The sequence below is a fragment of the Chiloscyllium punctatum genome, chromosome 29 (assembly GCF_047496795.1).
Source record: "Chiloscyllium punctatum isolate Juve2018m chromosome 29, sChiPun1.3, whole genome shotgun sequence".
NCBI classification, from domain to species: domain Eukaryota; kingdom Metazoa; phylum Chordata; class Chondrichthyes; order Orectolobiformes; family Hemiscylliidae; genus Chiloscyllium; species Chiloscyllium punctatum.
This window is the reverse complement of record NC_092767.1, coordinates 13363523-13435611: the sequence shown is the minus strand read 5'-3', so window position 1 is coordinate 13435611 and position 72089 is coordinate 13363523. Positions and strand designations below refer to the sequence as shown.

Here is a 72089-nt window from a genome sequence, read left to right as displayed (position 1 = left end):
CCCTAATCTCCATTCCCATGAATCTAAACTCCCAAAGAGACTGTTGAAAAATAAGAATAAAAAATAAACTTGTGACCTTTCCAATCTGGTGCACAGAATCTTTTTTTTTGGTTAGAGGAGGAGGATGGGTGGGAGACATTACCCGAGTAGTGTTTTGGGTAACGCAACCACACAAATATATGACTTCCCAGAAGTCCTTCGCTCCTCCCTCGCACCTCTCAGCAAATGGAGGCCCAACTCCCGAGATAAGTCCCTTTTAATGTGGGAAAACTCACCCTTCCCAGCAGCCCTCGCTTCCCCACTCCTTCTCTCCTCACCACTCTGGCAAAATGGAGATGTGGACTTTCCTGACTTTCTTTCTTCCGAGGATCACACACCCATCTTGAACTATCTTCTTGGATACACGGAGAAATACTTGCTACTTGTTGTGAGATTTCATGCCAATTTATTTTCATCACATTTTTCTTGTTTTTCATTTGATAGAATCTGCCTCTTATTCCGAAAATAAGCATTCCAAATCAGGCCTACACTAGTTCTTGCCAATTTGAATTTTCTAGTTTGGGATTGAATACTCTCCTTGACAGAGTCTTTAAACTGTGGGTTGTTCATCTTCTTACTGAGTCCTTCTTTTTGAACAGAAACAATCATTGCTGAACGTTATGAAAAATCTATTTAAGTGTCTGACCCTATATTTTTGATCCCGCTTTAGGTTGGGTGTAAGACAAAAATCTGCAATTAAAATGCTTGATTCTTTTCAATCTTTCAAGAAGATCTTCTCCATGTGGCTGAACACCAACTCATTCCACACGGACTCCAGACCACCTTTAAATTAGCAGAGTTCAGACCCGAACAGGACAAACAGGACAGACTACAGATTCAAAAACACCAGCAACAGTTCTCCTTCAAGATCCTCCAAAAACACCTCCTTCCCCTTCCTGGACCTCTCCATCTCCATTAATGACGACCGACTTGACACTGACATTTTTTACAAACCCACCGACTCCCACAGCTACCTGGATTACACCTCTTCCCACCCTACCTCTTGCAAAAATGCCATCCCGTATTCCCAATTCCTCTGCCTCTGCCGTACTGCTCCCAGGTGGACCAGTTCCACCACAGAACACACCAGATGGCCTCCTTCTTTAGAGACCGCAATTTCCCTACACACGTGGTTAAAGATGCCCTCCAACGCATCTCGTCCACATCCCGCACCTCCGCCCTCAGACCCCACCCCTCCAACCGTAACAAGGACAGAACGCCCCTGGTGCTCACCTTCCACCCTACCAACCTTTGCATAAACCAAATCATCCACCGACATTTCTGCCACCTCCAAAAAGACCCCACCACCAGGGATATATTTCCCTCCCCACTCCTTTCCGCTTTCCGCAAAGACCGTTCCCTCCGTGACTACCTGGTCAGGTCCACAAACCCCTAGAACCCACCCTCCCATCCTGGCACCTTCCCCTGCCACCGCAGGCACTGTAAAACCTGTGCCCACACCTCCTCCCTCACCTCCATCCAAGGACCTAAAGGAGCCTTCCACATCCATCAAAGGTTTAATTGCACCTCCACCAATATCATTTATTGTATCTGTTGCGCCCGATGTGGTCTCCTCTACATTGGGGAGACTGGGCGCCTCCTCGCAGAGCATTTTAGGGGACTTCTCCAGGACACCCACACCAAACAACCACACCGCCCCGTGACCCAACATTTCAACTCCCCCTCCCACTCTGCCGAGGACATGGAGGTCCTGGGCCTCCTTCACCGCTGCTCCCTCACCACCAGATGCCTGGAGGAAGAACACCTCATCTTCCGCCTCAGAACAGTTCAACCCCAGGGCATCAACGTCGACTTCAACAGTTTCCTCATTTCCCCTTCCCCCACCTCACCCTAATTCCAAACTTCCAGCTCAGCACTGTCCCCATGACTTGTCCGGACTTGTCCTACCTGCCTATCTCCTTTTCCACCTATCCACTCCACCCTCTCCTCCCTGACCTATCACCTTCATCCCCTCCCCCACTCACCCATTGTACTCTATGCTACTTTCTCCGCACCCCCACCCTCCTCGAGCTTATCTCTCCACTCTTCAGACTCACTGCCTTTATTCCTGATGAAGGCCTTTTGCCCGAAACGTTGATTTCGAAGCTCCTTGGATGCTGCCTGAACTGCTGTGCTCTTCCAGCACCACTAATCCCGAACACATGATCAGCCGAGAGTGACTCCATTCTCCCAGGTTCCCCGTCTCTCTGTTATTTCTGTTTGATGATGCCACATTCCAGTGGGAAACCTCCGACATGGCTTCGCTTTCCCTCAAATGAGAAATCCTCCCCCCCCCCAACTCTGGTGGACAGGCCTTTCACCTGTGAGGGACCCAGCTCCTGTGCTCATCCCCTCACCCCTTCACCTCCTTTCCAGAACAATGATGGAGGTTCCCTTGTCCTCACTCTCCACTGCACTCACTTCCACATTCACACAATCATCCCCGCCACTTCCACCACCTCCTGCAGAACAGCACCATCAAACACATCGTCCCCTCTCATCCCCTGTCAGCATTCTTAAACACCTCAAAGGTGAGGTGCTGGAGGGCTGGAAGGTTGCTCATGTTGTCCCCCTGTCCAAGAAGGGTCGTAAGGATATTCCAGGTAAGTACAGACCAGTGAGCCTGACGCCTGATGGGAAAGTTGCTGGAAAAGATCTGAGGGTTAGGATCTATTTATATTTAGAAAAGAATGATCTTATCAATGATGGTTTTGTGCGGGGGAGATCGTGCCTTACCAACTTAATAAAGTTCTTCGAGGATGTGACCAAGTTGATAGATGAAGGAAGGGCTGTTGATGTCATATACATGGATTTTAGTAAGGTTTTTGATAAGGTTCCCCATTGTAGACTAAAGGAGAAAGTGAAGTCACATGGTTGTGCAGGGTGTTCTAGCTAGGTGGATAAAGAACTGGTTGAGCAACAGGAGACAGAGAGCAGTAGTTGAAGGGAGTTTCTTGAAATGGAGAAAAGTGACCAGTGGTGGTCCACAGGGGTCAGTGTTGGGGCCACTGTTGTTTGTAATGTACATAAATGATCTGGAAGAGGGCACTGTTGGTATGATCAGCAAGTTTGCAGATGACACGAAGATTGGTGGAGTAGCAGAAAGCATAAGGAACTGTCAGAGAATACAGGAGAATATAGATAGACTGGAGAGTTGGGTGGAAAGTGGCAGATGGAGTTCAATCCAGACAAATGTGAGGTGATGCATTTAGGCAAGACTAATTCTTGAACGAATTATACAATGAACAGAAGAGCCTTGGGATAAGTTAATGGGCAGAGAGATCTGGGAGTGCAGGTCCATTGTACCCTGAAGGTTGCTGCACAGGTGGATAGAGTGGTCAAGAAGGCATATAGTATGCTTGCCTTCATTGGACAGGGTATTGGGTATCAGGTAGGTAAAAACAAAGACTGCAGATGCTGGAAACCAGATTCTGGATTAGTGGTGCTGAAAGAGCACAGCAGTTCAGGCAGCATCCGAGGAGCAGTAAAATCGATGTTTAATGCAAAAACTACGAAGGTATGGCCTTGAGGGTGCATTAGAGGTTTGGATTAGGAATTGGCTGGCTGGAAGGAGACAGAGGGTAGTCGTTGATTGAAAAGGTTCATCTTGGAGTGCAGTTATTAGCGGTGTTCCACAGGATCTGTTTTGGGACCATTGAAGTTTGTCATTTCTATAAATGACCTGAAGGAGGGGCTTGAAGGCTGGGTGAGCAAGTTTGTGGATGACACGAAAGTCGGTGGAGTTGTGGACAGCGAAGAAGGATGGGGCAGGTTACAGCGCGATATAGATAAATTGCAGAGCTGGGCAGAAAGGTGGCAAATGGAATTCAATGTAGCTAAGTGTGAAGTCATTCACTTTGGTAGGAGTAACAAGAAGATGTATTACTGGGCTAATGGTAGACTACTTGGTAGTGTGGATGAGCAGAGGGATCTTGGTGTCCATGTACATAGATCTTTGAAAGTTGCCACCCAGGTCAATAGTGCTGTGAAGAAGGCATATGGTGTACTGGGCTTTATTGGTAGAGGAATTGAGTTCCGGAGTCCTGAGGTCATGTTGCAGTTGTATAAGACTCTGGTGCGGCCTCATCTGGAGTATTGTGTGCAGTTTTGGTCGCCATACTATAGGAAGGATGTGGAGGCATTGGAACGAGTGCAGAGGAAGTTTACCAGGATGTTGCCTGGCTTGGTAGGAAGATCGTATGAGGAAAGGCTGAGGCACTTGGGGCTGTTCTCTTTAGAGAAAAGAAGGTTTAGGGGAGATTTGATAGAGGTGTACAAGATGATTAGGGGTTTAGATAGGGTTGACAGTGAGAACCTTTTTCCGCTAATGAAGTCAGCTGTTACTAGGGGACACAGCTTTAAATTAAGGGGTGGTAGGTCTAGGACAGATGTTAGGGGTAGATTTCTTACTCAGCGGGTTGTGAGTTCATGGAATGCCCTGCCAGTAGCAGTGGTGGACTCTCCCTCTTTATGGTCATTTAAGCGGGCATTGGACAAGCATATGGAGGTTATTGGGCTAGTGTAGGTTAGGTAGGCTTCGGTCAGCGCAACATTGAGGGCCGAAGGGCCTGTATGTGCGCTGTATTTTTCTATGTTCTATGTTCTATGTTCTTTGTAAGCCCTTCATCAGGAATAAAGGCAGAGAGCCTGAAGCGTGGAGAGATAAGCTAGAGGAGGGTGGGGGTGGGGAGAAAGTAGCATAGAGTACAATAGGTCAGTGGGGGAGGGGATGAAGGTGATAGGTCAGGGGCGGGGGGTAGGGTGGAGTGGATAGTTGAAGAAGAAGATAGGCAGATAGGACAAGTCAAGGGGACAGTGCTGAGCTGGACGTTTGGAACTAGGGTGAGGTGGGGGAAGAGGAAATGAGGAAACTGTTGAAGTCCACATTGATACCCTGGGGTTGAAGTGTTCTGAGGCGGAAGATGAGGTGTTCTTTCTCCAGGCGTCTGGTGGCGAAGGAGTGGCTGTGAACCTCAATGTCCTCAGCAGAATGGAAGGGTTATTGAAATGTTGGGTCACAAGGCAGTGTGGTTGATTGATGTGGGTGTCCCGGAGATGTTCCCTAAAACGCTCTGCTAGGAGGCATCCAGTCTCCCCAATGTAGTGGAGACCACATTGGGAGCAACGGATACAATAAATGATATTGGTGGATGTGCAGGTAAAACTTTGATGGATGTGGAAGTCTCCTTTAGGTCCTTGGATGGAGGTGAGGGAGGAGGTGTGGGCGCAGGTTTTGCAGTTCCTGCGGTGGCAGGGGAAAGTGCCAGGATGGGAGGGTGGGTTATAGGGGGGCGTGGACCTGACCAGGTAGTCACGGAGGGAACGGTCTTTGCGGAAGGTGGAAAGGGGTGGGGAGGGAAATATATCCCTGGTGGTGGGGTCTTTTTGGAGGTGGCAGAAATGTCGGCGGATGATTTGGTTTATGCGAAGGTTGGTAGGGTGGAAGGTGAGCACCAGGGGTGTTGTGTCCTTGTTACGGTTGGAGGGGTGGGGTCTGAGGGCGGAGGTGCGGGATGTGGACGAGATGCGTTGGAGGGCATCTTTAACCACGTGGGAAGGGAAATTGCGGTCTCTAAAGAAGGAGGCCATCTGGTGTGTTCTGTGGTGGAACTGGTCCTCCTGGGAGCAGATACGGCAGAGGTGGAGGAATTAGGAATGCAAGATGGCATTTTTGCAAGAGGTAGGGTGGGAAGAGGTGTAATCCAGGTCGCTGTGGGAGTCGGTGGTGGAACTGGTCCTTCTGGGAGCAGATAAGGCGGAAGCGGAGGAATTGGGGTGGCAATTCATGTTAAAATTGTACAAGACATTGGTTCAGCCACATTTAGAATACTGTGTACAGTTCTGGTCACCACATTACCAAAAGGATGTGGACGCTTTAGAGAGGTTGCAGAGAAGGTTTACGAGGATGTTGCCTCGTATGGAAGGTGCTAGCTATGAAGAGAGGTTGAGTAGGTTCGGTTTGTTTTCATTAGGAAAAAGGAGATTGAGGGAGGAACTGATTGAGGTTTATAAAATCGTGAAGGGTATAGACAGGGTGGATAAGCTTTTTCCCAGGGTGAAGGATTCAATAACAAGAGGTCACGCTTTGAAGGTGAAAGGTGAAATGTTTAAGGGGGATACACGCGGCAAGTACCTCACACAGAGGGTGGTGGGTGCCTGGAACACGTTCCCAGCAGGGGTGGTAGAGACAGGCACGGTAGATTCATTTAAGATGCGTTTGGACAGATGCATGAGTAGGTGGGAAGCAGAGGGATACAGATGCTTAGGAATTGAGTGACAGGTTTAGAGAGTGGGTTTGGATTGGCTCAGGCTTGGAGGGCCGAAGGGCCTGTTCCGAGGCTGTAATTTTTCTTTGTTCTTTGTCCTTTGTTCTTTTTCATAAGGTCCGTTCCATAAGGCATTTTCATAAGGCATTCCCTCAGAGCGTTCCCTCAGAGGCACCCTCCGTCACCCCGAACACTTCCCCATTCCCCCATAGCACCTTCCTATGCAATTACAGAAGCTGTAACACTTACTGATTCACCTCTTCCCTCCTCCCTATCCAAGGCCCCAAATACACCTTCCAGATGAAGCAACATTTCATTTGTACCATTTCAATCCGGTCGACTGTCACTGCTGCTCACAATGCAGTCTCCTTTACATTGGGGAGACCAAACAGAGATGACTTTGGGGAACCCTTCCACTCTGTCTGTCAGACTTTCTCATTGCTTCCCATTTCAATAACCTCCCTTGCTCTCATGCTAACATTTCAGTCCTGGGTATGCTGCAATGTTCCACAGAAGTAAAACCCAAGCTTGAGTAACAACTCACTTTACACTTGGGTACGTTACAGCCTGTAGGAGTTAATATTCAATTCCATAACTTCACAGCCTGACAACATTTTGTCTGCTTTCTACATTTTTAATGCATTCTCTCTCCTGGTTTCCCTATGACCTTTTCTTGTCTGTGTCTTGTTTATCTTGCACTCAATGGTGAGAACCGATTCCCCCCCAGTCCCACCTTAATTTATGATGAGGAGGTGCCTATGTTGGACTGGGGGACACAAAGTTAAAAATCACACCACACCAGGTTATGATCAAAATAAACCTGTTGGACTTGAACCTGGTGTTGTGTGATTCTTAACAGTGTCCACCTTAACTTAGACCCACCTTCCAGCTGTTTCTCTTTCACCATAAATAAGCTCCACACCCTCTGTTTTCCATCACCCTCTTCCTGTCAAGGGATTAAAAAACAAATTTCCCAATCCCTTTCCAGTTCTGAAGAAATGTCACGCTGGACTTGAAACATTCAATCTTTTTCTCCGTCCCTGCAGATGCTGCCAGACCTGACTATTTCCGGAAATGTTGAGGCACAGAACCAATTTTCAATAAAACAAGTAACTGTAGATACTGGAACTCTAAATAAAAACTTAAATTGCTGGAGAAAATGGGGGCTGTGAAGAAGGGTTACTGGACCTAGAATTTTAAGTCTGTATTCAGTCCACAGGAGCTGCCAGACCTGCTTAGGATCTCCACCAATTTCTGTTTTGGAACACGTTTCAGTAATGTGTACAAAAAGTTGCTCCAACGCCCTGTCCAACATGGAGCACTATACACCGGGAAGTGAACACTAGCACAATGTGCACTACTTCATTGGTTCTGAAACTACACATGGCTGTCATCACTGACCCGACAGAGCTCTTAATCATGGTCAGGGAGTGAAACAGAAGGGAAGACATTCACTTTAAACACAGAAGGTGGCATTATTGGAAGGGAAGAGATTCAGATGAACGTGTTAAAGGATTTTGTGTGATATGATAAATTGGAGGTATGACACTACGAAGAGACCCTCAGGAGAATGAAGATATTAAAATTGAAGTGTTCCTCCATCAGAAACCAGAGTAGGTCACTGAGTACAGGGACGATGGGTGAATGGGTCTTGGTGTGAACTGGGGGATAGGAAGCAGAATGCATTGCAGATATTGCAGCTCAGACTGGCCATTCATGTGGTGCTGTAAACCACAACAGCAACAGATTCAGGTTTAACCACAGTCTGTAACTTTTCTCCCCGATAATCCCTCCATCTACCATTGCCATCAATCCATGGTTCAGTGAAGAGTGTGGGTGAATATGCCAGGGCCAAAACCATGTCTACTGAAAACTGATGGCAACCCCATTAAAGCTACTGCACTTGGCTGCTTGCATTCCAAGCAGCAGGACTAACATCTGATGCAGAAGGCGAAATGATCCCAATACCAATTGACCGATGATCATGTGTGGTCCCGTCATAAATAGTGATAGACTATTTGTGATCTCAATTAATAGTCATCGACAGTTAAACAACTCACTGGAGGAGAGGGCTCCACAAACATCCCCATCCTGAATAACGGAACAGCCCTGTACATCAGTGTAAAAGACTAGGATGCAGTATATGCACCATCCTCAGCCAAAACTATTGAATGGGTGATTCATTTCTCCCTTTTCATGATATCTTGAAGTCAGTTAAGAGTCACCCATATTGCCGAACATCGCCTCTATGCACTTTTCCCAAGGTACATATCTCTTAATGTGATCATTGACAGTAAAAAATATAAAATAGGAACTGCAGTGGTGGTCCCTTCAGTCTATTGATTTTTCTCTCCATTAAATACAAAAAAGCTGATCCTTCATTTCCCCACCTTACTCCTGCTCTCTTCCCATCCCTTTAGACTCTAGAGATCCTTACTTCCATGGCCTTATGTGGTAGAGAATTCCCCAGGTTCACCAGTCTCTGAGTGCAGACATTTATTCTCATCTCAGTGCAGAGTAACCTGCCTGTACCTAATACCGTGGCCTGTTGTTTTAGAGGTGCCAGTCAGGGGAGTTATCATCACTGTTTCCTCTCTGTCTCATCCTCTCAGAGATTTGTATATGTCACTGTATCCTCCAGTCATTTTCCTAAACCTCATGGAATACAGGCCCAGTCCACCCAAACTGTTCCCACAACAAGCCTGTCATCCCAGAGATCAGTCTGGCCATCATTCACTGCACTCCCTCAATGTCAGGATGGTGCTGCATTCAGTATGGAGACCCAGATGGCACACAATACCGCACAATGTTTGAGATGACGTCTCACCAAGGCCCTGTACAGCGACAATAAGACACCCATTACTCCGGTACTCACATTCCTTCGTAATGAAGGTCAACACACCGTTTATCTCCGGCACTGTTTTCTGTTCCCATTGTGTTGTTTTCAGTGACTAGTGTATAAGGTGACCCAGTTCCTTTTCAATGTTACAGCTCCCCACTTGGCGGGGGTCTATGTACACTGGTCAGTGTGACAATGCCATTCCCAGTATTGACTTCTAGCTTCAGAACTCGCTGCCCAGCATGGACCTCTGAGGCCTGCACAGAAGCAAACAAAAAAGGGAACGTAAGTCCTTTTATAGATCTCGGTCGTTCAATCAACCCCTTATCAAACAGTAGGCTGCCTTTCTATGTTTCCTTCCAAAGTATACAATGTCACATCTATCCACATTGCTCTTGTTCTCCCGCGTATTTACCCATTCACTCCACTTGTCTCAATCACCTTGGGGTTATTTTACCTCCTCCTCACCCACACACAATCCTACATTGTTTAGAGCCATCATCAGGCTTGGAAATATTACATGGGAGTCCCTCAACCACATGTTTGATCAGTATTGTGAACAGCTGGGGGCCAAGCACCCATCCCCGTGACAGCCTATGAGCCTTATCCTCCAAAAATATTATTTTATTCTTATTCACTGTTTCCTGACAGTTCTCTAATTCTAAAGTCATGTCCATACATTAGCCCCAATCCCAAAGAATGATTTTACAAACTAGGATTGGAACTTTATCAAAAACCATTCTGAAAATCCAAATGCATCACATCCATTCCTTCTCTGTAATTTCGGTCCCAGTCATTTTCTCCAATATAATTCCCATTTCATCAATCTGTGTTCACTTTGTCTCTGTCCATAACTTCACTCCCAACCATTTCTCCCAAACCGTTTATTTCCTCATTCCATTCTGTTCATTGTTTTTCTCACCAGACTGAGGTTTCCTTCTCTTGTTAGGAAGTTTTTTTGTTGTTTTGTTTTCTCCCGTAAGACAGACCTGAAGTAGTTGCTTCATCATTCTGCCATTTCCCTGTTCTGCATTCTCGGGTTTCAGACTGGAAAGAAGCTGCACTTGTTTTCGTTAACCTTTCCCATTGACATATTTTTAGAAGATGTTCCAGTTCATTCTTATCACCCTTGTTCATCTCCTCTTCAGAAACACATCAATTCTTGTCTTAAGGTTCTCATTAATTGATCTTCCACAGCCACAGAAACACAGTCTCCGTATCATCTGGAATCCAGCACAGTCTGCATTAGTCCCACTTTCCTTCACGAGGCCCTTAGCTGTGAACGTTATGGCACTTCCAGTCCTCCTCCAAGTCCTGTTTAACGATTGTGAGTTTACCCGTGACAACTACCTTCTCAGGAAGTGCATTGCAGACCCCAAACAACCTCTGAGTGAAAAACAATTCTCAAAACCTCTTTAACCTTCAAATTCTTTACTTTAAAAGTGTGTTCCTTTGTTCTTGACCCTTGGACTAAAAGGAACAGGTGCTGTCTATCCACCCTGTCCATGCCTCTCGTAATCTTATCCTTCTGAATCACATCCCCATCAGCCTCCTCTGTTTCAGAGTAAACAACCCAAGTTTACCCAGTTGCTCTTGATAGCTGATACGTTCCATCCCAGAGAACACCCCAGTAAATCTCCTCTTCCTGTGCAATCCTGAAATGCTCACAGTATTCCATTTGTGGTCTAACCAAAGTCCCAAAAAGCTCTGAAAATCTATGGCTCAATGAAGAATGGTTCTGTCTATGGTCCCATATGCCTTCTTGAGTAACCTAATAACCTTTCAAATCAAGGATCTCTGGAGAAGCAACCTTTGAACTTCCTCAAGTACTGCGATTCATTGTGTATGCCCCTGTCTGCTTCCTTCTTCCAAAGTACATCCCCTCATATTTATCAGGATTATAGTCCATCTGTCAATGATCTGCCATCTGACCATTCCATCTATATCTTCCTGTAACATAAGACCTTCCTCCTCACTGTCAACCATCAGCCAATGTTGGTGTCAAATGCAAACTTATTCATCACAGTCCCCACAAACTACCCCCACGCTTCCCCCCCCCCCCCCCCCCGCCCCCACCCCCCGCACATTCTACATCATGAATACCACAAATAATATGGGACACAGCACTGATCGCTGTGGTACACACACCGAACACTGATCACAAGGCACACAGCCTTCTACCACCACCCTCTGTCTCCTGCCACGATGACAATTTTGGATGTAACTTTATTTTGTTTATCAATTTCCCATGTGGGGCTTTCTCAAGATCTTGCTAAGAATCAAGATGAACGGCTTTCTCGAAAATGAGTCACTCAAATCCGTTAGGCAAGACTACCCTCTGATAAAGTTCATGCGGTCTCTCCCTGATCAAACATTGCCTCTCCAAACAGAGATCGATTTTCTCCTTCCCTGCTTTTTCCAAGAGTTTCTCTGACACTGATCTGATATTCACTGGTTGAAAGTTGCCTGGTCTATCTCCAGCATCCTTCCTGTGATGTGGAACCACATCAGCTGTTCTCTATCCTTCTGGCACCACATCTGTGACAAAAGTTGACTTAAAACTTTTGGTTAGGCCTTTTCGTCTCTCATCTCTCTCACAGTATCCTGAGACACAAGTCATTCGGATCAGGGGATGTGACCAATTGTATACCAGCTATAACCATCAATCCCTGCTCGCATTTTATACCAATGTACTGAAGAGCTTCATAGTCCACCTTCTCGAATTCTGTACTTGCATCCTCCTTCTCCCAAGTAAAACAGATATGAAGCGCTCATGTAAGTATCTGCCAATGTTCATCAGCTTCAAACAAAGATTGCCTTGCTGGTTTTTAATGGGCCCTTATTGTTCCTGGTTCTCTGTTCTGCTTGATGTGCATTTGGAATATTTTGGGATTCTTCCTAATCTTGCCTGCCAGCACTTCTCCATGTCTTTGTGTTAGTCGGGCTCCTCTGTGTGAAGTTTCTGAGTTTCACCGAGATCATGCCTCATTCTTTTGAACCTCTCAATAGCACAGGCCACGTTTCCTCAACAGAGGAATTAATCTGGAGAATCTCCATTGTAGTTCGTCTGTACTCAGCATATTCTTCCTCAGATCAGGAGACCAGAACACAACACTCCAGATAAAGTCTGGCCAACACTCTGTGCAACTGGTGCAGGATGTCTTTACTGCGATATTCCAAATCCCTTTCAATGAAGGCAAACCTAACTTTTACTTTTCCATTTGCACATGTTCTTGCCAATACTCCCACATTTAACTTTATTTGCGAACTCACTGTGTGAGGTCTTCAAAAAGCATCCGGAATACACATCGATACCATATCTCTGGTTCTCCATTGTCCAGGTTTACAAGAAACATCTTCAAATAATTAAAAAAAACATTTCTCAGTAATGATTTCCCTTTCATAAATGTATAATCATTATCTCCAATTTTCCTGTTACATTCTAAATATCTAAGATCATATTCTTTATCATAGAATCTAACAGATTCCTGACTGTGGATAACAAGTTAGCAGATCTGTAGGTCGCCAATCTCCCTCTTCTTCCCTTTGCAAATAGTCGGATTAAGTTCATAACATTCCGGTTATCCAAGGGTTTTAGCCGGAAGCATTGATTTTCCTGTTCCTTGGAGGTTGTCTGACCTGCTCTGCTGTTCCAGCTTCACATTTGTTGACTCTGCCTTCCACCATCTGCAGTCCTTACTGTCTCCCACGTTAATCACCTTCCACTTCCCCAGAATGGACTGCTGCCTTTGCGAATGACCAGAGTAAAACCCAATGCTGTCAAATGCAATCAATGTTTCTATTGCTGCTTCCTCCGGAACTCTGGAATGAAGTACATTTTGTCCGTCAGATTTAGCAATGCACAATCCAGCTTTGTTTCCAAATCCTACCTCCTCCCTGATAGGAAGGATTTTATTTTCTTTATTTGCACAAGGCCCACGGTCACTTGGTGTTTCTGGGGGATTTTCTGGATCTTACTCCATGAAGACAGACACAAAGTAACTGTTTATTTTTCCAGTAATTTCCCTGTTCTCTACAATAATTTATCCTGTCCACACATTCACTGCTCCACATTGGACTTTGCTTTCATTTTCCTTTCAAATATCGATTGGAACTTTTTGTCCATTTGTTTGTTTCTTGTTTGCATTCACGTTCTCCTTTTGATTTTCTGAGCAGTTTCTTGGTTCTCCTTTGCTGGGTTCTAAATTTCTCTGAATTCACTGTCATAAAATGATATCTGATATTTTAATTAGTCTCTTCCTTTAATGTAATAATAAATATTGATGTTTTAAAAACAATTCACATCACAGAAGTTCTGGAGGTTTTAGGGAATATAAAGATGGATAAATCTCTGGGACCTGGTCTAATGCATCCCACTCAGATATACAAAGTAAGGGAACAAATTACAGGGCCCCTTGCAAAATGTTTTCATCATCTATAACTACGAGTGAGGTGTCTGATAACTGGACAGTGTTTAATATCGTGCCTTTATTTCAGAAGGGTTGTAAGGAGAACTAGTGACCTGTGAGACTGACATCTATTGTGGAAAATTGTTGAAGGTGAGCTTAAAAGCTAAGAGTTTTGGATATTTATGGAGGCAGAATTTGATTTAGGGTAGTTAGCATCCATTTGTATGAGGAAAATCGTGTCTTGCAAATGTAATTGAGCTTTTTGAAGAAGTTATCGAAAAGGTGGATGAGGGCAGAGCAGTAGATGTTGTATACTTGGACTTTAATAAAGTCTTTGATCAGGTTCCACAAAGTAGACTAATTAATGGAGTTAGATCGCAAGCGGTTCAGAGTGATCTTGCCACTTGGATACAAAACTAGCTTCATGTCAGGAGACAGAGTGACGGCAGAGGATTGTTCTCCCATAGAGGGCAGTATGTCGGGAGTCTGCACTCTGCTGCTGCTGAAAAGGAAAATGGATGCTGAGTTGTTGCAACTGAGAGCATCTGGAGTAGGTTGAGGCCTAGAACATGGAGTCTCTAGCGCTGCAGCCTGCCTGCCTGGAAGCACTTGAACCTGGGATTCTCTGATCCTTTTACTGCCTGGTGGCCTGTATTTTTCCTCAATGAGTTGAAGACTGCTGTAATTGCACCTCGTGCGCAGGGGAGAAAATGCTGAGGATTGGGGCTAACAGCCTGGGCCTTAGGTACTGCAGCTTGGAGGGGACCAGACTTGGGACTTGCTGTCACTGCTGCTGCTGCCCTGAGGAGCCTGATGGTCTGCAATTCTATTCTCTGGTGACTGGGAGATGTGTTTCTGGAGCCTGGATGTCTTCTTCAGTTTGGGGATTCTGGCCTGGACACTAATTTCTTGGGGGGGTGCTGAACACTTACAATGAGTGGCTGTGTGTTGGAGTCTGGGACATGAAACTATCTGGAGCCTGGACAATCGCCTTATTGCTGCTGCTTTGTGACTGTAACCTATTTGCTGCCAGTGACTATTGCTCAGGGCACTGGGGAACAATTGCTTTGCACCTGTGGTTTGGGTAGCAGGTCAGGGCATGGTTGCCTGCGTGACTGGACTGGCAGGTCAAGCCTAACAGGACTCTCTCAGTTTCCTTTACTGACTATTTATGTGAGGGGAGGTGTTGGTCTTGGTTTGGGAGTGGTGATGGCAATCACTGGACTCTGTAAAACAATACCCAGGGTGGGGCCCAGTCATTCTTACGTGGGGGTGGATGCATCTTCCACCTCCCCCACCAGCCCCTCCCAGGGCCTCGTCACCCTTTCCTTATTTAACAAACCAGCTCAGGACGAAATGTTACATTCACCCCAACATGACCATTAAGACCTGTCAGCGGCCTTGGTGGGGCTAGTCTGGTTCCCCACCATTGTCACTACATCAAAGATGTATGGGAAGGCAGTGTTCTTCCTGAAGACTGAGCAGGTGGTGCAACTCACCCTGGAGAAGGGCCTTACTGTCGCTAAGATGCCTGTTGACCCTCTGGAGGTAATATCCCAGAGGGTCATTTTGATGAACATCCTGCCCTTTTTTCCATTTGATTTACTTCCATCACACCTTTGCCAGCTCAGGAAGATATGTTGGGTATGGTGTCAGTACTGCTTGGTCTGAAGGAGGTCTTTGCTGACCAGGCATTCTGGTCAGTTGAAGGCTGTGCGGTGTCATGCTTGCAAGGAGGTGGGACTACTCTGGAGGAATTGGCCTGCTTTGAAGACCACTGCCAAGTTGGAGAATGGAATACAGTCTTTGCAGGATGCAGGATGTGAGGATGTATGTTTATGATAGACATTGGCGTCCAATCTATCCCATGAAATATAAACAGAAATGTTAAGGAAGGGAAACGAGAAGTCAGAGAATCGGGGAATTTCTGTGTGTGCGTCTGTGTGTGTGTCCGTGTGTGTGTATCTCCGTCTGTGTGTGAGTGTCTTTGTGGTGAGTCTATGTGTGTGTGTCTGTCTGTGTCTGTGTTTGTCAGTGTGTGTCTGTGTATCTGTGTTTGTCAGTGTGTCTGTGAGTGTGTGTGTGTGTTTCTCTGTCTGTGAGTGTGTGTGTGTTTCTCTGTCTGTGTCTGTGTGTGCGTGTCTGTGTCTACCTGTCTGTGTCAGTGTGTGTGTGTGTCTGTTTGTGTGTCTGTGTGTGTGTGGGACTCGATTCCCCTCACTGACCTCTGCATTGGGACTCGACTCCCCTAACTGACCTCTGCACTGGGACTCGACTCCCCTAACTGACCTCTGCACTGGGACTCGATTCCCCTAACTGACCTCTGCACTGGGACTCGATTCCCCTCACTGACCTCTGCACTGGGACTCGAGTCCCAGTGCAGAGGCCAATGAGTTAAGTGGGCAGTAAGAAGGCAGATAGGAAACATGCCTTTACCCATTGAGGCAGAGATGATCAGAGCAGGGAGGGTCCTGTTCGAGCTCTACAGCCATTTGGATAGGCCACAGTTGGAGTATTGTGTACAGTTCTGGTCACTGCACCATGGGATGGATGTGATTGCACTGGAGGGAGGGTAAAGGACATTCACCAGAACATGGGTTGGGCTGCAGCAGTGTCGCTGTGAAGGGGGAGGCTGGATAAGCTCAGGCTGCTTTCTTTAGAGCAGAGATCGGGGTATATAAGACCAAGGGGGATGTGGACTGGGTGAATGGAAAGCAGTTTTTCCCCTTAATCAGAGGGCAATTAACAAAGTGGTGTAATTATAAGCTGAATGGCAAAAGGTTTAGATGGGACATGCCACCCAGAGGATTGTAGGGGCCTGTGCTGCATCGTCCAAGAGGGGAGTTGAGGTAGAAATCCTCAAAACCGTCACAAAGTACTTGGATAAGCACTGAAAGGTCATAACATTCAAGACCATGGAATAAGTGCTGGGGATTGAGACTTGTGTTGCTTTTAGTGTAATTTTGGAGGTACAAACCTGATGGACCAAAGGGGACATTTACCCTGTATGATGCCATTACACTATTAATTTGAATGTAAGGTTCTGATTTTTGTTTTGTCTTTGTTTTGAGAAAATGTGACCGAGAGGAAGTTCCAGCTGTTGGTGTGGTCTGTATCAGCTTCAGGTTCTGTATTAGAGTGCTAATTCACAGAGAGAATTTCCCAAATCAGTCAGATAACTGAATTAACAAGGAAAGCTGTGGGATAACAGTGTGCAGTGGAACAGCTCTCAAGGAGCTCGACAACATGAGGTATTGAATGAGTGAATAACCTCAGCAGAATCAAAGTCATCACTGAAAAGAATATCAAAAGATATTCAGATATTGATGGGACTGATAGTGAGTGAAATATTGCAAGAATTGTTGTTGAAGACAAATTGGAATCAACATTTGAGACCTAACAGGATCAGATTAATCTAGTCTTTGGGGTATTCAAATACAGACTTAAATCTCAATGACATCATATCATTAAAATAAATGTGTTGTCATTAATTGTTTGTTCAAAATGATAATAAAAATTTGAAGATGTAATCATGGTTTCCCAATGGAGATACCACACAATATAAAACAAAGTCTCTGGAACTGTGTTAGCTCCATCTCCGAGAGAATTCTCCAATTCTGACAGGTTGCCAGCAGCAGGAAGGGAAAGAAACAACTAAATGGATCTTCTCAGAGAAAGGGTGGATCAGGTGTTTGACACCATCCTCGCTGTGGTTGGTGTTCCTGGTAAGTCTTGTAACAACTTAGCTCATACAAAACTCTGCACTGAATCATCCTTATTCCTGTGGTCATTCCCCTCAACAATAAGTATACCATTTTGGATACTGTTGGGGGGGATGACTTACCAGCGGAAAGCTGTGGGGCACCTGCTACTTAGAAGGGAAGGGGGAAGAGGAGCAGAGCAGTCGTCATTGGGGACTCGATTGTTAGGGGGACAGATAGAAGGTTCTGTGGGTCAAGAGAGACTCACGGTTGGTGTGTTGCCTCCCGGTTGCCAGGGTCCGTGATGTCTCTGATCGTGTTTTTGGGATCCTTCCGGGGAGCGGGGGGAGGGAGAGCAGCCCAATCGTGGTCCACATTGGCACCATTGACATAGATCGGAAGAGAGATGGAACATCAGGGAGCTAGGATGGAAGCTTAGAGCTAGGACAAACAGAGTTGTTTTCTCTGGTTTGCTGCCCGTGCCACGTGAGGAATAGGGAGAGAAAGGAGGTGAGGTGAGGTGAGGAATAGGGAGGTGAGGAATAGGGAGAGAAAGGAGTTGAGCACGTGGCTGCAGGAATGGTGCAGGAGGGAGGGTTTCGGGTTTTTAATAATTGGAGCTCTTTCTGGGTTTGGTGGGACCTCTACAAGCAGGATGGTCTTCATCTAAACCAGAGGGGTACCAATGTCCTGGATGGGAAATTCGCTAAAGTGATTAAGGTGGATTTAAATTAATACAGCAGGGGGATGGGAACCAAAATTGTAAGACAGGTACAGAAGAGGATGAGAGTAGGGAACCTGGATTGAAGTGTGTGTACTTCAATGCGAGGAGCATTCGAAATAAAGTGGGTGAACTGGCAGCGTGGGTTGGTACCTGGGACTTCGATGTTGTGGCCATTACGGAGACATGGATATAGCAGGGACAGGAATGGCTGTTGCAGGTTCCAGGATTCAGATGTTTCAGTAAGAACAGAGAAGATGTTAAAAGAGGGGGAGGTGTGGCATTGTTAATCAGGGACAATATTACAGTTGTAAGAAAGGATGTTTGGGGACTCGTTAACTGATGTAGTATGGGCTGAGGTTAGAAACAGGAAATGAGAAGTCACCAAGCTGGGAGTTTTCTATAGGCCTCCGAATAGTCCCAGAGATGTAGAGGAAATGATAGCAAAGATGATTCTCGATAGGAGTAAGAGAGGCAGGGTAGTTGTCATGGGGGACTTCAACTATCCAAATATTAACTGGGATCACTACAGTACGAGTACTATAGATGGGTCAGTTTTTGTCCAGTGTGTGCAGGAGGGCTTCCTGACACAGTATGTAGACAGGCCTAACCTACTGGGTAACGAGCCTGGCCAGGTGTTAGATTTGAAAGTAGGTGAGCACTTTGGAGACAGCGATCACAATTCTGTCAGATTTACTTTAGTGATGGAAAGGGATAGGTGTACGCCACCGAGGAAGAGTTACAGCTGGAGGAAGGGAAATTACGATACAATTAGGAAAGATTTAGGAAGCGTAGAATGGGGAAGGAAACTGCAGTGGATGAGCGCATCAGAAATGTGGAGCTTATTCGAGGAAAAGATAAGTATGTACCTGTCAGGCAGGGAGGAAGATATATCGCACTTGAGCTGTGGTTTACTAAGGAAGTGGAATCCCTGATCAAGAAGAAGAGGAAGGCTTATGTTAGGATAAAATGTGAAAACCCAGTTAGGGCACTTGAGGGTTACAAGGAAGTCAGGAAAGACCTAAAAAGAGAGCTCAGAAGAGCCAGGAGGAGACATGAGAAGTTATTGGTGATAGGATCAGGGTTATCCTTAAGGCTTTCCATAGGTATGTCAGGAATAAAAGAATGACGAGAGTTAAATTAGGGCCAATCAAGCATAATAGTGGGAAGTTGTGTGTGGAGTCAGAGGAGATGGGGAAGCACTAAATAAATATTGTTTGACAGTGTTCACTATAGAAAATGAAAATGTTGGTAAGGAAGATACAGAGATACTTGCATCTAGATTAGAGGAGATTGGGGTTCACAAGGAAGAGGTATTAGAAATACTGCAGAGTGTGAAAATAGATAAGTCCCCTGGGCCAAATGGGATCTATCCTAGAATCCTCTGGGAAGCAAGGGAAGAGATTGCCGAGCCTTTGACATTGATCTTCAAATCATCATTGTCTACGGGAATAGTGCCTGAGGACTGGAGGATAACAAATGTGGTTCCCTTGTTCAAAAATGGTAGTAGAGACAACTCTGGTAATTACTGACCAGTGAGTCTCACTTCAGTTGTTGGTAAAGTGTTGGAAAAGGTTATAAGAGATAGGATTTACAACCATCTAGAAAAGAATAATCTGATCAAGACAGTCAGCACGGTTTTGTGAAGGGTAAGTCGTGCCTAACGAATCTTATTGACTTTTTTGACAAAGTGACCAAACAGATAGATGAGAGTAAACCAGTTGATGTGGTGTATATAGATTTCAGCAAGGCGTTCGAGAAGGTTCCCCTCGGTAGGCTATTATTCAGAATGCGGAGGAATCGGATTGTGGGAGATATAGCTTGGTAGTGTCGATGATCAGAGGGATCTTGGTGTCCATGTACACAGATCTTTGAAAGTTGCCACCCAGGTAAATAGTGCTGTGAAGAAGGCATATGGCGTACTGGGCTTTATTGGTAGAGGATTTGAGATCCAGAGTCCTGAGGTCATGTTGCAGTTGTATAAGACTCTGGTGCGGCCTCATCTGGAGTATTGTATACAGTTCTGGTCGCCATACTATAGGAAGGATGTGGAGGCACTGGAACAGGTGCAGAGGAGATTTACCAGGATGTTGCCTGGCATGGTAGGAAGATCGTGTGAGGAAAGGCTGAGGCACTTGGGGCTGTTCTCATTGGAGAAAAGAAGGTTTAGGGGAGATTTGATAGAGGTGTACAAGATGATTCGGGGTTTCGATAGGGTTGACAGTGAGAACCTTCTTCCGCGTATGGAGTCAGCTGTTACTAGGGGACACAGCTTTAAATTAAGGGGATGTTGGTATAGGACAGATGTTAGGGGTAGATTTTTTACTCAGCGGGTTGTGAGTTCATGGAATGCCCTGCCAGTATCAGTGGTGGACTCTCCCTCTTTATGGTCATTCAAGCGGGCATTGGATAAGCATATAGAGGTTATTGGGCTAGTGTAGGTTAGGTAGGCTTCGGTCGGCGCAACATCAAGGGCCGAAGGGCCTGTACTGCGCTGTATTTTTCTATGTTCTATGTTCAATGTTCTATGTTCTATAGCAGTTTGAATCAGTAATTGGCTTGCTGAAAGAAAACAGAGGGTTGTAGTTGATGGAACATGTTCATCTTGGTGTCCAGTTACGAGCAGCGTACTGCAAGGGTCAGTGTAAGGTTCACTGCTGTTTGTCATTTTCATAAATGACCTGGATGAAGGATTATAAGGGTGGGTTAGTAAATTTTCAGATGACTCTAAGGTCGGTGGAGTTGTGGATAGTGAAGAAGGATGGAGGAGGTTGCAGAGAGACATTGTTAGGATGCAGAGCTGGGCTGAGAGGTGGCAAATGGAGTTTAATGTGGACAAGTGCGGATGGAGTAATCGGAATGCAAAGTACTGGGCTAATGGTAAGATTCTTGGGAGTGCAGATGAGCAGAGAGATCTTGGTGTCCATGTACACAGATCCCTGAAAGTTGCCACTCAGATTGACAGGGTTGTTAAGAAGGCGTACGGTGTTTTGTCCTTTATTAATAGAGGGATTGAGTTCCGGAACCAGGAGGTTATGCTGCAGCTGTACAAAGCTCTGGTACAGCCACACTTGGAGTATTGTGTACAGTTCTGGTCACCGCATTATAAGAAGGATGTGGAAGCTTTGGAAAGGGTGCAGATGAGATTTACTAGGATGTTGCCTGGTATGGAAGGAATGTCTTACAAAGAAAGGCTGAGGGCCTTGAGGCTGTTCTCGTTAGAGAGAAGGTGGTTGAGAGGTGACTTAATAGAGACATACAAGGTAATCAGAGAGTTAAATAGGGTGGCCAGAGAGAGCCTTTTTCCAAGTATGGGAACGGCAAACACATGGGGACACAAGTTTAAAGTGAGGGGAGATAGGTAGAAGACAGATGTCAGAATTAGTTTCTTTACTCAGAGATTAGTAAGGGTATGGAATGCTTTGCCTGCAATGGCAGTAGATTCGCCAAGTTTAAGTGCATTTAAGTCGTCATTGGCAGGCATATGGACGTACATGGAATAGTGTCGGTGGGATGGGCTTCAGATTCGTATGACAGGGCGGCGCAACATCGAGGGCCCAAGGGCCTGTACTGCGCTGTAATTTTCTATGCTCTATCAACAACTGATAACAATATATTTCCATTTAGGAAGGCAAATCCCACTGTCAGATAATAGTGTCCTCACTGACTGAGTTTGAAGTGAATAGTTTGTCAGTTAGGAGGGTCCTCAGCATTGTGTGTTTCCCGATACTGTGCAGAATGGGAGACCACCTTGATGGAGTTTGGCTGAGCACCGGCCTCTGGCTGGTCTAGAAAGTGTTTCGAGGTAAAAACAATGACTGCAGATGCTGGAAACCAGACTCTGGATTAGTGGTGCTGGAAGAGCACAGCAGTTCAGGCAGCATCCAAGTAGCCTTCGCCCACCTCCAACACACTGCATCCACCTGGACACCCCACGCTGGCCTATTACCTGCCCTCGACCTCTTCATTTCCAACTGTCATCGGGACATTAACCGCCTCAACCTGTCTACCTCCCTCCCCCACTCCAACCTCTCACCCTCACAACGCGCAGCCCTCCAATCCCGACCTCACCATCAAGCCAGCGGATAAAGAGGGCGCAGTGGTAGTCTGGCGCACTGACCTCTACACCACTGAAGCCAAACGTCAACTCGAGGATACCTCTTCTTACTGCCCCTCGACCATGACCCCACCTCCCCCATCACCAAACCATCATCTCCCAGACCATACAGAACCTCATCACCTCAGGAGATCAACCACCCACAGCTTCCAACCTCATAGTCCGGGAACCCCGCACTGCCAGGTTCGACCTCCTTCCCAAGATCCACAAGCCTGACCACCCTGGCCAACCCATTGTCTCAGCATGCTCCTGCCCCACTGAACTCATCTCTACCTACCTTGACACTGTCCTATCCCCCCTAGTCCAGGAACTCCCCACATACGTTCGAGACACCACCCACACCCTCCACCAACTCCAAGACTTCCATTTCCCCAGCCCCCAATGCTTCATCTTCACCATGGATATCCAATCCCTCTACACCTCCATCCGCAAGGATCAGGGCCTCCAAACCCTCTGTTTCTTCCTCTCCAGACGTCCCCAACAGTACCCTTCCACAAATACTCTCATTCGTTTGGCCGAACTGGTCCTCACCGTGAACAATTTCTGCTTTGAATCCTCCCACTTCTTCCAGACCAAAGGGGTAGCCATAGGCACACGTATGGGCCCCAGATATGCCTGTCTCTTTGTTGTTTACGTAGAACAGTCGATCTTCCGTAGTTACACTGGCAACACTCCCCACCTCTTCCTCCGCTACATTGATGACTGCATTGGCGCCACCTCGTGCTCCCGCGAGGAGGTCGAGCAATTCATCAACTTCACCAACACATTTCACCCTGACCTTAAATTTACCTGGACCATCTCTGACACCTCCCTCCCCTTCCTGGACCTCTCCATCTCCATTAATGATGACCGACTTGACACTGACATTTTTTACAAACCCACCGACTCCCACAGCTACCTGGATTACACCTCTTCCCACCCTACTTCTTGCAAAAATGCCATCCCGTATTCCCAATTCCTCTGCCTCCGCCGTACTGCTCCCAGGAGGACCAGTTCCACCACAGAACACACCAGATGGCCTCCTTCTTTAGAGACCGCAATTTCCCTTCCCACGTGGTTAAAGATGCCCTCCAATGCATCTCGTCTCCATCCTGCGTCTCCGCCCTCAAACCCCACCCCTCCAACCGTAACAAGGACAGAATGCCCCTGGTGCTCACCTTCCACCCTACCAACCTTCGCATCAACCAAATCATCCGCCGACATTTCCGCCATCTCCAAACAGACCCCACCACCAGGGATATATTTCCCTCCCCACCCCTTTCTGCCTTCCGCAAAGACCGTTCCCTCAGTGATTACCTGGTCAGGTCCACGTCCCCCTACAATCTACCCTCAAATCCTGGCACTTTCCCCTGCCACCGCAGGAACTGTAACACCTGCACCCATACCTTCTCCCTCACCTCCATCCAAGGCCCTAAAGGAGACTTCCAAATCCATCAAAGTTTTACTTGCACATCCACCAATATCATTTATTGTATCCGTTGCTCCCGATGTGGTCTCCTCTACATTGAGGAGACTGGGTGCCTCCTCCAAGAGCACTTTAGGGAACATCTCCGAGACACCCGTACCAATCAACCACACCACCCCATGGCCCAACATTTCAACTCCCCCTCCCACTCTGCCGAGGACATGGAGGTCCTGGGCCTCCTTCACCACCGCTCCCTCACCGCCAGACGCCTGGAGGAAGAATGCCTCATCTTCCGCCTCGGAACACTTCAACCTCAGGGCACCAATGTGGACTTCAACAGTCTCCTCATTTTCCCCTTCCCCCACCTCACCCTAGTTCTAAACTTCCAGCTCAGCCCTGTCCCCATGACTTGTCCGGACCTGTCCTACCTGCCTATCTCCTTTTCCACCTATCCACTTCACCCTCTCCTCCCTGACCTATCACCTTCATCTCCTCCCCCACTCACCCATTGTACTCGATGATACTTTCTCCCCACCCCCACCCTCCTCTAGCTTATCTCTCCACGCTTCAGGCTCATTGCCTTTATTCCTGATGAAGGCCTTTTGCCCGAAACGTTGATTTCGAAGCTACTTGGATGCTGCCTGAACAGCTGTGGTCTTCCAGCACCACTTACCGAGAAAGGGTTTCGGAAGACCACCCTCTCTCTGTGGTAGTTCACAGCCTGCTATCGGTCAGATGGGTTTTGTGACAACCCACCTCTCAGTGAAACCTGGTGTTTCCCATTCATTGATGGAAAGGGATTGTGTTGGTGCATCTTACTCAGGCAGCTCGCTCCAAATGGGAGTGCAGATACATCAGGGCAATGGGTGGGTTCAGCAGGTCATTAGGAATGAGGAGACTATGGGGGCTGCAGATAGAACATGGTGCTGGAAAAGGCACAGCAGGTCAGGCAGCATCTCAGGAGGAAGAAAGTAGAGGTTTCAAGCAGGGCTGTTCTTCAGGACAGTTACAGTGACCAAAGTTGCATGAATTCAGGTTTTATTCACTGAGGGCTATGTTGTACAAACGTGGACAGCTGGAGGAGTTGGGTCAAATGTTGAAGTCTTCCTGATTGTGGTGTGTATCCAACCTGGTACAATGTGACTGGATTTGCTGCTGAACACCTTCATGGTTCCGATGGTCAGGATGTTCAATCCTGTGCACAAGGGAGAGATTCAATGCCTTATCATTTGTTCATCCATCATATAGAGCCCATCCTTCCTGGACACTGTGGGGTGATTCAATGCCCTGTCCTGCAGTTCATACAGTGTAGATATAGAATTCTGGAGGCAAACTGAACTGTGGAGACTCCAAAACCCAATACAGAAATTTTGCGATCAATGTCCATGTTAGGTTTTTGCTATTCTTTGTTTTCCTGATCCCAGGTGTCTTTGTGTGGATGCTGGGGACTTAGGGGAAATGTCAGCCAGTTAGACTAACCAGTAAAGCAGCTGCTGAACTAAAACCACCTTAGGTACATGACTGTGTTTCTGTGAGTAATCTGCTGCCCATATTCTTCCCGATGTCCTTTAAAAGAGCAAATGATTAATTTAGACAGTGTTTGCTGATGTGGTTCAGATTCTTTAAACTTCATATAACATGGAACAACAATTATCTTTGTGAAATTACCTACAGTCTAGGCTCAGGCACAAAGAATCATTGAGTAATAACTTTTTTTTTTCTCTTACAGTAAGTCTAGTGGTGATTGTAAACTTAGCTTGGGGCAAATGTGGCCTTTCTACATGCACCACTCGCTATCTGGTGGCCATGACAATTTCGGATCTACTGTTCATTCTTGTTTGTATCGTCCTTCACCGATTTAACCGTTATTATTATCCACGATGTTTCCTGCAAATCACTCCTGTTTGTAGTGTTCTCTATGTCCTCAAGCGCTTGACCATTGATTGTTCTGCGTGGTTCACCATTGCTTTTTCCTTTGATCGATTTGTTGCCATTTGTTTACATGAGATGAAAACTAAGTATTGCACAGGGAAAACTGCAACCAGGGTTCTAACAACAATCTGCATCTTCTTTTGTTTAAAGAATATTCCCAACTACTTTGTGTTTTCACCTCGAAAGATGATCAACAATGTTCCATGGTACTGTTCTACCAGGTATACTTATTATCATGACCCTCGGTGGATCAGTTTTAAATATTTTCAGACTTTTTTAACACCAATGTTCCCATTCACTTTTATTCTCTTTATCAACATTCTGACTGTCAGACATATCTTTGAGGCTATTAAGGTGCGGAAGGAACTGAGAGGTCAGAGAAAAACAGAGAATGATCCAGAGGTAGAGAGCAGGAAGAATTCTGTGATTTTACTCTTTGCCATATCTGCCAGCTTCATACTTCTCTGGTTGTTGCATATTTTATATATCTTTAATGCTGGCTATTCCTTGGATTCTGTTTCTTTTGGTCTCTTTGTTCAGATTGGACATATGCTGAGGAACTTAAGTTGCTGCACAAATGCCCTTATTTATGTGGTGACACAGAAACATTTCAGAGACCAGTTAAAGTATGCCGTGACATATCCAGTTAGAACAATAATTCAATTGGTGAATCAATCCAAGTAACTGAGAGCCAACATTAGGGGCAGCAGATAACGGAACGAGGAGTCCACGTGAGGAATGGACCGAAAGGAGAAGGAGGAGCAGCAACATGATAACACTCCTTTCCTCATGGGCAAGGACTGACTCCATCTGAGGGGCAAAATGACAGAGACTGGAGGGGTAAAGAGACATCTGTCCTATATCTATCACCCCTCAATTTAAAGTTATGTCCCCTCGTATAAAGTGCTGTTAGTACTGAGCAACAATTAGTAGGAAGTGAGACAAAAAAAGCAAAACCAAAAGATGAATTAGATATGCACAAAAGCGACATTCATGTCAAGTAATCTGTTCACAGTGAGTGAAGTGGGGAGAAAAATAAATGATATGGAGGAAGGTGAGTGTTAGATGAGATGAGATGAGATTGCTCAGAGTATGGAAGCAGGCCATTTGGCCCAACCAGTCCACACTGACCCCCTGAAGAGTAACCCACCCAGACTCATTCCCCGATATTTACCGCTGAGTAATGCACCTAACACTGTGGGCAATTTAGCATTACCAATTCACCTGACCCGCACATCTTTGGATTGTGGGAGGAAACTGAAGCACCCTGATGGAACACACGCAGACACAGGGAGAATGTGCAAACCCCACACGGACAGTCACCTGAGGCTGGAATGTAATCGTTCATTGCAGGCCAGAGAGGGAAATGCAAAGACAGGCCCCTGTCCTCACTGAATTCTCTGAGCCACACATCTGGGCAAACTAACAAAAAAAATGAGAAGTTTAAAAGAGGAAATAACATCGTGTCAGGACTCTGTGTCTTTTGATTGCACATTTATATTCAACAATAGCAAACTTAGATTCCATTCAATTCCTCACGGTGAACATAGAACACAGAACATTACAGCGCAAGACAGGTCCTTCAGCCCTCGATGGTGGTGAGTATACTATTGTTGCAGGTAGGCCTTCCATGCCCCTACTAGTCTCTGAGTAAAGAAACTACCTCGGACATCTGTCCTATATCTATCACCCCTCAATTTAAAGTTATGTCCCCTCGTATGCACAAATGCCATCTGAAGTAAAAGGCTCTCACTGTCTACCTTATCTAACTCTCTGATTATCTTATATGTCTCAATTAGGTCGCCTCTCAACCTTCTTGTCTTGACTGAAAACAGCCTCAAGTCCCCCAGCCTTTCCTCATAAGACCTTCCCTCCATATCAGGCAATCCTACTAAATCTTGTCTGAAACCTTTCCAAAGGTTTCACATCCTTCCTATAATGCAGTGACCAAAACTGTACACAGTACTCCAAATGCAGTCGCACCAGAGTTTTGTACAGCTGCAACATGACCTTGTGGCTTCAAAACCCAATCCCTCTACCAATAAAACCTCACACACCATATGCCTTCTTTAAACCTTATCAACGTGGGTGGCAACTTTCAGGGGTCTTTGTCTATGGACACTGAGATCTCTGCTCATCTACACTCCCAATAATCTAATCATTAGGCCAGTGCTCTTTATTCCTGTTACTCCTTCCAAAGTAAATCACCTCACACATTCCCACATTAAACTCCATTTGACACCTCTCAGCCCAGCTCTGCAGTTTATCTATGTCCCTCTGTAACCTGCAACATTGTTCAGCAATGTCCACAACTCCATCGACATTAGTGGTATCCACAAATTTACTAATGCATCCTTCTGTGCCCTCTTCCAGGTCATTTATAAAATGACAAACAGCAATGGACCCAACACAGGTCCTTGCAGTACACCATTAGTAACTGAATTCCAGGATGAACATTTACCATCAACCATCACCCTCTGTCTTCTTTCAGCTCACCAATTTCTGATCCAACCCACTAAATCACCCTCAATCCCATGCTTCCATATTTTTTTGAAATAGCCTACCCTGGGGAACCTTATCAAACGTCTGACTGAAATCCATATCCACCACATCAACAGCTTTACCTTCCTCCATCAGTTTGGTCACTTTCTCAGTTTGTGAGGCATGGTGCCTCAGTGGTTAGCACTGCTGCCTCACAGCACCAGGGTCCTAAGTTTGATTCCAGCCTCGGGCTACTGTCTGTGTGGAGTTTGCACATTCTCCCCGTGTCTGCGTGGGTTTCCTCCGGGTGCTCCGGTTTCCTCCCACAGGTCCAAAGATGTGCAAGTCAGGTGAATTGGCCATGCTAAAATGCCCATAATGTTAGGTGCATTAGCCAGAGGGAAATGGGACTGAGTGGGTTACTCTTTGGAGGGTCGGTGTGGACTGGTTGGGCTGAAGGGCCTATTTCCACACTGGAGGGAATCTAATCAATAACTCTCCAAAGTTCCATAACAATACAACAGCAAATAAAACAGTAATTGCTCTTCCTGGAATTTGAGGAAATCACCTCAAACACGTAAAACACCTCAAAAATGCAGCAAGTGTTACAGCCAGAAATCTTAGCAGGACTTATACACTTAGTAGTAAGGTCCGAGTGAGTGTTGCTGAACAAAAAGACCTTGGAGTACAGGTTCATAGCTCCTTGAATGTGGAGTCACAGGTAGATAGGATAGTGAAGGTGGCATTTGTTATGCTTCCCTTTATTGGTCAAGAGTATTGAGTACAGGGGTTGGGAGGCCATGTTGCAGTTGTACAGGACATTGATTAGACCACTTTAGGAATATTGGGTGCAATTCTGGTCTCCTTCCTTTTGGAAAGATGTTGTACTGGAAAGGGTTCAGAAAAAATTTACAAGGATATTGCCAGGGTTGGAGGATTTGAGGTATAGGGAGAGGTTGAATAGGCGAGGGCTGTTTTCCCTGGAGTGTTGAATGCTGAGGGATGGCCTGATAGAGGTTTATAAAGTCATGAGGGGCATGGATCGTTTAAGTAGACAAGGTCTTTTCTCTGGAATGGGGGAATCCAGAACTCGAGGGCATAGGTTTAGGCTGAGAGGGGAAAGAGAGAAAAGAGACCTAAGAGATAACTTTTTCACTCAGAGGGTGGTACGTGTATGGAATGAGCTGCCAGAGGAAGTGGTAGGGGCTGGTACAACTGCAACATTGAAAAGGCATCTGGATGGGTATATGAATAGGAAGGGTTTGGAGGCATATGAGCCAGGTGCTGGCAGGTGGGACTAGACTAAATTGGGATATCTAGTCAGCATGGGCGAGTTGAAGCGAAGGGTCTGTTTCCATGCTGTACATCTCTATGACTATGACTCAATAAAGGAGAAGTAGCAATGACTTGCCTCTCACAAAACCGTGTAGAATATCCCTAATTAATTGTTTCCTTTCCAAATGATTATAAGTCCTATCTCTTGTAAACTTTTTGAACACTTTACCCACAGTGAAATAAGGTTCACTGATCTATAATTACCAGGGTTGACCCTACTTCCCTTCTTGAACAAGGGGACAACATTTGCTGTCCTCCAGTCTTCTGGCACTATTCCTGTCGACATTGATGATATAAAGATCAAAGCCAAAGGTTCTACAATCTTCTTGCTGGCTTCCCAGAGAATCCTAGGATAAATCCCATCCAGCTCAGGGGACTTAGCTATTTTCACCCTTTCCAGACTTGCTAACCTCTTCTCTTTGTGAACCGCAGTCCTGTCTAGTCTAGTACTCTGTATCTCAGCGTTGTCTTTTTCCAGAGCGAAAACCGGTGAAAAATATTCATTTAGTGCTTCTTCTATATCCTCAGACCCCATGCACAACTTCCCACTACTGTCTTTCATTGGTCCTAATCTTATTGTAGTCATTCTTTTATTGCTGACATATCTGTAGAAAGCTTGAGGGCTTTCCTTGATCCTATCTGCCAATGACTTCTCCTATCCCCTCCTGGCTCTTCTTAGTTCTCTCTTTAGTTCTTTCCTGGCTAACTTGTAACTCTCAAGCATCCTAACTGAGCCTTCCCGTCTCATCCTAACATGAGCCTCCTTCTTCCGCTTGACAAGAGATTCAACTTCCTTTGTAAACTACAGCTTCCTGAGCCAACCACTTCCTTCCTGCCTGATAGGTACGTAGTTATCAAGGACACGCAGTAGCTGTTCTTTGAATATGCTCCACATTTCAATTGTGCCCATTCCCTGCAGTTTCCTTCCCCATTCTATGCATCCTAAACCTTGCCTAATCATATCATAATTGTCTTTCTACCAGCAATAACTCTTGCCCTGTAATATATACTATCCCTTTCCATTGCTAAAGTAAACATAAATGAATTGTGGTCACTATCAAAGTGCTCACCTACCTCCAAATCTAAGGCCTGGCCGGGTTCATTACCCAGTACCAAGTCCACTGTGGCATCGCCCCTTGTTGGCCTGTCTACATACTGTGTCAGGAAACCCTCCTGCACACATTCGACAAAAACTGATCCATCTGAAGTACTCAAACTATAGTATATCCAGTTAATATTTGGGAAGTTGAAGTCCCCCATAATAACTACCCTGTTACTCTGACTCCTCTCCAGAATCATCTTTCCTCGACATCTTTCCTTTCCTTGACAATCTGGAACTGTTAGGAGGCCAATAGACAACACCCAACATGGTGACCTCTCCTTTCCTGTTTCTAACCTCAGCCCATTCTACCTCAGTAGATGAGTCCTCAAATGTCCTTTCTGCCACTATAATACTGTCCTTGACTAACATCGCCACGCCTCCCCCTCTTTTACCATCTTCTCTGTTGTTACTGAAACATCAGAACCCCAGAACCTGCAACAACCGTTCCTATTCCTGTTTTATCCATGTCTCCAAAATGGCCACGATATCGAAATCCCAGGTACCAACCCATCCTGCAAGTTCACCACCTTATTCCGGATGCCCCTAACATTGAAACCATTTTCCTGCTGGCTGGTGGACTCTTGCGACCATGAAACCATATTTCTGACCTCACTACTCTCACCCTCCTGGACATTGTAACTACAATTTCGGTTCCCATCCCCCGGCTGAATTCGTTTCAACCGTCCTGAAGAGCAATATCAAATTTCCCCTCCCCCAAGGATATTGGAACCCCTCTCGTTCAGGTGTACACCATCCTGTCTGTAGGATGTACACCTGGTTCAGGTGTACACCACCTACCCCAGAATAAGTTCCAATTATTTCGGTATCCAAAACCCTGCCTCCTGTGTCATTAATCACATGTTCAACTCCTCTCTCTCCCTATACCTCGCCTTGCCAGCACTTGGCACGGGCAACAAACCAGAGATAACAACTCTGTTAGTTCTAGCTCCAAGCTTCCACCCTACCTTCCTGAATTTCTGCCTTAAATGCCCACTCCTTTCCCTACCCATGTCATTAGTGCCTCTGTAGACCACACCTTTGGACTGCTCCCCGTCACCCTCAAGGGGGTCCTTATGGGTGGCAAAGTGACTTCGTGGTTAGCACTGTCACCTCACAGCACTCAGGGCCCGGGTTCAATTCCAGCCTTGGGCGATGGTCTGTGTGGAGTTTGTACATTCTTTCTGTGTCTGCATGTGTTTCCTCCAGGTGCTCCAGTTTCCTCCCACAATCCAAACATGTGCAGGTTAGGTGACTTGGCCATGCTTATTTGGCCATAGTTTTCAGAGATGTGTAGGTTAGGTGCACGAGTTAGGGGTAAATATAGGATAATAGGGTAGGGGAATGGGTCTGGGTGGGTTACTCTTTGGAGGATCAGTGTGGACGTGTTGGACAGAAGAGCCTGTTTCCACACTGTAGGAATTCTATGATTCGATGATTCCAAAAACACGATCCAAGACATCATGAACCCTTGCATCTGGGAGGTAACACGCCAACCGTGAGTCTCTCTCGTTCCCACAGAACGTTCTGTCTTTCCCCCGAACTATGGAGTCCCCAATGACTAATGCTCTGCTCATCTTCCCCCTCCCTTCTGAGCAACAGGGACAGACTCTGTGTCAGAGACCTCTACCCCATGACTTACCCCTGGTTAGTTGCTCCCCCCCAACAGTATCCAAAATGGTCTGCTTGTTATTGAGGGGAACGGCCGCAGGGGATCCCTGAACTGCCTGCTCGTTCCCTTTCCATCCCCTGACTGTAACCCATCAGCCCTTTTCTTGTACCTGAGTTGCAACTACCTCCCTGTAACTCCTCTCATTAACTCTCCTGCCTCCAGAATGATTCAAAGTTTCTCCGCTCCAGCTCTAGATCCCTAAAGGGTTTTTCAAGGAGCTGCTGTTAGGTGCACTTCCCACAGATGGAGTCAGCAGGGTGTTATAACACGGAATAAACCCCTCTGTTAATTTAAACCCAGCAGACAGACATGTTCACATCTTGCTGTAACCCGTTAAATTGCAAGAGGCAAAGGATCATCCCAGTTTTCGCTACTTCAAATAAAAATTCACTATTTTATTCTTTAAGTTCAACAGAGAATGTTAGACAACTATTTACAACTCCTTTTTCTTAAACCTGTCTTTTACCGCCCACTCCACAATACTGGGCTGATTAAAAAAAACTCAATGAAGTTTTAAAAAAAAAGTTACATTTCAAAACCAGTCAGCTTTGTTGATTCTCCTTTTGTCGACTTTCCTCTGTTTAGGTCGGTTTTTCTTCGGTCTTCTTCTGCACAGCGTTTCTTACGGACAGGTACCTTTCAGAGAGCAATTCGATGAGCAGTCTATTCTAGTTGGGGTTCGTGACAGTGCTCCCCTGAACTGTTCAAAATGTCTGGTTTTATCCACCAAAATATCGGATCATTTTATTGGTGTGTTGTTATCAAAATACGAAATTCAAACTCGATTGGATTTTGGTATCTGGGACAGAATTTAAACTGATTGGTCGAATTTGAAATTGTTATTGTTCCATGGCAATGCAACTGCAGCTATTTGTTTCAACCAAGTGTTACATTTTTAAATTGTTCAGAACTCTCTGTGCTTTCAGTCAGGCCTTGCGAGCTTCCTCTCTCTCTTAAAGGTACAGGACACACCGACATCTTCATAACACCTCCCCCTTAAGAAAAAAATGAACCATCACAATGAAAATTAGCTTCATTTTTTTCTCTATTTCCGAACCACATTACCATGACATACATATGACGTTAACCGAAGTTCATATTAACTTCTTCCCATATATATATAAAACATTGAATAGACACCAATACATTATTAGTTAAATCCGCGATACCGTATCTGTGATTACATTCTTTGTCAAACGGAACATGTACGATTTTTAAATTAAAAGTCTGTCACATAAGACTCCCATGAAATAGTCTCATTTCCTTGTCTTTAAAGCTTTCCAAGATGAAAGTGGATTGTGATCCGTGTGTACAACCGTCTTTGACACATTGTTTGTGATATCCACATTAAAATGTCATAAGGCCAGTACCAAACTCAATAGTTCTTTTTTGAACATAAAGTATTTTGTCTGGTGGGTGTTGAGTTTCTTTGAAAAGTAACCACCTGGCTGTTCAATCCCATCCTTATCTTCCTGTAGCAGTACAGCTCCAACTCCTGTGTCATGAGCATCGATGGCAACTTTGAAAGGTTTTGAAAGGTTTGGTGTCTCTAAAACTGGCGTGATGTTTAATATTGCTTTGAAATGGCCGAAAGCCTCCTGGCATTGTTCTGCCCACCAAAACGCTGTGTTACTCTTCAGCAAATTGGTAAACAGTGCCACTACACTGCTGACGTTTGGAACAAACTTCTGAAAGAATCTGCTTCGTCCCAAGAATTGTTGCACCTCTTTGTTTGAGGTTGGATATGGAAATTCCTTGATGGCCTTCGTCTTTGCATTCCATGGGGGTCAACCTTCCATGACTGATGTTACATCCTAAGAATGTCACCTCTGCTTGCGCAAATTCAGTGTTATTGAAGTTTGTTACCAGTTTTGCTTCTCGTAGTCATTCAGAGTTCTGCCAACTGTACCATGTGCCTTTTCCAGGACTTACTAAAGATCACTACATCATCCACAGAGACTGCACAGTCTGTGAACCCAGCCACAACTTTGTTCAGGAGTCTTTGGAATGTGGTGGGTGCATTATTCATTCCAAAAGGCATCACCTTGAATTGATGTAGCCCATTTGGGGTTATAAACACAGAAATTTCTATCACCGTCTCTGACAAAGGTAACCATGCAGTAAGTCTAACTTTGTGATGTAACTGGCTTGTCTGATATGAATCCGATTTTGTAACGGTGTTCACCTTCCGATACTCCACAAAAAATCCCATTTGGTCTGGGAACTGAGACGATCAGCAAACTCCACTCACTCTGGCTCTGTTCAATGCTGTCCTTGTCAAGCATGGCCTCCACCTCCATCTGGACCTGTCTGGCTTTGAAAAGATTAAGTTGTTTTATCAGAACAGTATTCCCTATGTCCAGTTCATGTACAACAGTATTAGTCCTCTCCATCTGATTCTCACATATGTCTTCAAACTGCAGTAGCAAACCTTTCAACTGAGCTCCTAGACCGACAGCTGACTAACCTGTCCAACTCCACGAGGATCTCTTCATTTTTTCACATATTTTGAGGCACATCAAAATTCACAATATCTGGATTTGATTCCTCGCTCTGTGGGGCAGTAACTAACATCCATTTCTCCTGATCTTTCTCTCGACCATAATGAGGTTCCAACATGTTCACATGACATCCCCAGTACAGTTTTTCTCCTATCTGCCATCTTTACTAGATAGATCACCTGACTTAACTTTTTCTCAATCTGATAGGTCCCACTAAACCTGGTTTTGAAGGGATCGCCCTATTGATTGTGACAATACTAACACATCCTCCCCTCGGGAAAACGTCTGAGTCTCAGAGTTTTTAACCTGCAACCTGCTTCATTCTACGCTGTGCCCTCTTTACGTGCTGTTTAGCTAAATCATCGACTCGATTTAGTGTCTCCATCACCTCTGATACGTAATCTAAGTGTGAGATCTCCGACTTTGGTCCTGTCAATTTCTCCTTGATTAATTTCAAACAGCCTCTCACTTCACATTGAATATAAACTCGAAGGGAGTAATATGAGTAGATTTATTTGGGGCAAACAATATGAATGGGATACCTTTACCCCAGTCATTCGGGTAATCCTGACAGTATGTTGTCAACATGGTCTTCAAGGTCTGATACCACCTTTCTGAAGCTCCCTGGGATTCAGGATGATATACACTGGGATTAACATGCTGTATGCCGAAGCTATCTGTAACCTCCTTAAACAGCTAAGCAGTAAAATGTGACCCTGGATCCAACTGAATCTCTCTGGGTAGCCCATACCGTGTGAACAAAGCTACTAACTCTTCTCCCACCTTTTTTGCCTTGATACTCCGTCATGGAATTGCATCCGGAAATCTGGTAGACACATTCATTATGGTTAACATGTACTGGTTCCCACTTTTAGTTTTCGGGAGGGGACTTACACAATCAATTACAACCCACGCGAAAGGGAATTGGCAACAGAGGGACTGGTTTTGTTCCGACCTGGGGCTTACCGACCATTTGGCATGTATGACACGTACAGCAAAAGTTAACCACATCATTGTGCATTCTAGGTGAATAAAAATGTTTTTGTACCTTAGCCTGAATCTTTCATACTCCTCGGTGACCTCCTACAGGAAGTTCATGTGCTCACCGTAACACTTCCTGTCTGTATGCTACCGGTAACACAACCTGGTGCACTTTGGCCCATTTCTCCTCTACACTAACCTGCCGTGGTCTCCATTTCGATCTGAGAATTCTATCTTTCAGATAATAACCCTTAGGAATACACTCTGCCTCCTTTTCGGAGTAAACATCCACACATATATCTTTTATTGCCTTGTCTTGCTGTTGCAAGTCCCTTACCCTTTCAGGACTAAACGCTTCTGTCTGACCCTCTGCCTGTTCAGGTTTTTCTGCACCATTACATCAAACAGGGTATCCACCAACTGAACCTCAACTCCTTCATCTTTCTCTTCAGTTTTTTGCTTTTTGTTGTGACTTATGTCAGTGGGATCTTGTTACTACACAATCTGGGAAAATATCAGGATATTTTTCTTTTAACTCCTCAGTTTCTTGATCTTCCTTGGGCTTCACCACAAGAAGGGATGTCACTCCCACCTTGGATCCTGCCAAATCATTCAGAAGAACAAACTGAATTCCTGGAACCAACACTCTGTCAAACTCTGACTGTTACTCTCCCAGGTAAAACCAAGAACTGCAGATACTGGAAACCAGAGTCGAGATTAGACAGTGGTGCTGGAAAAGCACAGCAGATCAGGCAGCATCCGAGGAGCAGGACTGTTACTCTCCCAGTCTTGAGTTGGCACTGCAACCTGATCTTACATCAGGGACTGTTACATTTCTGTCTGTCTATCCCACAGATTACCAAACTCTCGGGTAACAGATCAGGAAGTGTACAAATTCGCTCATCTCTTACCATTCGAGACTGGTTAGATTGTGTATTTCTCAAAATTATAATTTCTTGTTCTTCTCCCCCTGTTCTCTCAGAGTAACCTTTACCCACAAAGATGAATTCTTTGTAGAGATCAGATACTAACTCCATACCCAGCCCCTGCCTCGGCTGTGCACTCTCCTTCAGCTCCTCGGCTCTTCTTGGGGTCTCCTTTACTACCTTCACTAAGGCCACTGGCTCAGCTCCTTTTACCACATCTTTTCCCACAATGCCTTTCTTCAACAACCAGCACTGTGACTTTACATGTGTCACCTTCCCACAGTGGGAACACCAGAGGCCTTTCACCTCCTTTCCACCATCTTGGGCTTGTTTTCGAACCTGTGGTAAATATTTACATGTTCTCTACTTTTTATTTCCTCGTGCAGAATCTCCCCTTCTCCCAAAGTCTATCCCACACAGGGCGAAATTCTGCCCGGAAACTTCTCATATACACCAATATGTATTCATCTGCTAATCCTGCTGCACATCTCACTTCCTGAACTTTCTGTTCTTCCACACGAATTCTTACCATCTCTGGAAGTGAGTTTTTAAACTCCTCCAGCAGAGTAATTTCTCAGAGCCTCATAGGTCTCATCAATCTTAAGGCTCACATCCATCTATCAAATTGATTATGTTTCATTCTTTCAAACTCAACTTAAATTTGATGTGGTTCCTTCTTTATGTTTCTGAACTGCTGTCTGCACGCTTTTGGGACCAATTCATAAGCACTCATAGATTCATAGAGATGTACAGCATGGAAACAGACCCTTCAGTCAAACCCGTCCATGCCAACCAGATATCCCAACCCAATCTAGTCCCACCTGCCAAGACCCGGCCCATATCCCTCCAAACCCTTCCTATTCATATACCTATCCAATGCCTCTTAAGTGTTACAATTGTACCAGCCTCGGCCACAACCTCTGGCAACTCATTCATACACGTACCATACTCTGTGTGAAAAAGATGTCCCTTCGGTCTCTTTTATATCTTTCCCCTCACCCAAAGCCAATGCTCTCTAGTTCTGGACTCTCCAACCCCAGGGAAAAGACTTTGTCTATTTATCCTATCCATGCCCTTCAGATAGATTCTCATCAGATCTCGATCAGTCAACCAGAAGGGGGAACCCACCGCCGAGGAACACAGGACTGTTCTCAAAGGAACGGGACATGTCTTCCCAGCAATCGATGGTGCCTACCCTGCTGGTGATGATGGCCATCCCAGACGAGCACCCAAATTGTGAGAAACAGAACTCATGTACCAATAAATTTCAGTCTGAGTCAAATCCTGAAGCAGCGAATTTTATTGAAACGTTCTTGCAAGACGGGTGTCTAACAACTAGGCACCCGATCCAAAAATTACTCCACAATTTATCCAGTTTAATTGAGTCTCTCTCGGTATAGAACACAGAACATTACAGTGCAGTACAGGCCCTTCAGCCCTCGATGTTGTGCCGACCTGTTATACCAATCTGAAGCCCATCTAACCTACACTATTCCATGTCCGTCCATATGCTTGTCCAATGACAACTTAAATGTACTTAAAGTTGGCGAATCTACTACTGTTGCAGGCAAAGCATTCCATACACTTACTACTCTCTAAGTAACGAAACTCCCTCTGACATCTGTCCTATATCTATCACCCCTCAATTTAAAGTGATGCCGCCTTGTGCTCGCCATCACCATACTTGGAAAAAACTCTCCCTGTCCGCCCTATCTAACCCTCTGATCATCTTGTATGTCTCTATTAAGTCACCTCTCAACCTTCTTCTCTCCAACAAAAACAGCCTCAAGTCCCTCAGCCTTTCCTCGTAAGACCTTCCCTCCATACCAGGCAAGCAGAACCTTTCCAAATCTTCCACATCCTTCTTATATTGCGGCCGCACTAGAGTTTTGTACAGCTGTAGCATAACCTCATGGTTCCGGAACTAGATCCCTCTATTAATAAAAGCTAAAACACTGTATGCCTTCTTAACAACCCTGTCAACTTAGGTGGCAATTTTCAAGGATCTGTGTACCTGGACACTGAGATCTCTCTGCTCATCTACACTACCAAGAATCTTTCACTCAACCCAGTACTTTGCATTCCGGTTACACCGACCAAAGTGAATCACCTCACACTTGTCCGCATAAAACTCCATTTGCCACCTCTCAGCACAGCTCTGCAGCTTATCTATGTCCCTCTGTAACCTACAACATCCTTCGTCACTATCCACAACTCCACTGACCTTAGTGTCATCTGCAAATTGGCTAACCCACCCTTCTACACACTCATCCAGGTCGTTTATAAAAATGATGAACAGCAGTGGACCCAACACTGACCCTTGCGGTACACCACGAGTAAATGGACCCAACGATGAACATTTCCCATCAACCACCACCCTCTGTCTTCTTTCAGCTAGCCAATTACTGATCCAAACTGCTATACCTCGCACAATCCCATTCCTCCGCATTTTGTACAATAGCCTACTGTGGGGAACCTTATCGAACGCCTTGCTGAAATCCATATACAACACATCAACTGGTTTACTCTCATTTACCTGTTTGGTCACCTTCTCAAAGAACTCAATAAAGTTTGTGAGGCATGACCTACCCACCACAAAACCGTGCTGACTATCCCTAATCACATTATTCTTTTCTAGATGATTATAAATCCTATCTCTTATTACCTTTTCCAACACTTTACCAACAACTGAAATAAGGCTCACTGTTCTACAATTACCAAGATTGTCTCTACTCCCCTTCTTGAACAGAGGAACCACATTTGCTAACCTCCAGTCCTCTGGCACTATTCCTGTAGACAATTTAAAGATCAATGCCAAAGGCTCAGCAATCTCCTCCCTTGCTTCCCAGAGTATCCTAGGATAAATCCCATCCGGCCCAGGGGACTTATCTATTTTCACACTCTGCAGGATTTCTAATACCTCCTCCTTGTGAACCTCAATCCCACCGAGTCTCGCAGCCTGTATCTCAGTAATCTCCTCGTCAACATTGTTGTTTTCTAGAGTGAATGCTGTCGAATAATATTCATTTCGTGCTTCCCCTATCTTCCTCTGACTCCACACACAACTTCCCACTCCTATCCTTGATTGGCCCTAATCTTAGTCTCATCATTCTTTTATTCCTTAAATACCTATAGAATGCCTTCGAGTTTACCCTGCTCCTATCCGCCAACAACTTCTCATGTCTCCTCCTGGCTCTTCTGAGCTCTCTCTTTAGGTCTTTCCTGACTACCTTGTAACCCTCAAGCACCCTAACTGACCCTTCACATCTCATCCTAACATAAGCCTTCTTCTTCCTCTGGACTAGAGATTCTACTTCCTTTGTAAACCATGGTTCCTGCGCTCGACAGCTTCCTCCCTGCCTGACAGGTACATACTTATCTAGGACACAAGGAGTTTTTTCTTTGAATAATCTCCAAATTTCTAATGTGCCCATCCCTGCAGTTTCCTTCCCCATCCTATGCTTCCTAAATCTTGCCTAATCGCATCGTAATTGTCTTTCCCCCAGCTGTAACTCTTGCCCAGTGGTATACACTTTTCCCTTTCTATCACTAAAGTAAACATAACAGAATTATGGTCGGTATCATCAAAGTGCTCACCTACTTCCAAGTCTAACACCTGGCCAGGCTCATTACCCAGTACCAAATCTAATGTGGCTTCACCCCTTGTTGGCCAGTCTACATACTGTGTCAGGAAGCCCTCCTGCACACATTGGACAAAACCTGACCCATCTATAGTCGTGTACTATACTGTTCCCAGTCAATATTTGGAAAGTTGAAGTCTCCCATGACAACTATCCTGTCTCTCTCACTACTATCGAGAGTCATCTTTGCTATCCTTTCCTCTACATCTCTGGGACTATTCGGAGGCCTATAGAAAACTCCCAACAGGGTGACCTCTCCTTTCCTGTTTCTAACCTCAGCCCAACTACCTCATTTGACGAGTCCCCAAACATCCTTTCTACAACTGTAATACTGTCCTTGACCAACAATGCCACACCTCCCCCTCTTTGACCACCTTTCCTGTTCTTATTGAAACATCTAAATCCTGGAACCTGCAAAAACCATTCCTGTCCCTGCTCTATCCATATCTCCAAAATGGCCACAACATCAAAGTCCCAGGTACCAACCCATGCTGCAAAGTCACCCATCTTATTCCGGATGCTCCTGGCATTGAAGTAGACACACTTCAAACCAACTTCTTGCTTGCCAGTGCCATCTTGTGTCCCTGAAACTTGATTTTGGACGTCCCTACTCTTAACCTTTTCTATACTTGAACTACAATTATGGTTCCCATCCCCCTGCTGGATTAGTTTAAACCCACCCCAATAGCCTTAGCGAATTTCCACGCCCCCAGGATATTGGTACACCTTTGATTGAGGTGAAGACCAGCCTGCTTGTAGAGGTCACACCTACCCCAGAAAGAGCACCAATTATCCAAGGATCCAAAACCCTCCCCCCTGCACCATCCCTGTAGCCACGTGTTCAACTCCTTTCTCTCCCTATTCCTTGCCTCACTAGCACGTGGCACGGGAAACAAACCAGGGCAACAACTCTGTTCGTCCAAGCTCTAAGCTTCCATCCTAGCTCCCTGAATTTCTGCCTTCAATCCCCATCTCTCTTCCGACCTATGTTGTTGCTGCCTATGTGGACCACGACTTGGGGCTGCTCCCCCTCCCCCTTAAGGATCCCAAAAACACAATCAGAGACATCACGAACCCTGGCATCTGGGAGGCAACACACCAACCGTGAATCTCTCTCACCCCCACAGAACCTCCTGTCTGTCCCCCTAACTATAGAGTCCCCAATGACCTACTGCTCTGCTCCTCTTCCCCCTTCCCTTCTGAGCAGCAGGGACAGACTCTGTGCCAGAGCCCAATGCCCCTCTGCTTTCCCCTGGTAAGTCGTCCCCTCCAACAGTATCCAAAACGGTATTCTTATTGTTGAGGGGAATAGCCACAGGGGATCCCTGAACTGCCTGCTGGTTCCCTTTCCATCCCCTTACTGTAACCCATCTGCCTTTTTCTTGTACCTGAGGTGCAACTACCTCCCTGTAACTCATCTCAATAACCCCCTCTGCCTCCCGAATGATCTGAAGTTCATCCCGCTCCAGCTCCAGTTCCCTAACGTGGTTTTCGAGGAGCTGGAGTTGGGTGCACTTCCCACAGCTGTAGTCAGCAGGGACACTAGTGGTGACCCTTAGCTCCCACATTCTGCAGGAGGAACATTCAACTGCCCTAATCTCCATTCCCATGAATCTAAACTCCCAAAGAGACTGTTGAAAAATAAGAATAAAAAATAAACTTGTGACCTTTCCAATCTGGTGCACAGAATCTTTTTTTTGGTTAGAGGAGGAGAATGGGTGGGAGACATTACCCGAGTAGTGTTTTGGGTAACGCAACCACACAAATATATGACTTCCCAGAAGTCCTTCGCTCCTCCCTCGCACCTCTCAGCAAATGGAGGCCCAACTCCCGAGATAAGTCTCTTTTAATGTGGGAAAACTCACCCTTCCCAGCAGCCCTCGCTTCCCCACTCCTTCTCTCCTCACCACTCTGGCAAAATGGAGATGTGGACTTGCCTGACTTTCTTTCTTCCAAGGATCACACACCCATCTTGAACTATCTTCTTGGATACACGGAGAAATACTTGCTACTTGTTTTGAGATTTCAGGCCAATTTATTTTCATCACATTTTTCTTGTTTTTCATTTGATAGAATCTGCCTCTTATTCCGAAAATAAGCATTCCAAATCGGGCCTACACTAGTTCTTGCCAGTTTGAATTTTCTAGTTTGGGATTGAATACTCTCCTTGACAGAGTCTTTAAACTGTGGGTTGTTCATCTTCTTATTGAGTCCTTCTTTTTGAACAGAAACAATAATTGCTCAACGTTATGAAAAATCAATTTAAGTGTCTGACCCTTTATTTTTACATCCTGCTTTAGGTTCGGTGTAAGACAAAAATCTGCAATTAAAATGCTTGATTCTTTTCAATCTTTCAAGAAGATCTTCTCCATGTGGCTGAACACCAACTCATTCCACACGGACTCCAGACCACCTTTAAATTAGCAGAGTTCAGACCCGAACAGGACAAACAGGACAGACTACAGATTCAAAAACACCAGCAACAGTTCTCCTTCAAGATCCTCCAAAAACAACTCCCTCCCCTTCCTGGACCTCTCCATCTCCATTAATGACGACCGACTTGACACTGACATTTTTTACAAACCCACCGACTCCCACAGCTACCTGGATTACACCTCTTCCCACCCTACCTCTTGCAAAAATGCCATCCCATATTCCCAATTCCTCTGCCTCTGCCGTATCTGCTCCCAGGTGGACCAGTTCCACCACAGAACACACCAGATGGCCTCCTTCTTTAGAGACCGCAATTTCCCTTCCCACCTGGTTAAAGATGCCCTCCAACGCATCTCGTCCACATCCCGCACCTCTGCCCTCAGACCACAACCCTCCAACCGTAACAAGGAAAGAACGCCCCTGGTGCTCACCTTCCAACCTACCAACCTTCGCATGAATCAAATCATCCACCGACATTTCCGCCACCTCCAAAAAGACCCCACCACCAGGAATATATTTCCTTCCCCACCCCTTTCCGCCTTCCGCAAAGACCGTTCCCTCCGTGACTACCTGGTCAGGTCCACACCCCCCTATGACCCACCCTCCCATTCTGGCACTTTCCCCTGCCACCGCAGGAACTGTAAAACCTGTGCCCACACCTCCTCCCTCACCTCTATCCAAGGCCCTAAAGGAGACTTCTCCATCCATCAAAGTTTTACCTGCACATCCACTAATATCATTTATTGTATCCGTTGCTCCCGATGTGGTCTCCTCTGCATTGGGGAGACTGGGCGCCTCCTAGCAGAGCGGTTTAGGGAACATCTCCGAGACACCCTCACCAATCAACCAAACCGCCCCGTGGCCCAACATTTCAACTCCCCCTCCCACTCTGCCGAGGACATGGAGGTCCTGGGCCTCCTTCACCGCCGCTCCCTCACCACCAGACGCCTGGAGGAAGAGCGCCTCATCTTCCACCTCGGAACACTTCAATCCCAGGGCATCAATGTGGACTTCAACAGCTTCCTCATTTCCTCTTCCCCCACCTCATCCTAGTTTCAAACTTCCAGTTCAACACTGTCCCCATGACTTGTCCAGACCTGTCCTACCTGCCTAGCTCCGTTTCCACCTATCCACTCCACCCTCCCCTCCCTGACCTATCAGCTTCATCTCCTCCCCCACTCACCCATTGTACTCTATGCTTCTCTCTCCCCACCCCCACCCTCCTCTAGCTTATCTGTCCACACTTCAGGCTCACTGCCTTTATTCCTGATGAAGGGCTCTTGCCTGAAACATCGATTTTGCTGTTCGTTGGATGCTACCTGAACTGCTGTGCTCTTCCAGCACCACTAATTGAGAATTACGTTTCCAGCATCTGCAGTTATTGTTTTTAACATCAGGGGGCCTATCGATCAGCCCCTTGAGTGGCTGCTATCCCCTAACTGTCGCCCTGCTGTATTTATTTACATCAATGTGTGCTATGGATTTATTTAAGTTGGCACAAACGCTGCCCACGTTCAGATACAGAGCTATTATTTTGATTTGTTTAAATATAAACATATTGGACAGGCACATATAAACAGAAAACATTTATATTTGTATCTTGGGAAAACGGTCTGTCTTTATGTTGCCCATCAAAAGAAGCCAAAGCCTTTTCAACAGGGCAAATGAGAGGGATTTAAATTGCATGCCCATTTCCAAAACACAAACTTTCATGTCTGGAAACTGAGCTGTCTGAGTTGATGTTACTCAGCAAATGAAGATTAAAATATCTGCTCCAAAATGGGGGTGGCAGAGCTACTTATTGAAGCCAGTGGAGAGAAAGGAGAGTTAACATTTCAAGTCCAATTCTGCAAAAGGGTCAAAATATTAACTCCACGGGTCTGGCAGCATCGGTAGAGAGATTGCAGAGAGAAATATCCAGCAATTTCTTTCTGTGTTTCAGATTTCCAACATCCACAGTTCTTTATTTTATATTATTGAAAATAGTGACTGTCCATTTGATTATCTCCTGTTTGCAATATCTAATTTATCCAGACTGCGTCTTAATCCAAACTTTTAGCACCAAATGCCAATGAGCATTCAATGGGCATTCAATACTGTCTCACATGCCACCTGACTTACTGTCTGTCTGGCCTGTTGCATTAGCCCTTGAGTAAGTCAGTTACGCAGCACAGGGACAAAGAGAGTCAGTATTTCACAAGTTTACAGGTGGACAACAGACTTATTAACTGTTCATCTCTGTCTCGTAGTAATTGGCTATTTGAACATTTTATATTGGACAAATGCTGAGCATTCAGGTCCTTGATAATCAAATAAAATGGAAGGAACTGCAGATATGTAAATCAGAAACAAAAACAGAAATTGCTGGAAAAGCTCAGCAGGTCTGGCAGCATCTGTGAAGAGAAATCACAGTTAACATTTTGAATCCAGTGATCTGAAACCAAACTTTGATCTCAAGAATTCTGGTTGGAAATCCATGAAATGTGACAATTCTGTCCCCGACCCAGAGTTCCGATCTCTGAAACTCTCCAGAGCAACTTGATGGAATGTGACTGTGACAGATTCATCGCACATAATCATGGAATTCTGTCGCTCAGCTGGTACAGAGCTGCAATCTTCACAGAAGATCTTTGCCAAATCTATGTGTTTCCTGAGTCACATCCTTCCTTCACATTTCAGAGGATGGCTTTGATAAATAAATGAAGATTGGATAATGCAGATTGCTGAGCTGGTACAAGGATGAGCTGGTCATTCTGCCTTGAGTGTATCCGGGTCGTTGGGAAAAGGAGCAGTATAATCAGGCCTGAGTCTATTGTGTCAATGCATTTCAATGGGGGTAATTGTGTCTGTTTGGGGGCAAAAGCTGGATGGTTGAGGTTGAATTGCAGAATCCAGTTGGTGGGAGTAATTAGAATATGTGGGTGGTGGTATTTTCTGGTCAGTTCTGGTTTGGAGGATGGTTCTAACAGTCAAGGTGTTTGACAGGTCAGATAAGGGGAGGGTAAGGGGTGGAGCTGAAATCGAATGATCCATGATGTATGTTTGTAATTTCAGCTGACAGGGTTCGGAGGGTCTGGAGGTTTGTGGGGCTGGATCTGGAGGTTAGCTTACTCACTTGGTCACTGAGTATTCAGAAGGTAATGTGTGGGTTTGAATAGTAATCACATGGGCAAAGGAACAGACTGATAGATGGGAATGTTTAAATAAACCAAGGTAAGATATCACAGGCTGGGGAGCTGGTACACAGGGAGCTGGGAGTTAAGCCTTGGGTGTTCTTGATGGTCAGGGAGAAGGTTGACAGAGGGTCATGGAAATTTGAAATGTGCAAGTCATATCATCAGGATTTCCATATGTATCTTACTTACATATCTAATCTTTAGTGATCCAAGGACCATGATAGTTCCAAAATATCCCATATCACTTCCATCTGTGTTTCAAATGTCAGCACAGAGAAAATATTCACTGTCCTGTGTCCTCAGCAAGATTTTATTGCTCACTGTACAAAGTATTTATTAGAACATAGAACATAGAAGAATACAGCGCAGTACAGGCCCTTCAGCCCTCGATGTTGCGCCGATCAAAGCCCACCTAACCTACACTAACCCACTATCCTCCATATACCTATCCAATGCCCGCTTAAATACCCATAAAGAGGGAGAGTCCACTACTGCTACTGGCAGGGCATTCCATGAACTTACGACTCGCTGAGTGAAGAACCTACCCCTAACATCAGTCCTATATCTACCCCCCCTTAATTTAAAGCTATGCCCCCTTGTAATAGCTGACTCCATACGTGGAAAAAGGTTCTCACTGTCAACCCTATCTAACCCCCTAATCATCTTGTACACCTCTATCAAATCACCCCTAAACCTTCTTTTCTCCAATGAAAACAACCCCAAGTGCCTCAGCCTTTCCTCATAGGATTTTCCTACCATACCAGGCAACATCCTGGTAAACTTCCTCTGCACCCATTCCAGTGCCTCCACATCCTTCCTATAGTATGGCGACCAAAACTGCACACAATATTCCAGATGCGGCCGCACCAGAGTCTTATACAACTGCAGCATGACCTCAGGACTCCGGAACTCAATTCCTCTACCAATAAAAGCCAGTACGCCATATGCCTTCTTCACTGCACTATTTACCTGGGTGGCAACTTTCAGAGATCTGTGTACATGGACACCAAGATCCCTCTGCTCTTCCACACTACCAAGTAGTCTACCATTAGCCCAGTAATCCATCTTTTTATTACTCTTACCAAAGTGAAATAAAACCAATTCTAGAAGCAGGTGCATTGTTCATTGCAGTTTATTATGTTCAGAGGGAAGGGCAGACTAAACTCAATAATGAAACATTCTTGCAATGAATTTATTTTGTTTGTTTGCCTTGTTCTGAGCCAATGGAAATGTATTCTTTTCAATTGTAGCTTGATTTGGCTTGGTAGCTGGGCTTTAATTGCAAAACCCTCATATTCATTCCCCAAATTTACACAGGCTTTACCTGCTTAAACTGTAGCCATTTGAGTAGGATCTGGCCCTTGTCCAAAACTTGAACATGAACATCAGTCCTGAGCTTCCAGAACAGAACTAGGGGGAGGTTCTGTCATTCAGAGGAGACCTTAAATTGTCATGAAAACTGAACATTGAACTCAAAACGTTAACTCTGTCTGTCTGTCTGTCTCTCTTTCCACAGACGCTGCAAACTTGCTGCATTGCCTCAGCACTTACTCTTTTTCCTTGTTTTAAATTGTCTCCCACCTGCATTCTCTAATGTCTTTATTGTTTAATGTATCAGCCATGGATTACTTGTGAACAGTGTGCCCTAAGATACAGATATGAACGGCTTTATCTTCAGATCTGACTAAAGGCAAAAACTGTGCATGTTGGAAATCAAAACAAACATCGAAAATACTGGAGAAACTCAGCAGGTCTGACAGCATCCGTGGAAAGAGAAACAGAGTTCTGAGGAACAGACACACTAGACTCAGTGTTAACTGTGTTTCTCTTGCCACAGATGTTACTAGAGCCTCTGAATTTCTCAGGCATGTTTTGAATTTGGTTCTTTCGGATCTCCAGTTCCATCTGCAGTTCTTTGTTTTCCTTTCTATTTGCAATATATTATAAAATATTTCAAAACACAAAATAAAGCCCCATTTCCTATGCAAAAACTGCAGTCATTCGAAAAACAAAAAGACTCAGCAGGTCTGGCAGCATCTGTGGAGAGAAATCAGGAGTTAATGTTTTGGGTCCAGTGATCCTTGCTCAGAACAAAATCTGTCAAAGATTTTTCTTACAAACGAGCACAATATAACAAATAACCATTAATATTCCAGGAGGCACATTCCACCTTTAAGTTAAGGTTCCAGAAAGATATACCTGGATAATTATTAAGTGCTTTCAAATAATTAGGACAAAACATATTTGTCATTAGTTCGAAATCCCATACATTTTACACACACATATATTTTACATCGGGTCTTTTGTAGCATCTCCCAATTGAGGCGACCTGCAAATACATCCAAGCTGTCACTGATGCCTCTTTCTCCAGATTAGACTTGTTTATATCATTCACCCATAACAAGGAGAGCCAAGCAACCCGGGCAGTGGGATTCTCTGCCATCACTACCTTCCCCCAGCTGTCGGGTGCCATAGCCTGTACCCATGTTACTTTCAGACTGCCCTATCACCAACCTGCAGAGCTGGAGAGTGGAAAGGTTTTGTCACTTCAACAATGTTTAACTTATATGGAACCATCGATGCCAGAGTTTGGAGGATTGTTTCAGACTGTCTTGGAGCTGCCATGATGTTGATGTAGAAGACAAGTCCTGAGATCCTGCCTCCTTCCAAAGACCTTGGGCCACAGAAGAAGAGTTGCAGGGAATTAAATGAAAAATTCTCTAAATTTGGTTCATAACATGTTTTTCTTTTCTTGTTATTCTTTCCTGGGATGTGGCTTTTTTGGTAAGGCTGCCATTTGTTTTCCATCCATTATTACCTTTGAACTGAGTGTCTTACTTGACTATTTCAGATGTCAGTTAAGAGCCAACATAATTGCCATGGATCTGAAGTTTCACCAATAAACCTGTAATCTGAGAATCAACAGTGATTATATGGTCATCATAGGCTAGTTTTTAAATCCAGATTTTATTGAATTCATATTTCACCATCAGCTATGGTAGTATTCGACACCATGATTTCCAGAACAGTGGGTTAGTGCTCAGGATGGCCACATGACAATAATGCCATAAGAAACAGGAGCAGGAGTAGGCCCTTAAGCTCTTGATCCTGCTCCACCATTCAATAGGATCGTGACTGATCCAACATTCCTCACTTTCACCTTCCTATGCTTTCCCTGGAAGCCTTGATTCCCTGACTGATCAAGAATCTATCCATCTCAGCCTTAAATATACACAAGGACTCTGCCCCCACAGGGGGTACTGTGACAAGGAGTTCCAAAGACACAAAGAGAAGAAATTCTTCCTTGTTTCAGTCTTAAACTGGCACCCCTTGATTCTGAGACCATGCTTTCTGGTCCTAGACTCCCCCATGATGAGAAACCTCCTCCTAGCATTTTCCCTATAAAACCCCTCAAGAATTCCATATTTTTCAATTAGATCATTCTTCTAAGTTCCAGTGAGTAGAGTCACAACCTGTTTAGCATTTGCTATTTAGACAATCCTTGCTCTCTGGGGATTAGCCTAGTAGACCTTCTCTCAACTGCCTCCAATGAAATTTCCCCAAACAAAGTGACCAAACCTGCCCACATTACTCGAGACTGATAGAAGTTTACAAAAGAATGATGGGTATGGATAGAGTTAATGCTAGTTGTCTTTTCCCAAGGGTGGGCATTTCAAGACGAGGGGGCACATTTTTAAAGTGAGAGGAAAGAGATTTTAAAAAGATGAGGAACTTTCTTTATGCATAGGGTGGTTTGCATGTGGAATGAACTTCCTGAGAAAAGGGAGGATGTGGGTACAATTGTAAGGTTTAAAAGACATTTGGATAAGTACATGAGTGGGAAAGGGTTGGAGGGCTATGGGCCAGGAGCGGGCAGGTGGAACGTGTTTAGTTTGGGATAATGTTCGGCAAGGCTTTGTTGGACCGGACGGTCTGTTTCCATGTTGTATGACTCTATGTGGTCTCACCTGTAAGTCTTCCCTACTCTTACACTCCAATCTCCTTGAAATAAGGGTCTATGAATGTTATCAAGCTGCTAGTGCGTCCCTGAGGCAACCGCAAAATGAAGATACAACACTGCCCATGCTTCCACCAGGGCCATAGTTGAACAATCATAACTCAACCACTTCAAGATGAGTTGGAAGCTCCAGTGGGGCATTGCAGTATCGATCAGAAATGGGGCACTATGCCTTTCTCAAGTGCAGTCGACAAACAGGGTGTGGACTGTAGGCAGAGGAAATAGGGGATCAGCAGTAATCTTCTGAGAGTGAAGATGAAGATAAAGACAAGGACATTGAACAGGGTGAACAGACATGAGCGCAGACATACCTACATTATAGGGTAATGCACTGTCAAAGACCAGAAAACAGAAAGAACTGAATTGCAACACACGTCTAGGATGAATAAACTGGGTTTAGACTTCCTCATGTATAATTGTTTTTGGTTATATGGTAACAACCATGGTTCAGGCAAAATATATGTGGACCAAGTTATTTTTGTAATCATCCAACATTCCTGTTGTTGACTAAATGTTTTCTTAATCATATTAATGTATGCTTGGTGAAGGTAAAGGTAAAGTCCACATAGTCTGAGTAGACCATGGGTTGTTCTCATTACAGAGAGATGTGTATACTCAGTTTGGACTGTTTAGTATCTACACATCATAGACCCTTCAAACTGTTGAGAAGATAGCAGCAGCAGTCAGTGAGAAAGGGACACTAACATAGCTTGCTGCTAAAGTTCGGTAGTTTTATAGCCTGCAGTCAAAATATGTAATTCAGTGTAATGTCATCTCTCACAATAGTAAGTTAAGAGCATTCCTGAAGCATTTTATAAGAATGATCCCAGGAATGAAAGGCTTGTCACATGAGGAGTGGCTGAGGACTCTGGGTCTGGACTCAATGGAGTTCAAAAGAGTGAGGGAGATCTGATTGAAACTTACAGAATACTGAGACCCCATGGTAGACTGAATATGGAAAGGTGTTTCCACGAGTAGGAGAGACTAGAACCAGAGGACATAGCCTCAGAATGAAAAGGTGATGCTTTAAAGCTGAGAGAAGCTATAGACTGGGAAGCCTGACATTGGTGGCTACTTGGGTGCCCATGTGGGTGCCCATGGGCCCCAGCTATGCCTGCCTCTTTGTAGGATATGTGGAACAGTCCATCTTCCGCAGCTACATTGGCACCACCCCCCACCTTTTCCTCCATTACATCGATGACTGTATCGGCGCTGGCTCGTGCTCCCACGAGGAGGTTGAACAGTTCATCAACACTTTACCAACACCTTCCACCCCGACCTCAAATTCACCTGGACCGTCTGAGACTCCTCCCTCCCCTTCCTAGACCATTTCATTTCTATCTCGGGCGAGCGAATCAACACGGACATTTACTATGAACCAACCGATTCCCACAGCTTCCTAGACTACATCTCCTCCCACCCTGCCCCTATAAAAACGCCATTCCATATTCCCAATTCCTTCGTCTCCGGCACATCTGCTCCTAGGAGGACCAGTTCCAATACCGTACAACCCAGATGGCCTCCTTCTTCAAAGACTGCAATTTTCCACCCGAACATGATCGATGATGCCCTCCACCGCATCTCCTCCACTTCCCACTCCTCCGCCCTTGAGCCCCGCTCCTCCAATCGCCACCAGGACAGAACCCCACTGGTCCTCACCTATCACCCCACCAACCTCCATATACAGCATATCATCCGCCGTCATTTCCGCCACCTCCAAACGGACCCCACCACCAGGGATATATTTCCCTCCCCTCCCCTATCAGTGTTCCGAAAAGACCACTCCCTCCGTGACTCCTTCGTCAGGTCCACACCCCCCACCAACCCAACCTCCACTCCCGGCACCTTCCCCTGCAACTTCAAGAAATGCAATCTTGCGCCACACCTCCCCCCTTACTTCCCTCTAAGGCCTCAAGGGATCCTTCCATATCCGCCACAAATTCACCTGCACCTCCACACACATCATTTATTGCGTCCGCTGCACCCGATGTGGCCTCCTCTATATTGGAGAGACAGGCTGCCTACTTGCGGAACATTTCAGAGAACACCTCTGGGAGACCCGGACCAACCAACCCAACCACCCAGTGGCTCAACGCTTCAACTCCCCCTCCCACTCCACCAAAGACATGCAGGTCCTTGGACTTCTCCATCGCCAGACCATAGCAACACGACGGTTGGAGGAAGAACACCTTATCTTCCGCCTAGGAACCCTCCAACCAGAAGGGATGAACTCAGATTTCTCCAGTTTCGTCATTTCCCCTTCCCCCACCTTGTCTCAGTCAAATCCCTCGAACTCAGCACCGCCTTCCTAACCTGCAATCTTCTTCCTGACCTCTCCGCCCCCACCCCCACTCCCACTCCAGCCTATCACCCTCACTTTGACCTCCTTCCACCTATCGCATTTCCAACACCCCTCCCCCAAGTCCCTCCTCCCTACCTTTTATCTTAGCCTGCTGGACACACTTTCCTCATTCCTGAAGAAGGGTTCATGCCTGAAACATCGATTCTCCTGCTCCTTGGATGCTGCCTGACCTGCTGCGCTTTTCGAGCAACACATTGTCAGCTCTGATCTCCAGCATCTGCAGTCCTCACTTTCTCCTCAATTGAGTCAAGATTAGGTTAGGAGAACTGGTTGGCATGGACGAGTTGGATTGATGGGACTGTTTCTGCATTGTACATCTCTATGACTCTGTCACCCCCTCCACCCAGTACACTCCTCCCTATCTCTGTAACCTCATCCAGCCCTGACACCTTCCCTATCTCCAGAACCTCCTCCACCCCCTACACCCCACCCTATCCTGAAACCTCCTCCAGTCCCAATAACCCTGTCTTAGCTGTAACATCAATGCTCATTATCACTCCATGATGTCAGCCCTCCTGCGATTCTAGCCTCTTGACCATCCCCTGATTCCATCACTCCACCGGCCTTCAGCTGCTTGGGCCCTCCATGTTATCATCTCATGAGACTTTGAGCAATTTGTGTTTCCCTTCTCTGATGAATCCTGTCCATTTTTTCCTGGAAACAATGTTATATCTGTTGTGGATTTACTAGAGTAATTCAGGAAGGGTCCCTCAACAGCACCTTGTAAACCCAACATCAATATCACCTTGAAGACAAAGCCAGCAATATGATGCAACACTACTCCTTCTGCAGTTACTCTCCACTTCACCCTTAATCCCAACTTTGAAAATAATCATCCTTCCTTCAGTTTTTCTGGGACAGAATCCTGGAACTCTCTCCCATGTGACTTTGCATTTGTAGTCAGGATTCTTAAAACACAAGGACAGTGGAGTTAAAGAGGAGAGTTCGTTATCATTTATGCCGGAGAGATTAGGGGGATGGGTAACAAGGCTGTCCCAGCCAGTGATGCCCACTTCATGTGAATCCACAAACAAGTATGTCATTGTGATGTTGCCATGGGAATGCACATTACATTCCTGTTCTGAGGGATACACAGGAACAGTAGGAAATGAGACTTGGTCGAATCAGTCAAAGAGCCAAGATGTTTCACATCAGTGTCCCAGCGAGATGTGGACAGTTACTAGGTGAGTCAGGGTGAAACAATACCTGCTGGAGTGTGATGACCTTCATTGTTCAGCTCTCTGAATATTGGAGTTGGGATGGTGTGCTGAGGTTGGACAGGAAGTTGGTAAGACCAGTTCTGGAAGACTGTGTCCTGTTCTGCTCACGCTGCTGTAGGAAGGATATTATTAAAATGGAGACGGTTCAGAAAAGATTGACCAGGATGATGCCAGGAGTACAGGGTTTGAGATATAAAAATAGACTGGGGAGGCTGGGGACATTTTACAAAGAACATTACAGCACAGGAACAGGCCCTTCAACCCTCCAAGCCTGCACTGACACATTTTGCCTTCCATATTAAAACTGTCTTCACTTACAGGATCCGTATTCCCCTGTTTCCTTCCTATTCATGCCTGCTGCTGGATGCTTCTTGAAAACTCCAATTGTGTCTGCTTCCATTGTCTGTTCTGGCAGTGTGTTCCATGAACTCACCACCCCTTCCATGATAAACATGCCTCACATATCTCTTTTAAACACCCCCTGACCCCTCCACCTTGAACCTGTGTCCCCGAGTAACTGACTCTTCCACCCTGAGAAAAGGCCTCATACTTTCCACCCTATCCGTGCCATTCACAATCTTATAAACTTCTATAAGGTCACCCCTCAACTTCCTGCATTCCAGTGAACACAAACCCAGTCTATCCAATCTTTCTTCACAAGTAAAATCCCCCATTCCAGACAACATCCTGGTAAACATTTTTTGTCCCCTCTCTGAAGGATCCACATCAGAACTGTATGTGTTTTTCACTGCAGCACAGGAAATTGAGGGGTGACCTTGCTGAGGTTTATAAAATCATGACAGTGATTGATAAGGTGAATGACAAGGGTCTTTTCCCTAGTGTGGGGGAGTTCAGACTCAGGGCCATGTTTGTAAGGTCAGAGGAAAAAGATTTAAAGATTGAGGAGCAACTCTTTTATCCCCAGAGTGGTTTGTGATAGAATGAACTTCCAGATGAAGTAATGTATGTGGGCACAGTTACAATGTTTAAAAGATGCCATCTCTTGATGCCAGTCGTTTTTTTTTCTCTATTCTGTGCTACTGAATGCCCAAATTTCTGTGACATGCATTTCCGGAGGACTAACATGGCAAGGGAGTACACGTTAAATAGGAGGACCCTGGCAAGCACAGAAGATTAGACGGATCCTGGTTTGTGTGTTCCAGCCATCCGTGAAGGCAGCAGGATAGGCAGGTAAGGGAATTAAGAAGGATCAAAGCCACTGAATACATGAGAAGGGAGGTGTCATGTTGGAGCTTTACAGGCTTTTGGTGAGACCACAGCTGGAATACTGTGTGCAGTTCTGGTCACCACATTATAGGAAGGATGTGATTGTACCGGAGGGGGTGCAAAGGAGAACCACCAGGACGTTGCATTAGATTGAGCATTGCCTAAACCTGCAGAGTGTGTGTGTGTGTGTGTGTGTGTGTGTGTGTGTGTGTGTGTGTGTGTGTGTGTGTGTGTGGGGCTATGGTAACCCACCTAGCCTGCACATCCCTGGACATTATGGGCAATTCAGCATGGCCAATCCATCTAACTTGAACATCTTTGAAATCAGAGCACCCGAAGTGTACCCAAGCAGACAACATGCAAAACTCCACACAACCACCCAAGGCTGGAATCAAACTCTGGTTCCTGGCACTGTGCTCCAGCAATGCTAACCTCTGAGCCACTCTCGGCCAGGGGATTTTTTTTTGGATCCATATCAACTTGCTGTGCTCAGATTCACAGCTTTATTATGAATGGTCAAATCACCATAATTCCAATGTCGCATCAGAGAGAGAGAGAGATGACGGGTGGTGAAGTTTGATTTAATTTGACTTACTATTGTTACTTTTTTACAAATAAATTCATGGGATGGGGGCACCGTTGGCCAGGCCAGTGTTTATTGCCCATCCCTAATAGCCCAGAGGGCAGTTAAGAGTCACAGTACAAACAGGTAACCACCTTCCCGTCTTCTGGTCCTCTCTTCATCCAAGGGTTACCCCTCCCACATTGTTGTGGGCTCGATGGAAGGTTCCTTCCTGAAAGAGCATCTCAGCTCAGGCTGGGGCGTGGGTTATTGGATTTGGCTGGCTCTGTGTTCTCTCTCTGTAGATTCTCCGATCGCGATCCTCTCCTTTACTTCACCTGGGCCACAGCGGTCCAGGAACGGCTGAAGAGAAGCAGAGACCGCGGAAGGAAACGCCTGTTGCCAGGCAGGCAGACAGGAGCGAGGGGAGCCCGGACTCCAAGAGAGAGAAACAACGGAACATTGGCTGGGTATCATCCAGAGGAGGGCGGGAGGAGTTACTGAGAGAGACAGGGAGAGGGATAGGAGTCAGTGAGACAGAGAGAGAGAGGGAGGAGTTACAGAGGGACAGAAAGAGAGGAGGAACGAGAGAGGAGTTACTGAGGGAGAGGGATGAGTTAGTGGAGGAGAGGGATTACAAAGGGAGAAGGATTATAGAGGGAGAAGGGTTACAAAGGGGTCGCAGATAGAGGGAGAGGTGTTAAAGTGGGAGAGGAATTCCAGAGGGAGAGCAGTTCCGGGGGGAGAGGGAGTGAAAGTCAGAGTTATTCGTTGAATCTTGGGGAAAAGGAAAGACAAGAGTCTAACAAGGAGAGGGGACTGGCTGCTGCGACCTCTCCAGCAAATTGCAGTCACTCCTTCCCCACGGTCTAGTGAAGGCAGTGCTGCCCAGCACAGAGAGCATCCATTCTGCATTTGCCTATTGCCTGTAGGCTGGGGACACTGCCCTCTGGAAAGCGCTGTGCCCAAGCTGAGCCAGTGTTGTGCCCGCTGGTCGTGCCTCAGATCAGCGCTGTGTGTGCTCAGTGTGGTCTTGTTGTACCAATGGCTGCTGGTCCAGAGAGGAGGGGGCCGGCTGACCCTCAGGCTGGTGAAACCAGGCGCCAGTCCAATGCAGGAACACCTCCTGCTGGTCGAGGAGAACTCCACCTGCTGGCAGATCATCCAGGGGGACAGGCAGGAGGTGGAAAGGGCCCTCCTCAACTCCATTACTATCTTCCTCAAGCACCAGGCCGTCACTGAGGGAGATTATCTGAACATTACCCGAAATTGCAGATCGTTTGTGAGGGCCCGCAAGTATATCACTGTCCCCCTGAGCCCTGAGGAGGAACACTTCCCCTTGGCTTACTCCATGGTCATCCACAGAGCATTGAGATGTTCGAGAGGCTTCTACGGAGCATTTACGCCCCACAGAATGTCTACTGTATCCACGTGGACCGCAAATCCCCGAGTCAATTTCATGCGGCCGTTCGGGCCATCGCTTCGTGTTTCCACAATGTCTTTGTCATAGCCAAGCTGGAGTGGGTCACCTAATCTGGCTGGAGGAGAGTTCAGGCAGATCTCAACTGCATGAAGGAGCTGCTGGAGAGCTCTGTCCCCTGGAGGTACTTCATCAACATGTGTGGCCAAGACTTCCCCCTGAAGACCAACTGGGAGATAGACCGCAGCCTCAGAGCTCTGAACGGCTCCAACGTGATTGAGTCGGATCCTGCACCAGGGTTCAAAAAGGTAACCGCCTTCCTGTCTGCTGGGCCTCTCTTCATCCAAGTGTTTTCCATCCTCCTTCCCTCCATCATCTCTCTCTCTCTCTCTCTCTTCCAGTCCTTCACTCCCGACTGTACAAAGAGAGACAGGGTTGTTAAAATTGTTCAACTGCATGGAGGGAGGTTCAGAACGTACAAAGGAATAGAGAGGAGTTGGACAGTTGAGCTGCAAACAGAGTAGAAGGGCAATTGATGTTTCAGGTCGGAAACTTTCATCAGAACCCAGGGAGAGGAAGGGGCTGCAGAAAAAATGGGGGTGTGGGGCTGGGGAAAGGTGGGTGGGATGGCGATTGGTGGATGCAGGGAGGAGGTGGCTGTGATTGGACAGTGGCGGGGGGGAGCAGATGGGTGGAAAGGAAGACGGTCAGGTGAAAGGGATGGCGTAGAAAGAGAGGGCTGGGCCTGGGATAAGGAGGGATATAGACTGATTACGAGAGTATACAGGAATGTAGGTAGGTTAAGAGTGGAGGAGAAAGTGAGGACTACAGATGCTGGAGATCAGAGACAAGAATGTGGCACTGGAAAAGCACAGCAGCTCAGGCAGTATCTGAAGAGCAGAAGAATCAATGTTTCGGATATAAGCCCTTCATCAGGAATGAGGCTTGTGGGCCAGGAGGCTGAGAGATAAGTGGGAAGGGTGTGGGGCTGGGGGTGGAAGGAAGCTGGAAAAGTGATAGACAGGTGAAGGTATGTGGGGGGGGGGGTTTGTGGAAGGTGGAGTGGACAGGTGGGAAGGAAGGTGGACCGGTCAGGAGGGTGGTGCTGTGTTGGAGGCTTGGGACTGTGATAAGTTGGGGTGGGGAAATGAGGAAACTAGTGAAATCAACAATGATCTGCCTGGTTGCAGGGTTCCAAGCTGGAGTATCCAGGCGTCAGCTGGTAAGGGTTTGGTGATGGAGGAGGCCCAGAACCTGCATGCCCTTGGTGGGAGGGGGAGTTAAAGTGGTAAAAACAATGACTGCAGATGCTGGAAACCAGATTCTGGATTAGTGGACTTTTGCCCGAAACGTCGATTTTGAAGCTCCTTGGATGCTACCTGAACTGCTGTGCTCTTCCAGCACCACTAATCCAGAAGGGGGAAGTTAAAGTATTCAGCCAGAGGCGGTGGGGTTGGTTGGTGAGTGTGGGTGTCCCAGAGATTTTCTCTGAAACAATCCACAAGTCAGAGTTCTGTCTCCCCGATGTAGAGGAGACCACATCAGGTGCAATGGATGCAGTAGATGACATTGGTGGAGGTACAAGTATACTTCTGTCAGATGTGGAAGGATCCTTTGGAGCCTTGGACTGAGGTGAGGGGGAAGGTGTGGGTACAGGTTTTGCACTTCTTCCAGAGGACAGGGAAGGTGCCAGGAGGGGAGGGTGGGTTGGTAGGGGGTGTGAATCTGACAAGGTAGTTGCAGAGGGAATGGTCTCTGAAATGCAGATGGAGTGCAGAGGAAAATATGTCCCTAATGGTGCGGTCTGTTTGTAAGTGGCAGAAGTGGTGAAGGATAATGCAATGTATCCGGATGTTGGTGGGGTAGAAGGTGAGGACCAAGGGGTACTGTCTCTGTTGTGTTGGGAGGGGTGTGGTTTAAGGATGAAGGTACAGGAAATGGAGCAGATGCAATGGAGAGCATTGTCAACCATGTGGGAGAGGAAGTTGTAGTTTTTGAGGTAGGACACCATCTGGGATGTTCTGTGATGGAAGTGGTCCTCCTGGGAACAGATGCAGCAGAGGCAGAGAATAAGGGATAATGTTTTTACAGGGGTAGGGTGGGAGGAGGTGTATTTCAGGTAGCTGTGGGAGTTGGTGGGTTTGTCGTAGATGTCCGCGGTTAGTCAGTTGCCAGAGATGGAGAGGTCCAGGAAGGGGAAAGGTGTCAGAGATTGTCTGGGTGAATTTTAAAGAAGTAACAAAGAGGATTAATGAGGGCAGAGTAGTAGATGTCATCTATATGGACTTCAGTAAGGTATTCAACAAGGTTCCCCATGGGAGACTGATTAGCAAGGTTAGATCTCATGGAATACAGGGAGAACTAGCCATTTGGATACAGAACTGGCTCAAAAGGTAGAAGACAGACGGTGGTGGTGGAGGGTTGTTTTTCAGACTGGAGGCCTGTGACCAGTGGAGTGCCACAAGGATCGGTGCTGGGCCCTCTATTTTTTTGTCATTTACATAAATGATTTGGATGCGAGCATAAGAGGTACAGTTAGTAAGTTTGCACATGACACCAAAATTGAAGGTGTAGTGGACAGCGAAGAGGGTTACCTCAGATTACAACAAGATCTGGACCAGATGGGCTAATGGGCTGAGACATGGCAGATGGAGTTTAATTCAGATAAATGTGCGGTGCTGCATTTTGGGAAAGCAAATCTTAGCAGGACTTAAACATTTAATGGTCCTTGGGAGTGTTGCTGAACAAAGAAACCTTGGAGTGCAGGTTCCTAGCTCCTTGAAGCAGAGTTGCAGGTAGATAGGATAGTGAAGGCAGCGTTTGGTATATGCTCCTTTATTGATCAGAGTATGGAGTACAGGAGTTGGGAGGTCATTTGTGGCTGTACAGGACATTGGTTAGGCCCTGTTGTAATATTGCGTGCAATTCTGGTCTCCTTCCTATTGGAAAGATGTTGAAAGGATTCCAAAATGATTTACAAGGATGTTGCCAGGGTTGGAGATTTGAGCTAAAGGGAGATGTTGAATAGGCTGAGGCTGTTTTCCCTGGAGCATCAGAGGCTGAGGGGTGGCCTTATAGGAGGTTAACAAAATTATGAGGGGCATGGATAGGATAAATAGCCAAAGTCTTTTCCCTGGGGTCGGGGAGTCCAGAACTAGAGGGCATAGGTTTCGGGTGAGAGGGAAAAGATATAAAAGAGACCTGAGGGGCAACATTTTCATGGAGAATGTGGTATGTGTATGGAATGAGCTGCCAGAGGATGTGGTGGAGGCTGGTACAATTGCAACATTTAAGAGGCATTTGGATGGGTATATGAATAGGAAGGGTTTGGAGGGATATAGGCCGGGTGCTGCCAGGTGGAACTGGGTCGGGATATCTGGTCGGCCTGGACAGATTGGACCGGTGATCTGTTTCCATGCTGTACATCTCTGTGACTGTAAGTGGGTACTGCAGATGCTGAAGATTACAGTCAAGATTAGAGCAGTGTTGAAAAAGCACAGCAGGTCAGGCAGCATCAGAGGAGCAGGAAACCCCTACATCAGGAATAACTTCTCAGAGGCCATAATCCAGTCACCAACTCACCCTTTTGTTTACACATGGAGTCCTTGACACGGATCCAGCTTCCTCAGAGCCAGCTCAGAGTGAACAGAACATCTGATCATCCTGTTTATTTTTTTTCGGAAGCAGCCTCAGGAGTAGCAATCAAAGTCGTCCCCAGGTGTAGGTAGGCCCAGGCAGCAGCAGCAGGGGTGCAGGCGAGGTCCAGGCTTCAGTCGGAGGAGCAGGCCCAGACTGTAGCAGCAGTGGTGGTAGTAGCTGCCTGTGCAGCTGAGCACAGCTTCAAATTAACAGAAATAAGCAGAAAGAAACCCCAGAAAACAATCACAACAAACCATGAAAGAAGATTTGAAACTCCTTTTCAGTAGGAGGACACCAACAGCAGCACATAAGACACACTGAAGCTGTTTCGAAGTCAGTCTCCTCTCCTCGAGAGGATTGAAGAGTCCTTCATATGCTGATCCAGCTCCCCTAGAGCCAGCTCTCAGTGAGCAGATCCCTTGACATGCCTGTTTATTTTTCTTCCACTACCACCCGACAGCAGTCATGCTTATTTTTCCCTTGTACCCATGTCATGTGTGTAGGTGTCAGATGCAGTGAAAAACAACAAGTGTGTAAATCTTAATTTATATGGGAAATAGAACCCACTCACTTCAATAATTTCAGTGCAAGACAAGATCTGCAACAGCAGTATCATCTGATATACTCTTGCAAGAGTGGTATCTACAAGGTAGGCACACAGTACAAAACCTTAATACAATTCATTTCTCTTTCCCTCCTCCCACTACTCTAAACCCAGCGCCCATTCCTCTTGTTTATCTCTTGCCTTATCTGGCCTTGTGCGTAACAGTACAGGTTTTGCTTGGCCATTTCACCACATCCCTCTGTGGTCTATTGTTAGCGTATATCTACCTTCACTGCCATCTGCTTCCTTGCTTGCTAAAGCAACATTTCCTCTCATTCTTCGTCCACACGGAGCCTTATGACCTCTTGATTGTGGTTTTTGTTTTTGCAGAAGTGGGAAACAGATGCTTATAACTGTTTGTACAAGTATATCTAGCTTAACCTACACTCCCCTTCCTCTTTCATGATTCAGCTTTGTGATTTTCACAGACAACATTTATAATTGCTCCTCACAATTTATATTCCATCACCAGGAAGAAAGGAAACAGATAGTCCTGTTTATTTATATTTTATTAAACAATTCACAGTTTATACAAACAATTACATTTACAGCTGTATACAGAGAAACAGCAATTTTACAAGGGAGGGGAATGACAAAGCCAAGCCCCAAACCCTGACATTCAACCAGTTTTCAGGGAAAGGAGGACAAACCTCAAATCCCAGTTTCAATCATTACGAACAGTAACAATGGCATTCCGTACATATAAGACAGTCCAACTGTGTAAGAAACAGAGCATACAATACAGACCCCCAAAAAACCAGCAAGCCTCCACCCCCCACCCCCCCCAACCCAAATCCCTCCCACCTTCTGGCCGCTCTAAGGCAGCCCGCCCCTCCGCGCCTTCCGGCTCTCAGTCCGGCCTGACACACCTTTCGATCACCTGTAGGACAGCCCATCCAGATTACCCCTTCTAAGGACGACTGCGCTCAGAATGGCCTACCCACCTACTGGCTCTAGGGGCAACTGGCATCAGGGTGGCCTACCCACCCTCTGGTTCTCGGGGTGACAGCTTTCAGGACGACCCATGAACGTCCCAGCTCACAGTAAGGCCTGCCAGACCCAGGAACACACAAGACAGTGCAGGTGATAAGCCCAACAAGAAACACAATAGTTAATTGTGAAAAAATGGAGTCCTTTCTGGTACACAGAGTCCAAATAGTGAGTCTTCAAAAAAAAAATAGAGTTCTCAGGAACACAGTCCACTCCAGTTTACAACATGTGTTGTCAGAAATAGAGTCCACTGCTAAACACAAGGTCTGCAACCAAGGTAAGAGTCCACTCCCAAAAGCAGCAAATGCACACCCCACAGCACACAGGTGTTCAGTCTCCATGGAGTCCTGGCACATCCTTGGAGAGCCAGGCCCACTCACAGGAACACAGTACATTGTAAAGGTGGTTAACTCACAGGGGTTTTGGTCCACTCCTGAAGGGAAGGTCTTCTCCTAAACTCCAGGATACAGCAAATGCTCACCTCCCAGCACACACACAGATGTTCAATCTTCAGAGGCCCAGTCTCAGAGCTAGACCTCCCCACAGGAACAGCTCCTCTGGTAAAATGTATGTCTTCTACAAGGGCTCAGTCCAAACAGTGAGGACACATACAAAAAACAAAACTAGAGTCCAAGGGCTAAGCCCTACCACAAAATTAACATTGTCCTTTTCTCAAAAGTGAAGAAGAGTAACACACAGACTATAACCAGTCAGTGAAACAACAGTCCCCTAATGAGAACTGAGTTACACCTGAAACACAGTCTGTGCATCAGGAGTTTAACAATCAATCCTCCCTAAAGGAATGCCAGTTAACAAACTGGCTAAATAATTCAGCCAGTTCAGGAATCAGGTTTCCCCCACACAAAAAACAAGCAGAAACCAACAGTAACACACTGACTGTGACCCAGCCAGCACAGAGTCAGTCCCCTAAATCAAGAAGACCTCTGAATCTCCTGTTTATAAATTTTATGAAACAGTTACAAAACAATTTACAAAAACAGTTAACATTTACAACTGTATACAAGAGACAGCAATTTTACAAGGGAGAGGAGCATTCCCCTTTTTTTTTATTTTATTAAACAAGTATCAAAAAAGAGGTTACAGCACAACAGTTAACATTTACAGCTGTATACAACAGCAATTTTAAAAGGGAGAGGAGCAGCAAAGCTCGGCCCCAAACCCTACCGTTCAACCAGTTTACAGGGAATTGAGGACAAACCACAAATCCCAGTTTCAAATATGAAAAGACAGCAACAATGACATTTATGCATAAGACAAGCCTGTTACGTTAAAAAGTGCAGATAATGCAGACCCAGCAAGCCCCCATCCCTCCCAACTTCCGACCACTCTATAGCAGCCCCCCCCCCCACGCGCCTTCCGGCTCTCGGTCCGCCCTGACACACCTTTCGACCACCTCTAAGACTGCCCGCCCCACTACCCACCTGGGGTGACAGCGCTGAGGACGGCTACCCACCTTCTGGGTCTCGGTCTGCCCCTACGTACCACCCACCCCGATGCGCCATCTGGCCAATGGCTATCCTGGCACACCTTTCGGCCACCTCTAGGACAGCCTGTCCCCTTCCCTGGGACGACAGCTTGCAGGGCAGCCCACAAGCCTTCTGGATCTCAGCCCGCCCCTACACGCTTTCTGGCTCTCGGCTGCTCTGATACAGCTTTCGACCACCTCTAGGACAGCCCATCCCGATTACCCCTTTTCAGGATGACGGTGCTCAGAATGGTCTACCCACCATCTAGCTCTCGGGGAGACTGTCATCAGGGTGGCCTACACACCCTCCGGCTTTCGGGACAGCCTACCAACCTTCAGGTTCACAGGATGGCCTACCCACTCGCCGGCTCTCGGGGTGACAGCTTTCAGGACGACCCACGAGCCTCCCAGCTCACAGTAAGACCTGCCAGACCCAGGGACATGCAAGACAGTGCAGGTGATAAGCCCAACAAACCATATGATAGTTAATTACCAACAAACAGAGTCCTTTCTAGTCCAGAGTCTATTAACACAGACATTTTTCTTCAAAATGTAGAGTCCATTTCCAGACCTGAGGGGTGGAGAGAATGCCACACAAGGCCTTGATGAGACCACATCAGAATCAGTCTGTACAATTTTCTCTCATTTAAAACATAAAATAATTACATTGACAGCAAGTTTCACCTGCCTTTTTCCCAGGGATGAAGGTTGAACAAATTGGCTTTTACACATTTAAGTTTGGAAATCTGAGAGATCTTTTTGAAATGTATAAATTTCTCTGAGGGGACATGATAAGGTAGTTGATGGGACATTGCTTTCTCTTGTAGGTTTGACAAGATGTTCTGTAGAATAAGATATCGTCAGAGTCCTACAGCACCGAAACATACCCTTTCGTCCAACTCACCCATGCCAACCAGGTATCCTAATTGGAACTAGTCCCCTTATCCTGTCTTTGGTCCATATCCCTCTAAACTTGTCCTATTTATGTCGTCTGTTAAATCTTGTAATTGTACCCACTACAACAATTCTTTTTGGCAACTTGCTCCGTATTTGCACCACCCTCAGGTTTCACCTTAAACCTATGCCCTTTGGGTTTGGACTCCCCCATCCTGGGGCTATTCACTTTTATTGATTTCCCCCACAATTTTATAAACCTCTATATGGTCACCCTTTACCCTCCAATACCCCAGTGAGAAAAGTCGTAGCCTATCTAGCCTCTCCTTATAACTAAAACCCTGCAGTCCTGGCAACATCTTTATAAATCTATTCTGCATCCTTTGCAGTTTAACAACCCCCTTCTAACAGCAGGGCGATCACAAATTTACCCAGTACTCCAAAAGTGGCCTCACCAATGCCTTGCAGAATTATTTTCCCCTGAGAGGGCTGTTGCACTGTGTAAATCTCTTCTGTACGAAGTTGTGAAGGCTGAGTTGATAAAGTTATGAAAGGGTGAGCAAGGTGACCTTTTTTTAAAAAAAGATAAGGACCCCGGGACAAACGATAGAAATGTGGAATTGAAATTGCAACCAGAAGAGCAGTGATCTTCTTGAATGGTGGAGCAGACTTGAAGGGACGAATGGCTGACTTATGCTATGATAGTGGTGGAGACAGGTTATGCCTTAGTTCAAATAAAGAGTAGGGAGTTTTCTGACCACTCAGCTAAGGGCTTTGGTGTCCCTCCTGATAACATGAACCTTGAAGTTAATCTCCCTCTGCGCCAGTCACAGAATTAAAGAATTCTTGCGGAAGGATGCCATTCAGCCCATCGTGTCTGCAATTATTCCACATCTAGTACCAATCTCCTGCATTTCCACATTCAGCTCTGGCAACATCTTGTAAATCTTTTCTGAACCTTTTCAAGTTTCACAACATCCTTCCTATAGCAGGGAGACCAGAATTGCATGCTGTATTCCAGAAATTGCCAAACCAATGTCCTGTTCAGCCACAGCATGACCTCCCAACTCCTACACACAACGCACTGACCAATAATGGCAAGTGTAGCAAACGACTTCTTCACTAACCTGTCTATCAGCGACTCCTTTTTCAAGAAACTATGAATCTGCATTCCACGATCCCTTGTTTCATCATCACTCCCCAGACTTTTCCATGAAGTGTATTATTCCTGCCCTGATTTGCCTTTCCAAAATGGAGCACCTCACATTTATCGACATTAAACTCCATCTGGCACTCCTCGGCCTATTATCCCATCTGATCAAGATCCCGTTGTACTCTGAGGTTGACTTGAAATATTACTCTGGATGTAGGTTTGCTCGTAGAGCTGGAAGGTTCATTTTCAGATGTTTTGTCACCATACTAGGCAACATCTTCAGCGAACCTTCCAACTCAGCGAGCAAACCTACATCTAGAACCTCAACCTGAACTACAAACCTTCTCAAACCTTGCTGATATATTACTGTCATGTATAATCGAGTTACAGTAAAAAATGTTGTCTTATGTGCTTTACAGTCAGATATTGATAGGTTAAGTTGGCAAAAATGTTGGCAAATGGAGTGCAATGTGGGAAAATGTGAAATTGTTCATTTGGAAGGGAAATCAAAAGAATAGAATATTATTTAAATGGAGAAAGCTTCAGAAAGCTGCAACACAAAGGGACTTGGGGGAAGTAGTGAATGAAACATGGAAAGCTTGCACACGAGGGCAGCAGGTAATTGGGAAGACTAATGGAATGTTGGACGAAAACAGAAATTTCTGGAGAGACTCAGCAGGTCGGATAGCATTCATAGAGAGAAAACAGAGTCAATGTTTCGAGTCTGGTGACCTTTCCTTAGAACTGAAGTGGAATGTTTGCCCTTATTTCAAGGGGGGTTGGAGTATAAAAGTCAGGAAGTCTTACTGCAACTGTGCAAGGTGCTTGTGAGAGCACATCCGGAGTACTGTGAGCACTTCTGGTCACCTTATTTCAGAAAACATGTTGTTTCATTGGAGGAAGTTAAGAGAATGTTCAGTGGGATGGCCCCATTATGGAGGGATTATCTTAAAAAACAAAAGGCTAAACGGGATTCTATTCACTGGAGTTTAGAAGAATGAGAGGTGACCCCATTGAAATGGACAGGATTAAGGGGCTTGACTGGGTAAATGCTGAAACGATGTTTCTCCTCATGGGAGAGTCCAGGTCTGGGTGGGGGGGGGGGGGGGTATTGTCTCAGAATAAAGGGGCACCAGTTTGAGACTGAGATGAGGTGGAATTTCCTCTCTCAGAAGGTTGTGAATCTTTGGAATTCCTTGCCACAGAGAGCTGTCCTTGTATATATTTAAGGCTCAGATGGATAGATTCTTGCTCAGTTGGGGAATTAAACATTACGGGGATAGGGCAAGAACATGGACTTGAGGAATGTTGAATCAGCCACGATCTGAGTGAAGCTGGCTTGAGGGACCAAATGGCCGACTCCTGTCCCGACTTGTTAATGGTCTTACATTTACTGAAGAACCTGTTCAAAGATGTTATCGCACAACTCTGGAACAGAAGCGACTTGAACCTGGGTCTCCGAGGCTCACACCGCATGGATCCTAGTTTACTTTATATCATGCACTTGACATTCATGCCGGTAGTTACGGCTGCAATTCGCACCTACCTGCTTTAGATCAAATTAATGAAGCAAAGCCAGTGCAGGTTTTCAAAAGGTAAGTCTCCAACCTCGCATCATGCATTGATGAAGTAGCTGAGAATTTGGATGCAGAGAATGTTGTCTGAACTGGATTCAATGAAGTGTTTCACTAGGCACTAGATAAAAATGGCTGAACAACAAAATTGACAACACAAGCCCTGATTCATGGATCTTGTTTTGGACGAGAGGTTGGTAGGTTGGTAGGTGAGAATGATCCACACAGCTGGGACATATAAACATCAAGACCCGGAGCAGGAGAAGATGATTTGGCCCTCCATGAGGCCCACCATACTATATGATCGTGGCTAATCCTCTATCTCAATGCCATACTACCGCTTTCTCCCCATGCCTTTGATGCTTTTGAAACCTAAATATTTGTTAATCGCATTCTTGGAAATATTCAATGACTCAAACTCCACAGCTTCCTGTGGTACAGAATTCCATAACTTCACTATCCTGTAAGTTAAATGTTTCCGTTTCTCAGCCCTAAATAGACGACTGTTTTTATTCAATATGTCAGTGATATCAATCTTGGAGTATGTGGCAAAATACCCATATTCGGGGCAATGATAAACCTGGAGGATTGGCAAATGGTGAGGATGATGTGAATTGTCCAGAGTCACCACAGTGAACAGACAGCATCCAGTCAGAGGTGAATACAGAAGAGTGTAAGGTGATATGTTTTGGGAGAAGGATGTGGAGAGGTAATAGAAATGTAATGGCACAATCGTAAAGAGTGCGCAGGATGAGAGGGATCTGGCGATAAACATTCATCGACATTAGAAGATGGGGGAGGCCATAAGAGGGTAGAAAAGCAGAAGGCTTCATAAATAGAGGCATTGATGCCAATAAATGGTTGAGTTATGCTGCATGTCGAATTGGTTTAGCCCCAGTTGGATTGTTGTGGTCATTTCCGGTGACTATAAAACGATGTGAGGGCCCTCAGGACAGGGAGGAGATTTCGCAGAATGGTGCCAGGATTTAAGTTGGATAGCACAGTTGGAAAGGTCAACGATGCTCCCATTGGAACAAAGGAGATTGGGGTGAGGTTTATTCAATGGGTACGGGGTGAGCACTCGGTAATGAAGACAAGGAAATATACTTCACTGTTCACCAATTGTACAAGTGCAATGGAATGCAGATGTAAGATTTTGGGTTAGAGGCATGGTGGGGAGATCTGAGGAATTGAAATGCAAATGAAGCCTAAACTACATTTGTATGAGATGATGGCAAGTTCCGATGTAAGTTGGAAAAAGAAAATCTGCTCCCATATATACAAGGAACAAGAGTAGGCCATTGGCCCTTTTGATCCTGTTCCACCATCCACATTCCTGCATACCATCTATCCTCCCCTTGGTAACCAAGGATCCATATCTCCCATGCATGATGCCACAAGGACCGAGGATAAAAGATATCTTTTGACACAATGTAAATAAAGTGCCTTGTGTCTTGCGGAAGGGGTGGCACGGTGGCTCAGTGGTTAGCACTGTTGCCTCACAGCGCCAAAGACCTGGGTTCGATTCCAGCCTTGGGCGACTGTCTGTGTGGAGTTTGCACATTCTCCCCATGTCTGCGTGGGTTTTCTCCGGGTGCTCTGGTTTCCTGCCACAATCCACAAAGATGTGCAGGCCAGGTAGATTTGTCGTGCTAAATTGCCCATAGTGTTCGGGTACATTAGTCAAGGGTAAATATTGGGTAGGATAATGGGTGTGGATGGGTTGCTCTTCAGAGGATTGGTGTGGACTTGTTGGGCCAAATGGCCTGTTTCCATACTGTAGAGAATCTAATGTGTGGTGTCCTTCACTCTGAGGGAGGAGCTTTGGATGCAAGTCCTACTCCAGGAGCTGATGGCCATAGGAAGGTGTCTTCATTGCTTTTGTGAGACACTCAAGGGTATGGGCCAAGTGCGACAAAATGGGATGAGAATAGTTCGAAGCTGGTCTTTGAGACCAGTGCAGACACGATGGGCTGAAGGGCAACTGATTATTTTGGTGCTCTAAACCTCAATAACCAGAGAGCATGGAGTCACAGCATCATACAGTATGGAACAGACCCTTCAGTTCAACCAGTCTGCGCTGATCAGTCATCCTAATCTGACCTAGTCCCATTTGCCAGCCTTTAGCACATATCTCTCTCACCTATTCCTATTCATGTCCACATCTAGATGCCTTTTAAATATAGTAATTGTACCAGCCGCCTCCACCACCTCTTGGTAGCTCATTCCAGGCACACATCACCCACTGCGTGAAAAAGTAACCCCTCAGGTCTTTCCCCTCTCAACTTAAACCTATGCTTCTAGTTTTGGACTCCCCCACCCTTGGGAAAAGACCTTTAGCTATACAACCGACCTGGAAGGAATCAAAATGGGGCAAGAACAGAAAAGGAGGTCAGCTAAACAATTCTAAGCAGCAACAGAAAAGTGCAGCCAGGCATGTAAGCAAGCTAGCTTACTGAAACTGGCTCCCATTAAGTGAGAAGGCAGGAAGACTGAAACAACACTCAATAGGTGTTGTAGAAGTTTAAGGTCAATGATCTAATGCTAAACGTCACGTACCTAGATCAGGATCTGATTGATCAGTTGTGTTGCTAAGACTTGAAATCAAAATGTAATTCGTGAAAGGGGAACGCTGATTTGTGTGTAAAAGTGTGATTGCAACTGCCTGATTCAGACTCTCCAGGCAAGGGTGGGCTTTGACCCGGCTGGTTGAGTCTTCTTGCATGTATGTGATAAAGGAAGCTGTGTGAAGTGTACTATCATCCGGCTGATCATTTCAACATCTATCCATGCTTCTCCTGATTTTATGAACTTCTGTAAGGATACCCCTCAGCGTCTGACCCTCCAGGGAAAATAGCCCTAGCCTATTCAACCTCTTACTGTAGCTCAAGCCCTCCAATCTCGGCAACATCCTGGTAAATCTTTTCTGCACCCTCTCAAGTTTAACAACATCGTTTCTTTCGAAGGGCGACCAGAATTGTATGCAGTATTTTAAAAGTGGCCTCACCAGTGTCCTCTACAGACAATAGATCACATTTGGTAATGGCAAAGGCATATCAGAGATAATCAAAGATACTCCTACTTATAGACAATAGGTGCAGGAGTAGGCCATTCAGCCCTTCGAGCCAGTATCACCATTCATTATGATCATGGCTAATCATCCACAATCAGTATCCTGTTCCTGCCTCATCCCAATAACCCTTGATTCCACTATCTTTCAGAGCTCTATCCATCTCTGTTACAGCTGCAACATTACATCCCAACTCCTATACTCAATGCCCTAACCAATGAAGGTAAAGGTATCAAACACCTACTTCACCACCCTGTCTATCTGCAATGCAACTTTCAAAGATCTATATCCCTGCACACCATGTCCTTCTCTCTAAGGCAAAAGCTCTGTGTTCAAGTCCCACTCCAGGAGTTGATGACCACAGGAAAGTGTCTCCATTGCACTGGTGAGGCATGAAAGGCAATGTTCCCAGTGCTGGAAAATGAGACTGGAGTAGCAAGGAGCCTGTTTTGCCAACACAGACACGGTGGGCTGAAGGATCTATTTTTCTGGTGCTCTCAACCTTTATAACCAGAGGGCACAGCTTGAAGCCAGATCCAGTGGGAGAGCTTGAGGATGAGTTTTATGTTTGCTCAGCGAATGAGCATTGGGAGATGGTTTGGGAGGCAGGGATATGGGGAAATTGGCAGGTGACTGGCACTAGGCAATAGGAGTGAGAAAGGCCTGAGGGGCTGAATGGCCTTGTTCTCCACTGTAAGGTGAGTAACTGAGAGAAGGAGTGTGCATGGATCTTGCTGGAACTGGGGCGAGGAGAGTGCAGAGGAGTTGGGGAGGGAAAAAGCCATAGGTGAAGTTGAAAAGCTATCATTTCTGCTTTCTCATCTCTCTCACTCTCTCTTGCACTTGCCTTTTAGAAATGTTGGCAATACCACCACGATACCCTCGACCAAGTCGTCTTGACGGCGCAACTCAAAGACCAGCCGAACATCAGCCCCTCCATCTTCGTGGGCAGCGCCTACTTCATGGCCTCCAGAGAGTTTGTTGGCCATGTGTTTGACAGTGCCGAGATCCAGGCCTTCCTCAAGTGGTCGGAGGATACCTACAGCCCGGACGAGCATGTGTGGGCTACCCTGCACAGAATGCCCAATGTACCAAGCTCCATCCCATACACCCAAGCAGCCACCAGGACACTTGGCCGGACAGTAAAGTGGTCCTTTGAGGCTGGTGATGTTGCGAGGGGTGCCCTATACCCTCCCTGCACGGGAAGGTATCGCCACTTGGTTTGTGTGTATGGGGCAGGAGATCTACATTGGGTGGTCCGTCAGAGATGTTTCTTTGCAAATAAGTTTGACCCCAACATGGATAACACGGCAGTTCAGTGCATGGAGGAATATCTCCGAAACAGGACACTTGGTAAAACTGGGGCTGGGTTAGAGGTTGGTACAGAGTAAACCTCGGTGATGGTGGTAGGGGTGGTGGGTGAGACATTGGAAACACTGAGAGACTGGGCACTGTGAAACTGGGCACTGTGAGACTGTATAGTATAACACTGGCTGCTGTGGAGGCCAGGCACAGTGAGACTGCATGCTATAACATGGCCACTGGAACACAAGACAGTGTAAGGCTGGGCACGATAGTGTTGGGCACTGTGGAGATTGGATACCTTAATACTATTCACGGTAACACTGGGTGCTGTGAGACTTAGCACTGTAACATTAGTCACTGTAAGAGTCAAAATGTGTGGTGCTGGAAAAGCACGGCAGGTTAGGCAGCATCCGAGGAGCAGGAGAACCGATATTTCAGGTATAAGCCCTTCATCAGGAATGTGGGGGAGTAAGGGTGTTGAGAGATAAATAGAGTGAGGGTGGGGCTTTTGGGGAAGGTAGCTGGGAAGGTGCTCAGTAAATCCAGCTTGGGGGGGGGGGGTGATTGTGATTGGTCGGTGGGGAAGGTCGAACATATAGTTTGGAAGGAAGATGGACAGGTCAAAAGGGGAGAGCCGACTTGGAAGGTTAGATCTGGGATGAGGTTGGGGGAGAGGAGAGATTTGGAAACTAGTGATGTCAATGTTGATGCCATGTGGTTGAGGGTCCCAAGGCAGAAGATGAGGTGTTCTTCCTCCAGTCGTCAGATAGCTTGGATTTGGTGGTGCAGGAAGTATCATTGTGGAGTGGGAGGGGGAGTTGAAGCGGTTGGTCACAGGTCGATGGGGTTACTTGTGCCCAGTCTCACAGGGACACATCCACCAATAATACT

At 46.0% G+C, this 72089-nt stretch overlaps 1 pseudogene; it reads left to right on the top strand.

The window, feature by feature from the left end:
• The first annotated feature begins 14999 nt into the window (after positions 1–14999).
• Positions 15000–71284, top strand: LOC140454376 (beta-1,3-galactosyl-O-glycosyl-glycoprotein beta-1,6-N-acetylglucosaminyltransferase 3-like; annotated as a pseudogene).
• The last annotated feature ends 805 nt before the right edge of the window (positions 71285–72089 follow it).